Genomic DNA, 72,089 nt, shown 5'->3' on the forward strand with positions numbered 1-72,089 from the left:
GCTTATATTCTAGTGAGGGAGACAGATAAAACAGGAGAAATTAATGCTTAAGTGTAATGTATCAGATAGTAATGAGCAATATGGAGAAAACAAAACAAAACAAAACAAAATAAGGAAGGGGCACAGAAAATTCTGAACAGGTGACCAAGGATGACTTCACTGAGAAGGTGATAGGAGTCAAGACTTACAGAAAGTAAAGAAGTCTTTACTTTTATTCTATAACTTGACACAAATGGACTACTTACACTGAAATCCCTAGTATATCTTCAGATATACTTTAAGTACATATTAAATCAATTACATTAATCATTCATTGCTTATCTACTACAGTGAACAGAAGGTTAATCTTGATATCTCAACATGAACCATTGCATGTTTTAAACATCAAATTCATCAGGAGTTATGTGTCTACAATATACTTACAGGAGTGAAGCAGCTTGTTGGAAATCTTTGAACTGCAGAACGAAATACGAAGCTCCTATATTAAAAAAAGAAAAGATGATATTCTAAATCTGTTTTTTAATGTGAGAACTTTATTAACTTATTCCCTATCTCTCACTAAATATTTAAAAATGCTAATCAGGATATGATGGGCATAAATGAGGTTTAAAAGCCATTAGTATTGGTTAAGTATGTAAATAAAAAGGCATGAGTGAAATTATTAAAAGCAACTTAATAAGTATATAATTACCTGGAAGCGTGCTTGGGAACTGGTGCAGGAAGTAGATCGTATTGCCCTGGTGAAAGCTTAACTGACTACACAGAATGGACAAGGACACCAAAAATAGATTAATACAGGTCTCAAGCTCACTTTATTTTATTACCTGTCATTCATAATCCTTTATTTTATGACCATACAGCATTATATAATTTATTCTCTATCTTAATAATGGAAAAAATACATTTTCAAAGATGGAGCTTCAAAACATTCAACCAATGCTCACTTTTCATGGTAAATTTTTTTTTAATGTTTGTTTTTGGGAGAGAGAGAGAGAGAGAGAGTGAGTGAGCAGAACAGGGGAGGGGCAAAGAGAGAGGGAGACAGAGGATTCAAAGCAGGCTCCACAATGACAGCAGAGAGCCCAGTGCAGGACTCTAACTCATGAACCATGAGATCATGACCTGAGCTGAAGTCAGATGTTCAACCAACTGAACCACCCAGGGCCCCTTCTTCATAAATTTATATGACAGTATGCCTGAGATGATGCATAGAAAAATGCTGTAAAATTGATCATATTTTAAATGTACTAGATTCAACGAATCCATTTCAATTACCATTTAGTGAGCCTGCTCTGTAGGTAAAGAACTGTGCTGGGTGTAATGGGGAATACAATAGTCCCTGACCAGCAGGAGTGAGAAGGCACACACATAAACAATTCTAATATAAAATACTATAAATAAAATTATAAAAGATAGACTGAGGGTAGGAAGAGATTAAACCCAACTGAGTGACCCACAGTTAATATCACATACTCAATGGTGAAAAGCCAAAAGCTTTCCTCTAAGATCAGGATAGGAGAAGGCTGCCCACTCTCTCCATTCCTATTCAACATAGCATTGGAAGTGCCAGCCAGAGTAATTAAGCAAGAAAAAAAATAAAAAGCATCCAAATTGGAAAGAAAGAAGCAAAACTGTTCCCGTTCACAGATGACATGATCTTATACATAAAAAATCCTAAAGACTCCACCAAAAAACTGTTAGAATAAATAAAATCAGTAAATTTACAGGATACCAGAACAACTTACAAAAATCAGTTGAGTTTCCATGTACTAACAATGAACTACCATTTTTTTTAAAATTTTTTAATGTTTATTTATTTTTTGAGAGAGACAGAGAGAGAGAGAGAGACGGAGAGCAAGCCGGGGACAGGCAGAAAGAGAGAGAGAGAGAGAGGGAGAGAGAGAGATATCCCAAGCAGGCTCCATGCTGTCAGCACAGAGCCCCCGATGCAGGGCTCAAATTCACCAACTGTGAGATCATGACCCCAGCCAAAACCAAAAGTTGGATGCTTAAATGATTGAGCCACCCAGGCACCCCTAACAATGAACTATCTGAAAAAGAAATTAAGAAAATAATCTTATTTACAATAGCATCAGAAACAGTAAACACTTAGGAATTAATTTAGCTAGGGAGGTGAATGATCTATAAACCGAAAACTGTAAGACACTGATAAAAGAAATTAAAGAAGGCACAAATAAATGCAAAGATATCCTGTGTTCATGGACTGGAAGAATTAATATTGTTATACTACCCGAAGCAATCTACAGATCCAATGCAATCCCTATCAAAATTCCAACTGCATATTTCATACATATAGAAAAAACAATCCTAATATTGATATGGAATCATCTAAGACTGCCAACAGTCAAAGCAATCTTGATAAATAACAAAGCTGGAAGCATCACACCTCCTGATTTTAAACCATAGCTATAGTAATCAAAATAGTGTTGTACTAGAATAAAAACAGACATATAGACCAATAGAACAGAGTGGAGAGTCCAGAAATAAACCCACTAATATTGAACAAGAGCACCAAGAATACACAGTGGGTAGAGGATAGTCTCTTCAATAAATGGTAATGGGGAAACTGGATATCCACATGCAAAGAATGAAACTAGACCCCTATCTTACACTGCTCACAAAAATTAATTCAAAATGGACTGAATACTTAAATGTAAACCTGAAACCACAGACTTCTAGATGAAAATACAGGGAAAACCTCTTTGACATTGGTTTTAGCAATGATTGTTTTGGATTTTTTTTTTATAAATTGTTAATATCCAAAATACATAAGGAACTCATACAACTCATGAGTTTTTGTAGCAAAACAAAAACAAATAATCTGATTAAAAATTAGCAAAAGACCTAAATTTTCCTAAAGAAGACATACAAGTGGCTAACATGTACATGAAATGGTGTTCAATGTCATTAATTGTCAGGGAAATGCAAATCAAACTAAAATGAGCTATCACCTCACACCTGTTAGGAAGGCTATTATCAAAAAGATAAGAGATAACAAGTGTTGGTCAGAATGTGGAGAAAAGGAAACCCTTGTGCACTATTGGTAAGAATGTAAAATTATACAGCCATTATAGGAAACAGTATGGAGGTTCCTCAAAAATTAAAAAATAGAACTACCATATGATCTAGTAATCCCATTTCTGGGTATATATCCAAAGGAAACAAAATCAAGATCTAGAAGAGATATCTGACTCCCATGTTCACTGCAGCATTATTCACAAATAGCCAAGCCAGGGAAACAACCCAAATATCCACTGATGGATGAATGGATAATGAATACATATGTGATGTAAATTATGTGTGTGTGTGTGTGTGTGTGTGTGTGTGTATAAATGAGCATAATATCTGTCTATTTATCTATCTGCCTATTTACCTACCTACCACAGGAATATTATTCAACAATAAAAAAGGAAATCCTGCCATTTGCAACAACATGGATGAAACTGGAGCTCATTATGCTAAGTGAAGTAAGCCAGAGAAAGACAAATACTGTTTCATATCACTTATATGTGGGATATAAAAGGGTACTCATATAGGGGCACCTGGTGCACTCAGTTGTTGGAGTGTGTGACTCTTGATCCCTGGGTTTTGAGTTTGAGCCACACATTAGGTGTAAAGATTGCTTTAAAAATAAAATCTTTAAAAAAAAAAAAAGAAAGAAAAGGGTACTCATAGAAACATAGAGTAGAATGGTGGTTGAGAGGGTCTGGGGGTGGGGAAATGGGGAGACGAATGTCAAAGGGTACAAACTTTCAGTTACTGGATGAATAAGTTCTGGGGATATAATGTACAGCACAGTGACTACAGTTAATACTGTATTGTATCCTTGACAACTGCTAAGAGACTAGATCTTATGGGTTCTCACCACACACACACACACACACACACAAAATACTATGTGAAGTGATGGATATGTTAATGAACTTGATGTGGTAATCATTTCACGAGGCATGCAAATATATGCAATTTTATTTGTCAGTTATACCTCAGTAAAGCCAGGGGAAAATAAATAAATAAATCCATCTGGGTGATCTAAAGATGGAGAAGACAGTGAGACTTGAGTGTGGTTTTAGGGAAGGCAGGACTTCCTCGAGGGGGCCAAGGAAGGGCATTTTAAGGAGGAATGTTGCAGAAGAGATTGTCTCTCTACCTACTGCCAAACTTACTGCAAACTACCTGGGTGACTCCATTGTCCCTGGATCTTCAGATAATAGCCCGGAAGTGTGTGACATAAGGGAGTGTCAGGAGCTGGTGCACACACAGAGTGGAATAGATAAGGAGAAGCCAGGGGAAGACTGACCAGACCTCCAGAACTGCCTATGTTGAAGGAGTTGGCAGGGAGGAGTTGTATTAAGAAATCCTGGGAAGAATCATTCCTTGAAATGAACAATCTCTTCCACCCCCTATTATTTTAAAATCAGATTTAAAAGTATAATACTGCCTTTGTTGAAAATGAGGCATCCATATCCTGGCATCACCTGCCACATGGAAGTTCAGCCATTCTATCTCACCCCACAGCTGTCTTTCACATCCTAATACAATTTTGATTGCAGAGGCAGCTTTTTGTGGATATAGTGATAATAACCGTAAATACAGATTTTATGATGAAATATATACATTGTCCTGATGCACCTGTGCCTTCTTCATTGCTCACTCGACATAATAAACACCAAGGAAACACGTGTTTGTTTGTTTATGACACCATGGAAGCACAGGAATGTATTTTAAGCAGGCAACTTTCTTGGGGGCCACAGCATTTTATTTCTTGATTTTGATGATGGTTGCATGTATATTTGCTTTCTATTTACTTTAAATTGTGCATATATGGTTTATGCTCATTGTTCTTGTGCTCTCTCTCCTTCATGCACATATACACACATACAGAGGAAGAGAAATGAGAAAGAGAACTGAAAAGTTAAGAAAAAAATCTTAAGCAGCTGTTTATTCTTCTATATTCAGCAATCACAAAAGATTTACATAATAAAGTACTCATGGAAAAACTCTTAGCATTAATCTAGAAAGGAATATTGGTTACCCATAGCTTCTATATTTATCCTATTTTATTTGGCATTGGCCATCCTTTGCTATTTGATATAGCTGAGAGAGGGCTGATTTTTTTCCATAAAATCTTAAATAGCTGCCTTACATAAGAGACTGTTTCTCTGTGTATTGCTGAACTTGTTGCAAACTATCTGTGTTGTTCCATTATCTTTGGGTCTAATAACTCAAAAAGAATGGATATGTGTGTATGTATGTATGTGTATGCATATGTGCACGCACACACGCACACACACAGACACACACACACACACACTTTCCTAATTCCAACATATGCTTCTGAATTCTTCATTTGTAAGATACGGCTCAGAGAATATAGACTATGTGCCCATAAAAAGACCTGATTCTAGCTAATTGTTTCAATTCACATTGATTAGGCACTCAGAAATCTTACAATCTTGGGATCATAAAATAGGGCAGGATCTCAGTGTGGATACTTAATTCAGTTGGGTGGTACCAGCACCATCAATGTCAGAAACCTGGAATAAGTGAAAAAAAAATCCAACTCTACTTATTAGGTCCTTGGTGTGACAATATTTTGAAAACCCAGATCTATAAATAGGTGGGACAGAAAGAAACAGATTTTTCACTCCTTTAGAATCCCTACCAGAATAATCATAAGGTGAATGAAGTGAATGGGCTAGCAGGTGCAATATTTTTAAGCACTATTGGTGGAAATTTCACCAAATGTATCTCTGAGAAGTCAAGTCTCTTATGTCCTATGAAAGTATCACTGATTCACTGCTCAGACTTGGGTCTGAGAAATAGACAACATAGGACTTTCTCAAAAAGAAGTCTGCCTCATGATAGCAATGATATTGTTCTTAATTATGCCAGTATCTTGTAGTTTTCATCAGCTCCAAAAGAACCCTAAGAACTACAAATGCGTCCCAGTCCCTGAGAGGGGTTCTCCATATCCATTTTTCAAAAATCATTTTCATTAGCTGTTTTCTTGACATATTTGCATATTTGGCAATTACTGCCTTCCCTTGCAGATACTCTCTGAGAACTTAACCTCAAAAAATATTTGCTAAATGAGCCAACTCTGAGGGCCACTTTTTAAATTTAAATGAACAACGAACTGTCTCATCTACATTTTGCTCTTCATTATCCCAACATTTACCTCTTGAGTTCCCTACAGTATTACTTGCCAGCCCCTCTTTGGGCGCAACGTTTCTCTCCGTTGATATTTTGCTCAATGCAAAACCATCCTATTGAAATTTCCATCAGACATTTCTTTTACCATGGTACGCTTTTCATATTAACATGTTTTCAGAGATAGCATCAAAGCTATAAACACAGCTAAGAACTATCAATGTATCAACCAGATTTTTCTCAACCTCAGTCTCCCAATCAGCTGTTCAAGGATGTCTTTTGAACACATTAGAATGGATCCTTTGGCTAATTTTCTAAGTTAACAGGGGTGCCTTTCCAGCCTGGCCCCCTCCTTACGATATGGGGGTGGGGAAAGGTCAAATCACCAAGTTTGTTTCCTTTTACATGAGCGTCATCTTCTAAGGCTAAAGCTAACCTAGACAGAAGTTTCAAGCAATTTTAAATCTTGTTTGTGATTTTCACTGAAACGTTCCCAACCTAGAGGAAGTAAATAAGAGAAGATTTAAAATGGAAAATGTAATGTAACCCTCACTTCTCAAGAGGAAACCAGTTAATGATTGCTTAAGTACCTCTCAAGAAAAGGAAGGATGCATTTAACATTATATATATATATATATGTATATTTGATTTTATTCATACAAATGGGATTATACTATAATATTTGTCTGTTCCTTGTGTGTTTTCATTTAATAATATATACCTTGGAGATACTTCCATATCAACACATATAGATTTACATCATTATCTTTAATGGTTGCACAATATACCACTGTATGGATGTACCATTATATAATTAGTCCTCTGATTAAATAAAATTATAAACAATGCTACAGTACTGTATATAACATCTCATTGTACTTTTGTAAGACCATTTGTAAATTCCTGAGAGTGGAATCCCTTACTATGTGCATTTAAAACACTGCTAGAAACTGACAAATTACCCTCCAAAATACTTGCAATAATTTGTATTATACAGTGTATGAGAATATGCTTCTGTACCCTCTTTGCCAATAATGGGTATCATCAAACTTAAATTGTTGGTCATCTGACAGGCAAAGAATTGTGTCTAGCTGCTTTTGTTCCTTTGTAATTATTTCATTATTAGTTGAAGCCAAGCATCACTTTATGGTTTTGTGTGTGTGTGTGTGTGTGTGTGTGTGTGTGTGTGTGTTTAGTAACTGGTATGCCTGTGAATTGCTAGTTCACATCCTTTGTTCATTTTTAAAACAGACTATTTCAATTGGATTATAAGAGAATATGACTCATTTTTACCCTTTGATGCAAGAGTGTTGAAGCCACACAATTACTGACTCATTGGCTACACACTGGGTCAGAGTCACCATCTTCTCCCTGTCCTGTGCATTGTAGGGAAACTTGGGAACAGACTTTGCTGACTTCAGGTTATTTGGAAGTTCCCATAGCATATTGATTTCAACCTTATACTTAAAATTTTTCTCATTCGAGTCATTTAATTCATGTTTCTAGTTGAAAACATAAACAGCAGATGTAAAATGGCACTGGACTTACAATATCCTGTAAGATGGAGCTGCAGAATAGCACAATTTTTCTTTTCATTTTTTTGAGAGAGAGAACATGAGCAGGGGAGGGGCAAAGGAGGAGAGAGAGAGAGAGAGAGAGAAAGAGAGAGACTCTTAAGCAGGCTCCACATCCAACTCCAAGCCAATGCAGGGCTCAATCTCATGACCCTGAGATCATGACCTGAGCCGAAATCAAGAGTCAGATGCTCCACCAGATGAGCCACCCAGGTGCCCCTAGCACAATTTTTCTGTAAGAGAATTTTGGCAATGCATCTCCAAAGACTTAGATACATATACACCCTTTCCCCAACAATTCCACTCTATGACTAACAGCAGAAAATGGTTGAATATATTAGGATATGCCATATAGTAGACTACTATGCAGCTATTTAAAATGTTGTAGAGAGGGGCACCTGGGTGGCTCAGTTGGTTAAACATCCGACTCTTGATATTGCCTCAGGTCATGACCTCTCAGTTTGTGAGATGGAGCCTGCTTGGGATTCTCTCCCCTCTCTCTCTGCCCCTCCCCCCACTTGTGCATGCTCGCATGTGCACTCGTTCTCTCTGTCTCTCTCTCTCAAAATAAATAAATAAACATTTAAAAAATAAAATAAAATGATGTAGAGAATATATAATGGTGTGGAAAAGATTCAGTCTATTTCTAAGCGGAAAAAACAGATCTGGTTTCTATTTATAGCAAGCTAGGTTATTTGGATAATAAACTTTCCATTGCAGACGACTATGGAAATGAGGAATAAAATATTAAAAGCAAATAGAGTTTTTAAAACAATATGCAACTGCTAACAATACAATAAGGAATCATAAGAACCACAAGCCAAGACATAGCAAAAAGCCAGAGAGGCACTGTGGCCTAGTTTTGCCCAGAGAAAGTTTACTGGTCCAGACCAAACTCAGCAGAAGAACCGAGCTGTGTCTGAGGGACTGAGGGAACTTCAGAGTTCTACAAGGATCCAGAGGTCAAATCCTGGGCCCATCAATGATGGTGATCTAATGGGAGTCCTACCCACAGGACTTGGAGGCCCTAAAAGAGCACCTCATGAAAGTAAACTCTCCCACATCACCCAATGTTAAGGGTCTGTAGAAAGAGTTGCCATGGTGCTAAGCAGAATTGGAAGAGGGGAAAAAAATCCATCGTTGAGAAAGTGTAACCCTGGGGTGGTCCCTTTCACAGATTCCAGTCCAAATTCCCATCATTGGAACTATCCAAGAACATATAAGCAGTGCATTTCAAGTGGCACCATACTGGTAGCTCCCCAAAATATCAGCAGAACCAAAAGCTGAAGGAAAACACTTCCATCTTGGATCTTAGGATCCATGAAAACAAGTTTTGAGGAGCAATGAGCAAATACACATAGTCAAAGAAAATTGCACATCAAAGGAAACAAATAGAGTAAGTCCCAGTCAGAGTTCAGATATTTGGGTAATCATTCATTCATTCCACATTCAACAAATATTAACCATCAGACACTGTTCTAGAGGCAAAGATGTAACAGTGAACAAAACAGATAAATATTCATGTCCTCATGAAGCTTCACTCTCATGGGAAAAAACAGACAATAAAAAAATAATAAATATAATAAATAATAAAATAATAATAAATACAAAGTGCAAGTAAATTATATAGTATATTGATTGCTATAGGTGCTAAAGAAAAAATAATAAGGCCAGGGTAGAGAAGGTCAGGAGTGTCAGGTGGCCAATTAAAAAAATTTTTTTAAGTTTATTTATTTTTGACAGAGAGAGAGAGAGAGAGACAGAGACAGAGACAGAGCATGAGTCGGGGAGGGGCAGAGAGAGAGGGAGACACAGAATCCGAAGCAGGCTCCAGGCTCTGAGCTGTCAGCACAGAGCCTGATGTGGGGCTTGAACTCACAGACCGCGAGATCATGACCTGAGCCAAAGTTGGACGCTCAACTGACTGAGCCACCCAGGCACCCCATCAGGTGGCCAATTTAAATGGGGCTCATTGAGAAAGTGACACTTGAGGAAAGACCTGAAGAAGGAGATGAAGTGAGCCATGCAGATAACCTAGAATAAGAGCATTCCAGAAGAAGGAAGATCCAGTGCAAAGATACTGGGGTAGAGGGCCCAGCTCAAGAAGCAGCCAGGAGGCCAGTGGGGCAGGAAGAGAGTGAGAGAGAATATAGTAAGATGAAGCCACTTCACAATAAACCTGTTGACCCTGAGGACAACCACTCAGAGATCACGCCCACTATCACAAAGGTTCTCAATCAGGAAGGAGGTGGATTAGTTTGCTGGTTGGTTGGCTGGTTTTATTACTTCCCCCTCACCCCCAGGGAACACTTGGAAATGTGTAGAGACAGTTTTGGTTGTTGCAACTGGGAGGGGGAGATCGATGATGGCATCTAACTAGCTAATGGAAACTAATTATCCAGGAATGTTGCTCAACATCCTACAAAGCTCAGAAGAGCCCCCACAACAAGGAATTATCCTGTCCAAAGAAACCCTGAATTAGACACACAAGTGCAGAAATCAAAAAGGCAGTTCAATATATGAATCTGGAGTTTAAGAGAGAAGTCTGGGAAGAAGATATAAATTCGGAAATCTCAAAGCAATAGATGGTGTCCAAAGCCCCGGGACTGAATGAGATCACCAAGGGAGTGAGTGTAGATAGGGAAGATGTGTGAGTGCCAGAGACACTCCAACATGAAGAGGTGAGGGAAGAGGGGCTGAAGAGGTGAGAAGAGAGAACAAGGGTTGAGGAAGAGGAGTTGGGGCATGGAAAGAGGGGAGATGTGAGATAAAGCCACCCACAAGAGTGGCAGAGAACACACACTTAGGGAAGTCCATTCAGTGCCAGGTGAGGTGAAGAATTTAAAATGAGATGAGTCATTCGGCTACACGGATACAAGTACAAAGTTCCCAGAGACGTGGATTTAACCAGTGTTAAATCCCTGGCCTTGCCAGACAAATAAGATGAGCCACCATGGCAAGGGAACTGAGGGTGTACACAGGGAGAAACTCTAATGATTAACTTGGAACTGCAGCTTTGCAAAGACAGAAAACATCAGAAAGTCAGAGGCAGTGAAAAGGAGGATCCACGGATTACAGATCGGAAGGATGGAAAAACTGTTGGGGTTGGGGTGCTAGGGTGAGCGAGACAGAAGATTAGGAGAGGGTGATAAAAGTGGGTTGCACACAGTTGAGCTTGGGGAGAGTTGAAATGATGGATCTTGAAAAACTCTAAGGAGTCAGGAGCTGAGGCAGAGGAGAATTCAAGAAACCGAGAAGCCAGATTGTTGGAAGATCATGTACGGGTGTCCTGAGATCATGACAGGAGACAGTGGTGGTGTGAAGGAGCTAAAATCATCCAGAAATGAGGGAAAGGAACCCAGGGGCTAGCAGAGGATGAGCAGTGACCAGGCAAAGGGTAGGTCATCACACTACAGATGGGGAGACACATGGCCCCACTTCTGTACATGTCCTACAATAATAATCTATTATTTCTCAAAAATAAACACAAAAAGAATTATTGTAAAAATTGAAGGGCCATCTCAAATACTCTTTGGAAAGAGCCAGACATAGATGAGTATACACACACATATGCATGCACATGTACACACACACACCCACGCACACATATATATGACAAGCGTCTTTGATATAGACTCTCCAGTGAATTACATGCTTCAGAATAAAGGTGTTGAAAACTGTAAAAACGTTCTTACAAATAAAAAGCAGCACTAATGGGTATAAAGTGAATATACTATTAAAAATTGTGAAGCTGGAGAATGTTGTTCTGTCTTAATAAATAACAACAATGTATATTCTATTTACCTCAAATTCAAATTATTATTATACTTAGTTCTGGTTTTTTAAAAGCCAGAGTTCTGGTTCATAAAATTATGAATTTTATTGGTGAGTAAACAATGTCACATCTCAACAGCTCTCCCCCTCAGAACATTATCGTATACCTTTCAAACAGAAAATTAGGAAAACATTGAATTCTTCCAGTTTCTATAGTACAATCCTTTGGGGGAGGTGGAGAGAGAGACAGAGGAAAAAGAAACAGGAAGAGTGTGTTTTCAGGTTTTATCCCTCCCTCTGGGTAAGCCAAATTCTTTTGGTCTTTTAAAGGTTTAAATGTTGCCTAATATCAACCTTCTATGTTTTCTCCTTTCAGTAGTGGGTCTTGATCTACCCTCAAAAACTCCTAAAAGCAAGAAGAGAGGAAGTAGAAGGGAAGTGAATGGTGGTGGAGAATGAGGAAGAATGGTTTTCTAGTGGAGGTGGCCAGAATGGTTTCATATGTAGCACAGTTACTGATACCATGCCATAAAAGTCTAAGCATACTTTAGTGTTTGTATTCATCCACTGAAGCAAACAGGATAAGATTTACCCAATGAACACTTACCATTCTATCCTGGTTCAAAGCTATAATTTGCAAAGCAACAAGAAGGGTTTACATATTGGCTATGATATGTGCTCATCCTGCTGAAAATTTCTTGTCCATCTTCATAACCACAGCCCTTGTATTTAATTCAACCTCCAGTTACAATGCATTCCTTCTCAGGTTATCGCAATAATATTCCAAAAAAGTTGTAGAGACTGATACTATTACTGGCTTCTTTTTTAATTTTTTAAAAATGTTATTTATTTATTTTGAGAGAGAGAGAGTGGGGAGGGGCAGAGAGAGAGGGAGAGAGAGAATCCCAAGCAGGCTCCGGATTCTCAGCACAGAGGCCGACGCAGGGCTCCATCTCACGAACCGTGGGATCATGACCTGAGCCCAAATCAAGAGTCGGACACTTAACCACCCGAGGCATCCAGGTGCCCCTCCCAGAAGCCCCAGGTGGCCTCTTTATAAATGGGAGGCCCAAAGTCCCAAGTCCCAAAGGCCGAGTCACAACTCTGCATTTGCCAGTCTGGAACAGGATTTCAAGAATGCGGGGCGCCTGGGTGGCGCAGTCGGTTAAGCGTCCGACTTCAGCCAGGTCACGTTCTCACGGTCCGTGAGTTCGAGCCCCGCGTCAGGCTCTGGGCTGATAGCTCAGAGCCTGGAGCCTGTTTCTGATTCTGTGTCTCCCTCTCTCTGCCCCTCCCCCGTTCATGCTCTGTCTCTCTCTGTCCCAAAAATAAATAAACGTTGAAAAAAAAAATTAAAAAAAAAAAAAAAAGAATGCTATGCCCCTCCCTTGAAACACCTACTCTGGATCCACCCATCCAAACCCTGCCCCTCATTCATGGCTGGAGACACACTGGAAAAAGCACCAAATTTGGGCTCAGAAACCCTCAGTTAAAATTAATGCGTCATCTACTTATCAGCTACATGCCTCTGAACAAATGACTTAGTCTCTATTCACCTCGGTTTTCACATATAAAATGGGGATAACATCTGTTCCACCTATTTCAGAATGTTGGGGAAGAACAACTGAGAGATTACATGTGGAAACTCACAATAAGCTATAAAGAGCCACATAAATGTCATGTATTATTCAAGGTCCAGCCTGGGTCCTACTTAATCCAGGGAGCCTTGCAGCTTTTGAACCCAGCCTACACTGAACTCCCCCTGGCATTTCTTGCCATGCTATTTATCTTAGCACTTGATATATTTGCTCTTGTATTGTTACTCAAATACTCCCCAGTCAGGAACATCTCCCCTGCACAGAACCTAGAACAGGGCTGTAAGCATAGGAGTACTCTGTCTACTACCAATGTTATGAATGAACTGGCGGGGCAGAGAGTAGACTCTGACCTTCTTGGTACCACAGTGCTCATTTCTACAAGAAAGTTTTGAAAAACGTTCGCTATGGGATTCAGGTCTATTCACACTCTAATTAAAGGGTACTACTCACTGGAAAACTTTTCTCGTTAAAAGAAGAGGGTACCTGGCATCAACTGCTTGAGAGAACAGAAGTATGGCCCAATCACAGATAAGATCTCAGAACCCCCCAAGTCCCCCAAGTCGGGGGAATCCTGCCAACAATACCCAGAGAGGGAATAACTTGTCCCCATGTATTCTCCTTGGGTGAAGGAGACATCACAGGGAAAAATCTTGCTGGACATACTTGCATATTAGGCAGCCCTCATTTGATTTCTGTAGAAAATAAAGCATCATAAAGGTTTGCAATTTCTCCTGGGGAAGATGCGCTCTAAGTACATAGAATATTTTCCTCAGGGGTTCTGAGTAGCTTTCCCACAAAAAAGTATCACTTTACCTGATCTTTGTAAACCAGCATGCTGGGGCTTGGCCGTGGTTTGTCTTTAAATGAGTAAGTGGCTCCTTGCTTCTTTAACAAGTCCAAGAAGTCAGGAGGTACATACAGGGGAAGGTCATTTAGTACTGGATCATTTCTTTGCACAAGAGATGGTTTTTTTCTTCCTTCGTTTTTAAAATTGTAGGTTGCTATCACTGGATTTAATAGGGATTCTTCAATAAAAGTTTTCAAGTGGTAAGTGCCAGGGATAGGTGTATTCTGTGGAAAATTGACATCATTTTTTCAGATCAGTATGTGAATGGGTAACATCCCCTAAAGCATCATTCTTAGAAGGGTCACTCTTAGTATTTAAAAAAAATTTTTTTTTGTTAACATTTATTTATTTTTGAGAGAGAGAGAGAGCATGTGCAGGGGAGGGGCAGAAAGAGAGGGAGACAAAGAATCCAGAGCAGGCTCCAGGCTCTGATCTGTCAGCACAGAGCCCAACACAGGGCTTGAACTCACGAACCATGAGATCATGACCTGAGCCAAAATCAGACGCTTAACCAACTGAGCCACCAGGCACCCCAGAAGGGTCACTCTTAAGGAGCATTTCTCTGTTTTAAAGTTTAATAAAATTTTATCAAATACAGTAGACACCCTCAACAGAACAATATTTCCAGAGAATCATGATTGTTTCCTTGGTGAGACAATTGCTGAATTATATAGCAAATGGGTCATGGCCATAGTCAAAGTTTTAACTTTTTAAAAAGTAACCTCAGAGATACTAACACTTGAGATGCAGTTGGACTAGAAGTGTCAGATCTCTCGTGAAACCATTCAGGACAGTTTCTTGACAAAAAAAAAAGTTAGCCTATTTCTGTTTGATAGATAACGACAGGTTTCTTTCTAGCTCTCAAGTGAGAAGCTAAAAAATAAGAACATGAGGCTGAGGATGAATGGGAAGATCATGTGATCTGATGGGTCCCATAAGAGGTTTGGTACTTTCAAATCCCAACCACAGTGTGGCTGAATGGCCAGACCTGAAAGTTTAGTCACTTTTGTTTTGTAATCGACTTTGCACTTGGTTCCACCCTTAAAATCAATTTCAAGAAGGCTTTGACCTATGGGTCCCTCTGTTATTGAAGGGTATGGATAGAAAATATTTCTACAATACAGAAATGATGTCTCTTGAAAGGGGGAATTTCCTGGTTATTTTTCTTTGATATATTATCACCTTGCTTTCCTACATTGACCATGTTAAGTTCTCATAGGCTCTTTGCCATCTAGCTAAGATAAAAACTGAAACCAAAAAACAACAACAACAACAAACTGAAACCCACACCCCTTTTTAGAATGGAGGCTTTTTCTTGTGTAATCTCACCACCATCATAAACTACATTGACCTCATCTAGATATCCTGTAAAGCACCTAGATTCCCAGTTTACTTTTTACTGCATCCAAAATTTAAATTAAATTTAATTAAATTTGGTTTGTCAGTCATATGCTGATACTAAAATTATAAATATGAGATGAGGTCCACTGTTTTCTAACAATTGTTAGCGACCTAAAGGGTAAGGACTGGTTAAAATATCAATAGGAATAAGAATCACTTGAATAGAAAGAATGAAAATATACATACATACTCGTAATGCTATTCTCCACCATCCTTCTCTTTGAAAAGATGATGTCTTCCGGGTTCGTTTCTATTAACAAACATAAAATGTGCTTAATCATTTGAGAGGTGATCCCTGGAAGTTAAATATATTTTATAAAACATTTGCTTGAAAAAATCAACACCTGTACCAAATTGGTCAGCCTGAATTAAAATGAAAGCTACATAATGATAAATTTTGCCTATAACATTTCCTCAAATTGCTATTTTATGATTTGAAGTGGTTTTAATCATCTAAATTCCCTTGGGAAAAATGAGAGTAATAAATAATCTCATCTTCCAGAGATGTCATAAGGCAAATCAGATGTTACAAAATGTGGTGTTCTTAGGAAGGAAAGAGTTATGTAGATCTAAAACTGTATTATTATAATATGCTTATGGTTCAGGTGATGGTGCTGGGAGTTCAAGGTAGAAGGGTATAGTCACCAAATTAATCTGATATTGGGATACAAATTCCTGGCTATGTGGCAAATGTTGAAAACTGCCGTTTCCTGGATTTACAAAGACTACCAAACATGTATCATATAAATATGATACAGCCAGTTCTCTCAGCTTGTCCAGCTACCTGTGACACTTAAAGAGGCAGAATGATAGAGAAGCCAGACAGACTTGGGCTTGAACTCCAACTCTGCCACTTACTAGCTAGGAGGACTAGGCACGTTACTTAACCCTTAGCCTTAACTCCCTCTTAGGAGTATATAAATAAGGCATACCAAGGTTGGCACGAGAATAAGGCATTATACATTTAAAGACCTGTACCCACACGCAGTACTCAAAAATAGTAGCTTTTATTTTTAACATCTCACCTGCCAAGTTAAAAAACAAATTATTTTTGATATTCCTTAGTTTCCAAGGACGTTCTTGTCTTCCATAGTAAGTATTCTATACCCATTTATTATTATTCCACATTCGTTTCTGCCTCACCATCAACAGAACACAGTTGTTTATTTTTTTCCTTTTGTGCTATTTCCACAAGGTATAGTCATTAAAATACTGAATTGTACTTTCATTTATAATGCTTTTGTTATAACGACAAAATGTAAGTTATTTCAAGCAACGATGCATTAGAAATAATAAACAATCTAATCAGTAAACTGATATAAATATAATTCATTCTTTCTGTTTAGCAACTTATATTCACTCTACTTATGAGTACCCCTGAGCTAGTTTCAACATACACTGCTGTCTGAATTTCTTCCTATATGTTCCCTTTATACGATTTCTGTTGAATCTTCTCTGTTGCACATTTAAAGTCACAGAAATCTAACTTTCTCAGGCAGGTCAAGACAGGTCTCCCACCTCTACCTAGAACCAGGAAAATAAGCAGGAAGAAGGGAGAAGTAAACATGGTACTTCTTAAGGAAGGTACTCAGCAGACACTGCTTTGTTTTGCCCCAGGCGTGATCTAAACTCCACCCAACTATCACTTCAAATTCATTTAGGGGTGAATCACTTTTACAAAACATAGGCTAACCATCCCTCCCCCAGACACTAAACGCAGGTAGTTTCAAGTATTTTATAAATACTAAAATAGGAGGCAGAGGCAAAAACGTGTGCATCAGACTAAGTAAGGAAAAACCAATCCTCTCTAGGCAGAGGGGGAAATTAAGAAAATTAAAGCGGCTGTCCAGCGCAGTTAGTAGTAGGGAAGGAAAGAAAATACAGAAAACAAAGGGCGAATGGAAGGATGAGAGAGAGCAAAGGAAGAGGAAATAGAGCGAAGTAGACCTCAGATAAAGATCAGGAAGACAGGACTACGGGTAGGTATGAGCGAAGGGAAAGATAGGAAGAACAGAGGGGTGCAAGGGCCCAGCATTAGAGAGACATGGGAGTCGGTGCAGAGGACTTCAGCAGGAGATACTAGTGGGTACTGGGGGGCCTGGGGGAGGATTTCTGTACCGAGGTGACCACCGAACTGCCAGGTCCCAGGCCTTCCCTTAGGGTATTGGAGGTGAAGGCCATAACTGGCTGGTGCACGGCAACCTCCTTGCTCCCTCCGCCGTGGTTGGCGTCCGGTTGCCCGGAGGCGCCTGGGGTCCGCGAGCTCCTGAGCCTGCGCAGGGGACCCACCAGCAAACCGCCAGCTTCGCGTCGCGTGGTGAGACGAGAGGCGGACACACCGAGGCCCCGCCCCAAGCCTCGCGCACAGGAAATCCGTTCGAGGCTGTCACGCACGTGTGCAGCAAGAAAGTCTACAGGGCTCTGAAGGCGCCACAGAGCCCTGGGATGGGTAGCTGCGCCAAGAAAGGCTTACAAAAGACTGTTTGTGGGAGTTTGAGCATACCTTAATCCCCACCGGCCTTTTCCCAGATTACCCCCACCCCACACCCCCAGGCAGGGAGACGGTATGCTTGGTAGGCATACTCAGTTTTAGAGCGAAAATCAGCCTTAGCACCCACTTTTTAAGGTTGTTTCTAAACTCCTCCGGATTGAAATTCTGGGGGTGTCTCTCCTGCCTCTTGATTTGAGGAGCGAGCACTAGAGACAGTGGACTTCCCTAGCTGTGACACCAAGAACCACCCTTTCTTCTGACAGATTCTTTTCGCTTTCAACCTCTACCTGTAGCTTCTCAACCTATAAACATCCTCATCTTTACAAACTCTCCCCTCAACCTTAATAATTTCATTTTATAGAGAACCTCTGGTGTTCTAAGTACTTCACACATTACTCTAATTCAATCTTCATAACAACCCTGTTTAACAAATACTAACTCCATTTTATGGGTGAGGAAACCGAGGCTTCCTTGGGCAGGTTAGCATATATAGTTGACTGGGCATCGCATACAAGTGGCAGCGGCAGAGTTCATATCCGGGTCTTGCTCCAGCACCCCACTGACCACTGTACCAGAAAGTTTCTCCTTAACTTTCACAGATTTCAAGAGTAGGCTTTCACCTCCCATACTTTCCTAAAACCATCTTAATCTGACACGTGTACACATCTATTAAAACTGGATTTGCTGAACTAGCCAGTGATCCAATTACCAAATCCAATGGGGGATTTTTCAACTATCAAACTTGACCTCCACTTGCCATTGCTGTATTGATTACTCCACTACCTCATTCTTGAATCCCTCTCCTCCCAGGACTATCAGGATTTGACCACTCTCCGCATCTGCTGTGATTTATCGTCTATAAAGGTGATTAAATAAATCGGAACCTGCCCACACCAGGTTGTTGTGGAGACTAATCTGAGCAAAATGTTCAGAACCATGTCTAGCATAATGCATTCAGTAAATACAGACTATCATTATCATTGCCTTTGGGACAAAAGCAAAATTCACAATCCAGCCTCATCTCCTTTCCCTCATTAAAATGTCACGCTCAGATACATACTTGGAAATCCCAAATATGCCATCTTCACGCTGTCTCCCCTTACGCTATTTATTCCTTTTTGACAACTTGACAAACCTCAAGAGTCAACTCCTCTGGGAAGTCCCCCTTAGCCTAATCCCTTATACCCCAAAGCATCATGTGCCTATCTTCACTGGAGAATTCATTCTGACAAATCGTTGCTCCCCTAATTTTTAAACATGTCCCAAACACAGGTTTTTGTCTGAATTCTGAGTCTTCTGAACACAGGAGGGATTAAAATACTTGAATATATATGGCTGACCAGTTTCCCTGCCTATTAAATAAAACCAGAGGATGGACTAGCACAGTGCTTTTCCAATAATAATGTGCATACAAAACGTTTGGGGATCTTCTGAAAATACAGATTCAGATTCTGAGGGCCTAAGATTCTATAGGTGACTTTTTGTGAGAGACTAGTAGACTCCATCTCTCAAAATACTGAGACTCTATGGGGCGCCTGGGTGGCTCAGTTAGTTAAGCGTCTGATCTCAATCTTGCAGTTCATGGGCTTGCGCCCCACATTGGGCTCTCTGCTGCCAGTGCAGAGCCTGCTTGGGATCCTGACTCCCTCCTTCCCTGCCCCTCCCCCACTCACGCAAGCGCGTGCACGCACACACACACACATACGCTCTCTCTTGAAAATAAACAGGCACACTCTCTCTCAAAAATAAACAAACATTACCAAAAATACTGGGATTCTAAACTCAACAGAGCCTTAAAAAAAAAAAAAAAAAAAAAAAACAACTAAAAGCAAGGGGGGGGAGGGTGTTGGGGGGGAACAACCAGGCATCAAGTTTGAAATCAAGAACTGAAATTATAAGGCCAAAAGGCTAATAACCAGAGTTTTCACAAATGTTAAGAGATTAAATCAAGTCTATCACTGTTCCTCATTTCACTTTCTTATTTTGGCTGAGCCTGTAAAACTGGCTCAGCAGACTAGGGACTGGTACTCTAGAGACTAAAGGAATATGATGAAAGGTACAGAGAAGTCTAGAAACCCATACAAGGTGTGAAATAGAAAAGAACATCTAGATGAGAAAATAGTTTTGCGTATCTCAAAAATAGAAACAGCATAGGTCAATGACTTCCAGGACTTCACCAGTAAGACAGATTAAGTATGTAGGATAAACAAAATGTCCTCTTAAGAAAACATAGTCTTGTACAGTATCACTGAGAAAATTTTAAGATTTATTTTCAAGTTATCCTAACAGCAGTTTTAAAAGGGAGGATGCATTTGAGAATTCAAGAATACACTAAGTAGAGGTCAACAGTGCCTGTTAGGCATCAGATCTTTAATAAAAATTCTGTAAAATATATCCTGAAGTATGGATCACTTTTATTAACTGCAGTAGTGATGATTTATGTTAGAATTATCTGAGAGCATGGGGCGCCTGGGTGGCTCAGTTGGTTGGGCGTCCAACTTCGGCTCAGGTCATGATCTCACGGTTTATGAGTTAGAACCCCCACATCAGGCTCTGTGCGGACAGCTCAGAGCCTGGAGCCTGCTTCCGATTCTGTGTCTCTCCACTCTGTGCCTCTCCCCTGTTCATGCTCGGTCTCTATCAATCATGAATAAATGTTCAAAAAAAAAAATTATCTGAGAGCAAACATGTTACAGATAGTACTAGGGTAAGAATTATCAATTACCATAATCCTGCGATACTAAAAGAGGCAATATGGTTAAGATTTGAACATAGGACTAAAGCTTTCAAAAATAGTCCTGAGTTCCATAAGATTGTTGTAGGAAGTGGAATGGAGATTTGCATCCAGCTCAGTACGTGCCAAACATGACCCACTAAATTATATAAAACTGCTCACTTCAATTTCCTATAAAAACAAAATGCCAATTTTGTGACTTTTGTGAAGATTAGAACATAAAAATCAGTATGATATACCAAAGTACCCCTAAATAGTGTCCCCTTCCACCCTGTTAACCTAGGTAAACTTCAAAACGTAGGGATTGGAAAAACTGTTGGAACTGCGAAAGATTAACTTTTACCAACTCCCTCATTTTAGAGTCATAACTGGTTTAAGAGCATAGTAACATCAACTGAACACTTACTGCAAACGCCAAGAACTATGCTAAGTACTTTACCTTCGTTATTGTAAAAGTCAAGTTAAAAACCAGTTGGCTCAACTATACCCATTTTTCAGGCAAAATAACTGAGGCTTAGAAAACACTGACCTCTTCAAGTTTTACACACAGCAGTGATATGAACACTGTTGAGATAAAACTCCAAAGCCCATGTTTAATACACTGGAGACTACTGTGACTCAACACCCAGGCATGTTAATCTTTGCCCCAAATACTTTGCTGGCCTTCCTTTTCACTTAATTATTACATGTAATGAAGGTCTCTCTATTTAATTGATTGCCTGCCTAGCATGTAATAATGTAACACCCCATTAGGATTATCAATGCCTGTAACTTCGCTCTAAAACCTACTTAGTTTCCTTTTCCTTCAGTAACCATCCACTTTTCTATTTTCTGGTAGAATAAAGGTATTGAAATAGTCCAAGATGGGCAATAGCCTGCCAAATGAATTAACCCCCTGGGAAGATAAACCTTGTGGCTACAATAATCAGAAAACAATTATACTTAATGTTTTAATCTCGGCTCTGGTTTACTATGGAATTTTGCATTAAGTATTTAAAAGGTAGCTAAAACAAACAAACAAACAAACCCTGATAACCACTTTTTGAGCTTAAGATTATAGAGAAAGCAATGGTTTAGAAGCAAGCAAAAACTAAAACCAGAAGTGCCAATCCACTCCTAAAGATAACTTTTTTGTAAAACATGTTGCAGATAGGCAGGACAACCCAAAGTTCTCTTTTGCCTTATGAAGAAGAAAAAGCACTATGAATAAAACATTAGCAAATAGAAGTAAAAGCATAATGACACCCTCCCCTTCTTTTGGATTGTTTTTTGTAACAAATATTTTAAAAAAATCATTGCATGGATGAAGTTAATACGGACAAGTGGATATGCCAAAGTTGAAAAGTAAGGAAACACTAAACACCTACGTTATGCCAGTTCTCATGTTACATACTTACAAAAAGTTTTTTAATCTTTCACTTAAACCTTTTGAAGGAAGTGTCATAATTGCAAAACTAAACACAATCTAGAGAGTAAAAACAAGCAAATAAAAACATCTAAATTATACTAAGTAAAAACCACCCCACTTGATTCTCAAAATTGACCTCAAGTTAATTAAATGACTCAGATTCAGAGCAACAGTTGGGTAAATTGTAATTTTTTTATTGGAAAACAAATATACAACTTGGAATGGATTTGAGGCAAATTGTGCCATAAGCAGATTTTCTTTAAGTGGCTAAACAAAGTTTAAAAAGCAAGTTAACAATAAAAGAAAATGTTTCTGGTACAGGACCAGCAGTACAAAAAAATAGTGTACGAGTACCTGGATAATACACCCGTTTTGCAATAGTGCAACTTTTTAAGTACATATTGTTGACTGTCCATAGTCCACGCAGAGTTACAACTCCACACTTCAACAACAACATGCTGACAATTCCTAAAGAAAACTACTTAAAAAAAAGGCATAACCCAGATGTTCCCTCGTTTGACCAACTCCATCTAAGTTTAGATGTGCAGAAGGGCTTAGATATATCCAGAGTAAGCCACATGCAACATGTTACTTGTTCATTTTTCTAAAATAAGGTTTCAGGACAATGACAGTAAGATAAGGGAAGAAAACATGGAGGAATAAGTCCTAATTACTATACATGCATATTTTTTGACAGCAGGGGGAAACCTTTTACAGATAAGTTACAAACAAAGAAAAGGCAAATAAACAATTTTGTACAAGAAATTTAACACATTCTGTACAATGTCTTCACTTTGCTGTCATCATTTGTACAAACTCTGAAAAAGAAGAAGCACACAAAAAGTGTCAATGGCAAAAGACTGACAAAACCAATCTTATTAGTCAATATCTGAACAGTCTCCATTTCCCCTTTCTTTCCTCAAAAATACCGTATGGTACAGAGGAAAGCTAGTTTACTTAGACTGTCAAGGCTGGAACTCCATAAACTAAAATTACTAAGGATCATTAACCAATAAACCAAATTAATGCTTTTAATAAGCTATTGTAAATAGAAGCATTCTTGCTCTTAAGTTTGGTATAACATGGTAATTTTGAATGGAAGCATAAGTAAACAGTTTTATACTAAAGCGAATTAGAGGAAAAATAAATCCAATGAAGGAAAGTCACCTTAATTTCATTTTGAGGATCCTGAAATAATTTTAAAGATTTTCAAACTGTTCTACAATCATTATACAAAGATCTATTCAGCAGTCTGCAGTACAGTGCTTCTCAAACTTTAATGTGCATATGAAATTGCCCAGCAATCTTGTTAAAATGTAGAGATACTAGGTATATGGATAGGACCAATAGTAAACCGTTCTAAAAAAGTTCTCAGGTGACAATTTTTGCCTAATCTATAGAAAACACTCTGAAAAGCTAAAGGTTTATAAATATAAAAACCCATTTTATCATCTTTATGAGGGGGGGAGGTCCCTAATTTTGACCTATCAGATACCTAACAAACATCAGTAACTTAAAATCAAAGTGCAGAAGGAGGTAGTGAAAGACTTACCTTCATAGTTTACTTGACCATCACCATCAATATCTGCTTCCCTGATCATTTCATCAACCTCCTCATCTGTTAACTTCTCTCCCAGGTTTGTCATCACATGGCGAAGCTCTGCTGCACTAATATAGCCGTTGCCATCCTAGAAAAAATTTAGTAAAATAAGTAAAATTACAGACTCATAGGGAAAAAAATACACTTTAGAAATATATACCAACTAAAAACAATCTATAGTTGAACTATAAATTAAAGGTCACGGAGGACAAAGCAGGATAGCCTACACTGAAATCACCATTTCTTAGTTCCAAAGTCAAGTGATGCCTTCTTGCCAAGAGTCATCCTCAAAATTTAACAAATCCAATCCTTGAATACCTACCTTATCAAACACACGGAATGCTTCTCTAATTTCTTCTTCACTGTCTGTATCTTTCATTTTTCTTGCCATCATTGTCAGAAATTCCGGGAAGTCAATTGTGCCATTTCCTGAAATGGTTTGTTTAGTTGAAATATTACAATAGGATTTAAATAACCCTCTTTGACTCCCCCTCCCCAAATAAACCCCCAATTAAAAAAAATTTACCATCAGCATCTACTTCATTAATCATGTCCTGTAACTCTGCTTCTGTGGGATTCTGCCCAAGAGATCTCATTACAGTTCCCAATTCCTTTGTTGTTATAGTTCCATCACCATCCTTGTCAAATAGTGAAAAAGCTTCTTTGAATTCTGTTTTAAAGAGAGACCAATCCAAATGTACAAATTAACAACAATAAAAAGTAACCTCCTAAATGAAATCAATTAATCAATTCTTAAAAGCAAAGATATATATGGAGGTAGCACCTGAAATCAGCTTTTGATTCCTAAAGAATTAGGTGGGAAGACCCTGTGATATTTCAAACATCTTTAGCTAATCATACCAATATGTTGTTCATATTGACCTATCAGCAATTTTTTTCACCTAAAATCTTACAGAGAGAGCTCCAATATCGAGAACATTTAAGAGTCAAAATTATTCTGGATTGAAAGAATCAAAGTTTCTCTATTTTCTACTGAAGCTCCAAATAGAAAAATAAGACTATGGTAGCTAGCATGTGTTTCCATAGAGCAACTATATGCATTCTGTCTGAAGTAATCCTCAAAAGTTAAAATTAAGCCTATTTAAGAACCTACTAATTTAAGAACAAAAAAAACTTTAAACTTCAGAACAATATGCAATAGGCTAGTTTCCTTTTCTGAGATCTAAGGAACTATCACCAAATAATCTATAATGATACTAACAATAAGATGATCAAGATATGAATGGTTAGTTTTAGCTAAGTATTGTATTACTAAAAACAAAGATAATTTAGACCTTTATTTAGAATATAAAATCCCAAGGGTGCCTGGTTGGCTCAGTCAATTAGATTGTCTCACGGATTCATGAGTTCGGGCCCATCAGGCTGTCTGCTATCAGGGCAGAGCCTGCTTCGGAAAACTGTCTCCCTCTCTCTCAAAAATAAACATTAAAAAAAAAAAATTTATATATGTATATATAATATCCCAAACTTTTAATATAGTGAAATATATTATCTTAGATCTTTAAGATGTCTTGTGAAATTATGTTCCTTTTAACTCACCACTGGATTACATAGAAAGCTGTTGGAACAACAGTCCAGAATACCTGGCTTCATCATTTATTTTATAAACTAAAGCAGAGATTAAATTTGGTAATGCAAGATCATATAAATGAGCTAGTAACAAAACCAGTATTTTCCGGTAGGGTACTTTTTAAAAAGGTATCAGACCCCATCAGCACGCAAATCCAAAAGCAGTTTCAAATTTCACAGCGCTAAGTTCCCGCAAAATATGTATCCATTTGAAAATGTGTACCTGACATGTTTTAAGAAATAGTGTGCTTCCCTCTTATATAATCCCATGTCCTACTCCTCCCAGTTTCAATCCATCATAATCTCTTCACTGGTCTCAACTACTCTTCCACTGATATCACCATTAACATATATCATGTGTCTTAAGTTTAAAACTAAATTCAGGGGCACCTGGGTGGCTCAGTCGGTTGAGCGTCCGACTTTGGCTCAGGTCATGCATGATCTCGCAGTCCGTGGGTTCAAGCCCCGCATCGGGCTCTGTGCTGACTGCTCAGAGCCTGGAGCCTGTTTCAGATTCTGTGTCTCCCACTCTCTCTGACCCTCCCCCGTTCATGCTCTGTCTCTCTCTGTCTCAAAAATAAATAAACATTAAAAAAAATAAATAAAACTAAATTCAAACTCTGTATTTTCTCTTAGGTGCCTGCCCTTATCTTCCCCCAATCTTGGGAAGCACCATCACTCACATTTCTTCTATGAATCCACTATTACAATTACTTCCAGCTCCACTCATCAGTTGAAAATGCCAAGTCTACCAGTAACGATCTAGTTGCCCAATCGAACAACTGTGCTTAAGTATGTGAGGCCATATAGCATAGAAACTAAAAAGCAGACTTTGGAACTCAACCACTTGGGTTAAATATCAGCTCTGCTACTTACTAGTAATGTAACCTTAGGCAAGTTAAGTTACTACCTCAGCTTCCTCCTTTTTGTTAAACAGGAATAAGTGAACCTACTTACTAAGTTTATGAATTTAATTGATAAGCATAAAGCACTCAGAGCTATGTCTGACAAGTGTCAAGAAAAAGATGATCTCATTTTCCTGCAGCATCCAAAACACTGAAAAAATTCTAAACTTCTCTTGGCTTTCACAACAGTACTTCAGTTTACTTCCTACCTTACATTGTCAAAGGCTCTTGCTCCCATTTATCTCTCTCACATGTAGATATGACCAATCTTCTTATCCCTTTTCTTCTCTCTGGCCATTTCATTGATGCCCACTTATAATGAAGACTTCTTTAGCCTACTGGTCTCTCTCCTTAACATAATACAGTAGTTCCCCCACCCACAGTTTCACTGTTGTTTCAGTTACCAACACCAACTGCAGTCCAGAAACAGGTGATCTTTTTGGCATACTGTCAAGTCAATAGCAGCCTAACACACTACATCACAATGCCTACCTTATTCACTACACTTCATATCATCACACAATAATTTTATTATCTTACATCATCATAAGGGTGAATACGCTATATGAGAGACCACACTCATGTTAACTTATATTACAGCACATTGTTATTATTGTTACTGTTGTTCATCTTTTATTGCACCTAATTTATAAATTAAACTGTATCATAGGTATGTGTGCATAGGAAAAACTAGAGTTTGGTACTGTCAGTGGTTTCAGGCATCCACTTGGTTCTTAGAATGTATCCCTCCCCACCCTATAGTACCTTTATTTTGGACTTCCTAAAAGACATCGCCCCTGGCTGACCCCAAGTAAGACTTACAAAAAAGAATTCTATATTCCCCAGCAACCCTAGGAATGCAAGCAGAAGACATTTTTAACTCTTTCCCTCTGAACACTGCTTCATTCCTTTTACATCTCTACAAGACATTATCTTGTTTCATGGCCCTGTCATCTTTTGCTTAGACCATTACAACAGCCTTCTAACTGGATTCTTTATTTAAAATTACCCACAGAGGCACCTGGGTGGCTCAGTGGGTTAAGCATCAAACTTGGGCTCAGGTCGTGGTCTCACAGATCAGGAGTTCTAGCCCCCCCATTAGGCTCTGCGCTGACAGCTCAGAGCCTGGAGCCTGCTTCAGATTATGTGTCTCCCTCTATGCCCCTCCCCCGCTGTGTTCACTCTCTCTCTCTCAAAAATAAATACTAAAAAAAAAATAAAATAAAATTACCCACACAACTATCTGGTGCTATTACTACTTTTTTAGATTACCACATTACCTTCTTCTGCTTAAAATCTCTTAACTGTTTAGCTTTAGACCAAGTTATCACTGACTAGTTGGGTAATTTACTACAGTCAGTAACAAGACAATTCCATTCCATTTAATATTGTTTGTTTTCAGACAAACTCCCCTTGTTTCAGAAGCTTAGTGGCAAAGAATTGATTTTTACAAAATTAGCATACAATAGATTAACTAGATTGACTCAATGACAAAAACAGATCAATAAATCCCACAAGTAGTAGAATTTGAAGACATTTCCATTTTACTCAGGTTGTCCCCCCTGCCCCAAGCAGGACATAGAAATACTGACTAGAAATGCATAAACTACTAGGGTCTGAACACATGGCATCTATCATCTAATAACTTAAGTCACAAGAAAATTATCTTTATGTATAGATGTACACCATTCTAAACAGAAATTCCCATGAATGACTTAAATCAAATGCCTGTTTACCAACTTCCAAGTATTTAGAAAATTCTGAACTTAATAATCTCACAAAGGGCATGTATCAGACTTTTGTTGGCACTACGTAAACTAAGATTATTATTTTTATCAAGTAAGTTTTACCCCTACACTGGAACTTCAAAAAAGAAAAATTCTTGTTAGGTTTTTCTTATTAGTCCCCTAAATGTCAAACACCAACAACTGACATCACGGCAGGGTCATTCAACAAAATTAACTTGTTAGTAAGGTCACACTGGACTCTTCTGGATTGCCTTTTAAGACTAGGTAATGTGAACAATTCCAGTAACTTCACCTAAACAAACATGCTTTTTCTACATTAAGTTATTTGCTGTTAGAATTTCTAAACAAATCTGAAGTAATAATGGTTATCATATGGAGATAAAAATAGCTTAAAAAGTACCTTAGTATATTCAATGTTGATTTATTTATTAAGCTTGTTAACATTTCATTTTTTGATAAGGACTCTAAAATGTTACTAGCTCCCAGTGATTACAATTTATCAGGATAAAGAAAATAATTTGCCTCCACCTCAAAGGTGGACATTAAAACAATCAAATTAGGAGGAAGGGATTTTCGAAGGAAGCAGAATAACTCTTAGGATACACTAGATGGTGTTCTGGAACATGTTTAAAGTGTATCCATTCTTCAGTCCTTACTATGTGGGAGGCACAGGGGATATAAGAGGCAACAAAAAGGTCCCTGATCTCACAGGGTTTTATTTTAGTAGAATAAAAGCATTGGCTTCTCTAAAGGTTCACTAAACCTGGGGTCCAAGGAATGGTTTTAAAAGCCTAGGAAGGGGCACCTGGGTGGCTGAGCTGGTTAAGCGCCTGACTCTTGATTTCAGCTCAGGTCATGATCTCGTGGTTTAGGAGTTCAACCCCCACATCGGGCTCTGTGCTGTCATGATAGTGTGGAGCCTGACTGGGATTCTCTCCCTCCCTCCCTGCCCATCCCCTGCTTATTTTCTCTCTCAAAATAAACAAACAAACAGAATAAAAATAAATAAAAGCCTAGGAAAATGCAGGGTAGGAACATAATCTAAAATATAAAATAGATTTTCTCCCATCCCCACTGGAAATTTAATTATATGATGAAAGTCAATGAAAAGACCACATTTATCCTAAAGTGAATGCTCCAGTGAACTACTGCTAGAATTCTTTATGAAAATGCTATCAGTCTTTGAAGACTGATCCTCATCTATTTAATAGAAACAAAGTATTTTGTTTTGATAATTAGTTGTATGTGTGGTTGGGAGGGCAATAATGAGCCCACAGGTATGTGACAGATACCTTAAATGATACATTTTAAAGTGAACATGCTGTGTTATATACAGCAGGAATAACTATCTGACTAGGAATACCAAGAAATGAAAGGCAGACAGGGAGGTAAATGTATTAGAGAAGAATTTAAGACCGGAAATATTAATTAGCCCTTCAGATCCTAAAGGAGACATTATTAAAAACAACAACACTACTTTAGAGTAATTTACATTTCACGGACACATTTAAAATAATATAAATGAACAAAGAAACTATTTCCAAAGCTCTGCTTGACTGCTTCAGCACTCAGTACATGCAATTTATCAATCCCAGAAAGCAATTCTCAGATTTAAGTCAAATTCACAAAAATAAGTAAAAATAAAACTTACTTATATATTTGGTCCTTAATGCTAAGGAGCTTTCTACTCTACACAGTCCTATGAAATAGTATTTGTGATGAATGTTTGAGGAGACTAGTGATTTCTGGGTCCTCCAAATTTGTGTTTACATTGGTGGGGGCTTACTTTAAATGGGATATATATTGGAGTTCCAACTGGGCTTCTCAGTTTTCTCTAGCATTAAAAAAAAAAAAATGCTTTAGCGATTTGGAACACTTCAAACTTCTTGCCTACCAGGAAAACTGGTAGTTAAAACTGCTTGATACTTGTGTTAATAAAGTCTGAAGAAAGTAAAGGAAGAGTTTGAAAAGCATTTTAACACTACAATGAATTAAAAAGAAAAAAAAATCTTTTGCTAGTTTCTCCAACATTTTGATGTTAACCAGCCATCACAAAGTGTTAGAATAAAATCAAAAGTACCAATATTTAATGTTACCACATAAAGACAACATGACAAGTTTCACGTAACAATTTCACTTATTGCCATAGCAAGATTTAAAAGCTCATTTCAATAGCTGTTACTGTTCTTTAAGACAAAATTCAACTTATTACACATTTGTAAAACAGAATGATTAACTTTTGGATTTAAGTCTTTCTCTAGAGATAATGGTTATCTCCGATTGATCCCATGTGCAATTCTAAGGTTAAAATATTAGCTACTTTAAATTGGGGTAAATTCAATGTTCCCATCCTGATTCAACATTTCAAATTACCTATTAATTACTACTTGGCTCTTTTCTTCTTGTGAAGAGTAGTTTGGAGTTGGCAGTGTTAAAAACTACCCAGAATTCATGTCTGAAAGATAATCTTCAAGAAAAACAAAGACCACCACCACCAAGCTCCAAAGTATATACCCACATAGCCAAAAAACTTGCCTTAAAAAAAATTTTTTTAATGTTTGTGAGCCTGATGCAGGGCTCGAATTTACCAGCTGTGAGGTCATGACCGGAGTCCAAGTCTCAGACTCAGCCGATTAAGCCAACCAGGTGCCCCAAAAACCTGCCTTTATTTAAGGTTAGCCCCATACATCTTTCACAGGCAAGCGTACCTTCTCATTTGACAAAGCAGATTCAATTACTATGTTACGTTACACTCATTTTTACTATCTACTGCATAGAGCAAAGCAAAGTGAGTGTGTGTGTGTGATAATTTTTTTTAACGTTTCACTTCATTTTTGAGAGAGAGGAGAAAGAATGCGAGCGGGGCAGGGGCAGACACAGAGAGGGACTGAAGATCCAAAGCGCACTCTGTGCTAAGAGTGGACAGCCCGATGAGGGGCTTGAACTCACGAACTGTGAGATCATGACCTGGGCCGAAATCATACATTTAACCGACTGAGCCACCCAGGCACCCCCAAAGTGAATTCTTTCATACAAGTAACTTATTTTGAGGTTGGCTATTCACTTTATAATGAAATCTAATGGGTACAATTTATTATTTCTTACCTGCAATCTGCTCTTCAGTCAGTTGGTCAGCCTACAAAGAGATCACAGAGATAGGTAAGTGACTTCAGAGTATACAGATTAGCAGTTAAATTAAGAAACAAGTTTTAAAACTTTCAAGTTTCACCTTGTACCATAAACTGCATTTAGTCTAACATTCCTTAGTATGAGCAAGAGAGAAAATGCATGTGAAAAATGAAAGTGTCTTGACCAAGTTTAATATTTAAACCAAGCTATTATTTCAGAATACATATTGAAGTCCAAATTTCACAAAAACTGAGGGGGAAAAAAAGCAATTTGGCATACTAGAATACTAGAGAGTTTAAATGGAGTTGTTATTCTTCTAAAGCAAGGATAGAATCCAACAAAAACATTATTTCCTTTCTCAAAATTAGGATACCTAAACTTAAGCTCACCTCCTCTGTTAGATGAAAACCACTATTAGAAGAAATGTCCACTGAACCAAAAATAATGTCCAAGGACTACATTCAAAGTTATCCCTATAAAAGGTTAAACACATCATTTGGACATGAAAAGGATTTTCCAAACCTTAAAAAAAAAAAAAAATACTAAGTGAAAATCCCATCTATTATAAAGATAAAACTCCAAGCTGTCCTAGTTGAGGCAACAGGAACGCTACCAGTTTTTACTTCTCCTCACCTGCCAGGCAACTGCAGGGAATCCAGGATTCTAACCACTCGAACTACATTATTTACTAAATGTTAAATCCAGCTATCCATTTTCTCTTGACTTTTAAAACCCCAAAGTGAACCTAAGGTTTGTGATTTTTTTTTTTTAACACTGAGAGGAGTTACTTATTTTTGCTTAAAAAAAAAAAAAATGCCCAGGCATTTGCTAAAGTCCATTATATACATGGTTTTTATTCAATCTTCATAATAACTCTGTATTGGTATCATTCTTTATCATACAGATAGGGAAAGAGGTTCAGGTTAAATTTCTGGGAGGAGTACAAAATTAGTACCTAGTAAAGTCAGAATTAAACAAAAGGTGTTAGACATACTCAATACCTCTAAGTTTTAAATGCAGAGTACCATAATTTATAAACATATCTAAAAAATACCAAGGCTTCTTGTGCTTCATGTGGCCTTCATCCTCGAACATTTCACCACTTACTAGTACATAAACCCATGAAACAACCCATGTGGTACTGAGAAGCCAGAACAAGAAACTACCTTCTAATATCCTTACCCATATGAAATCAAGCATTCTGTGATTAATCCATTCTTTTACTGGTATGAAAGAATAAACACTGCCTGGTTTCACTCTTTTAAAGGAACACAGCTCTGGAAAAAAAATAACTTGATATAGAATAATAGCATCACATTTTTTCTAGTGGACAGCATGACAAAATGTGGGAAGGACCCAGAAAGCTTGCAAGTTTCTCTCCCTGCTCAACAGTTTTCATTTGACCTCAAAGCAAACTCAACTAGTTTCTATTTAAAAAAAGAAAAAAAGCCAAAGGTCTGGTATCTTAAAATTGAAGAGGCAATAATTAAGCTCAAATGCAGAAGTTGAAAAAAACCCCAACTTTTATCCTTCCAAATCCCAATCTTCCACCAAGTATCTGATATAAAATCAGTCCTATGTTGTTTTCCCTATGGATTAAGACTTAAAACACAGTAAATCCACTGACTTGGTGTTTACTTTGTTAGAGACTATAAAGGATTTACTTCTAATCCGATCCCATTTTGCAGGATTTCTATCATTTATGAAGAAAGGGCAGAGTAGACAAAAAAGGATGGCGTTTTGAGTCATTGGACTAATATCCAAGAGCTTTGCCACTTAATAGCCATGTGACCTTGGACAGGTTACTCAACTGCTCATAGTCAATTTCATCTGTACAATACCTACCTTACAAGGTTATGGTGCACAGTAAGAAACTATGTGAAGGGCCAGCCCCAAGAATTCAATGATAATTATTTTATTTATGTTAACTTATCGAAAAACCTACAATGTTAAATATGAACCTGACTATAGTCAACTTCCACAGACAGACATGCATGGCATCATCATCTCGTTACAGACAGTAGCAGGGCCTTCATTAAAGATCTCACAGACTGTATCATATGCAGGTATTTTGAAGTCTATTTTCGTCCGGCTATACTTTGTCTTTTATACCAGTCATCTTAACTCCAGTCTATATTACCAGATTACTTCTTATGAAATACTTTGGAGGATCAAAATATACATAAGCACGTGTGCTTCTCTTGTCATGTAATATGGAGATACCTATTTAAAATTTATCCTTTCTACAAAGTTAAGTTCAAAATGTATTATTGCCACATGGAAGTTTTTTTCTTAATTTTACTTTTCCCATCCATTTACAATTAAAAGCACTATATTGTAACTCGGCATTCTGTTTGATAGTTTATTCCTTAAAGCTTATTTGTGAATTTTTCTAAGAATGTGTTTTCTTAGAGGTAGAAAGATGACAAGATGGCATGGGGCCATTACATTTTGTTACTCAGCCTTCAAAGTGCTCCTGGATTTTGCTTGCATTGTTTCATGAAACTTAAAGAAATTTTCGTATTTACTACTAAACCAGAGTTCAAGCTTTTAAAATAAACTTTATCAGCAACATTCAGATTAAGGCCTACTAAAAGCAAAAATACACGACTCCCTAGCACTCTAATTTGTAAGCCTTTTCCAACTACATGCAAATAAATCTGGTTCTTATTTCTGTCTATGGAGAATGCCATTTTCTTAGAAGAACGAGAAGAATTATACTTTTGGGAAAACTCAAGTTCATTAACATGTGTGTTTATCTCAGTAAAGTGAAGAACAATCCACTAGAAAGATGACTAGTTCTTACTCCTTTATTTCTACAATTGATAGAATTTCTACTGTTCTGGTCACTACAGAGAAAGCTTCCAGGCATAGCACGCTCTCAGGTTCCACATCAGACCTACTGAAGTACAATCTGCATTTTGAAGAACCACAGGTGATTTGTAAACATTGAGAAACACTAATCTAGACTAATGTGTGACCTGAAAAGTGAATGTTTTATGTACCTACTAAACATTTCCTAAGTGGCATTCAAAAGTAGACATGGATACTCTTGGAACTTATCTAGTGAATGGCAGTTTAAAAATAATCCAAAACTCTTATTTGAATAAATAGACGAATCCATAGGCTTAAAACGGAACATAAACTTCTAGCTTTCATTCATTCCTCTTAATTCCAAGTTTTACTTAGATACAACAAAGGCTTACTAAGTTTTTTCTACATTTCAGAAGTCAGAGTATTTATTTTACCTATATCAAAACAGTCTTTAAATTATTTTAGTAAACATATAATTCTGACAGAACAGTACTATGTAGCATCATATAAAGAAACCACTAGAACAAATTATTTCACAGAAATTAGGGTCTTTACTAAAGGTCTAATTTGATCATTATAACTAAATCTAGAAACTTCTATATATTTTAACAAGGCCATAGTGGATTTCCTCAGTTTAACAGAGATGCCCTTGCATATTGATGCAATAATGATTATTTAAACAAGCACAAAAACTTTCTACCTCTTCACATCTTTTACTTATCAGTTGGGCCCCAAGTCTTCTTAAAGCAATCCCCCGCCCTTTCAATGAGCATGTATCAACTACATATAAACCCAAGAACTATGGGAGCAATCTTACTCCGCTTCCACACAAATTTTTATTCTATAAGTTGATAAGAGTCCTAATTTTAAATCTCCAGGTTTTAAAATTATGAAGTTACCTTAAGACAACTTCCTAATTAATTAACAATGACGGTCAATAGAACGCACCAATAGTGTAAACAGGAACTACAAAAGCTTATCCCTGGCATAGGACCATGAAAGCGTACATACATAACAAACTGCATGCATTACCAAGAAAATCTATTCGAGCTCCCGATTCAATGATTAGACTGATTAGGAAAAAACTTTACCATTCATTTGAAAACATTTTTAAAAATTTACCCCACAATTTAGAATCTTGATTACATGCATATAATGTACACCTTGTTTCACCTAAAAGAGTAAATTCAACTAGTATATTCAAATCCGGAATAATTTAAAATAATCACAACAGAACCAGTGCATCAAACTTAAATAATCACTCGTTTATCCAAGGCGAACTCCTCGCCCCACACCCATACAGGCTGGAGGTTTCAGTTGGCAAGAATTCCCAACTCCTGCTTAAGATGTCACCTTGCCTTCTGGACACACCCATCGCTGTAACCACTTGGCAGACGTTAACACAAAATAGGTATTGCAAATTACCGCCCTCATTAGATTTTTTTTTTTTTAAACAGGAAAAAACCAGGAGTTCCGGTCTCAAGTGACGGGAAAATACTTTTAAACTTCCCTGCTCCCCCCGCCCTCGGTATATTCTTGTTATCACTACCGTATTTGATACCCATTACTGAATAAACGAATTGAGCTGCACGTTAAGATGGTCTGGCAATTTCTGTAAGGAAATACGACTTTTTCAAGGGGGTGGGAGCGGGGGCAATTCTGTGCATGTGGTTCTTTGACATTAGGAGTGCACGTGAGTACTCAAGAATAGGATATAGACACTGGCTCTTTCCAACTACTGCGGGAGGATAAAAGCGACTTTCAACAGAACCGCAGTCACCCCAAAGCTTGCTTTCCGTAGGTGAACAGGAAACGCCTTTCAGATCCAAGCTGGAGCTGATGACTTTCTCTAACAAGAAGACGCGCACTGTAAGGATGCGACAGACTTCAGGTATGCAGCTCATTTCAATGACAAAGCCACTTAGAAGAAAAAAAATTTGTTTTCAATTGTCCAACCAGGGGTGGTGGAAAAGGCCCAGAGCCCAAATGGAGCGGAAAGAGCAGGATTCAACGAGCTTCCTTCTCGCCACCAGAGGGGGATGGGAAACTGCCGAGGCCGCCCTCCCCCACCCGTCCCCAACCGGCGGGCCCCGCAGCGCCGCGGGCCGATACCTCCGCAGCCCTGCAGGTGCCAGCGCAGCAGCTGGGGCGCAAGCCGAGTCAAGCGGGCGGCGGCCACGGCCCCGCCGCCCCGCCCCCCGGCCGCTCCCCGCGCGGCTCCGGCTCAGCCCACACAGCGCGCCGCGCCCACTCGCGCGGCCCCCGGCACCCCCCCTCCACCGGCACGCGGGGGATGCGGGCTAACGGCGGCGCTGGCGCTCACCCCGGGCCTCGCGCTCCCTCCCGCCCCCTCGGCGCATGGCGGCCGCAAGCGGACAAAGGCGCTTCCTGGCGCCAGCACTAACCGTCCGTTGGGCTTTTGAATCCAACCCCAGGGCTGACCTTTCGGGATGCCAGACCCGAGGCTTTTGCCCCCCACCCCCTGCCCTTCCACTCTCTTGCCTCCACCATGTGCTGGGCTACCCCTCAACCCGGATCTATGATCCTCACCCAGCCAAGCCCCTGAGGAGCTTCGCTGCCTCGTAGGCAATGCTCCCAGCCCCCAATTCGCCGGGGGACACCTCCCTAAGGAGGATAAGGATGGGGGAGCACCTGCGACGCAACCGCCGCGGTGCCCCCAGTCTCTTTCGCGCCATCTCTCTGGCAAAGACCACTCCTGATGGGTGTGGGGGAGCAGAGTTCCCTTTCTTTCACAAATTCGCTTCAATCTCGCCCCCCCCCCCCACCTCAGGCCAAGCGTCGGCAGCTTAGCGACGCACTCACCATGCTGCAAGCGCTACCGGTCTCTGAGAAGCGACCACACAACCAGTCAGCTCGCTCGCCCTACTCGGACTAATTCTCCTCCTCCGCCCCCAGCGCCTCATAAACACCTCCCTCCGCCAGATCCCTCCGCCGCATGCCAGATAACGGAACATCGCAAACGAGTCCCGGCCAACCCCCTCCTCTCTAACTCTTTTCAAGACTCCTTTATCCATTGTTATTTACTCGACGAGGCAAGAGATAAAGGGAAGCGGGCGAACGAATGACGTGAGTGGGTTTCACTCCCCAGCCAGCCCGTTAAAAGGCCAGTGGAGTCGCGCTCGAAGGGCCCTACTTTGCGGCGCGGAGGAGCATCGTGGTGGCGATTTGTAGCCCGACGATCGTTGAGACGGCCTCCGATTGGCTGGTTCGTACCTGCAATGCGTCACTCGAGCTCGCAGCCGCCGCCGGGACGCGGTGCGGCTTCTGCCGTTGCTGGTCTGGCCGCGCTGTCCTGGCAACTGCGCCAGGCGGCAGAGTCGCTTCCCTTGCGCTTGGCTGGAGAACCTTCCTCCTCCACCCATCCTTCTCTCCCACACTCACACATACACTTTCCCGCCCCTTGTGCAGGGGTAGGCGAAAACACCTTAGGCAGATAAAGAATGACGCTGAAAGACCCCAGGAAACCTGTACCCCGCGCTCAGCTTCTCGGCCTCGTGGAGGTCACACGTTTTCCATTTTACTCCACGAAACCAATAAAAATCTAGGTAAGGATAAATGCAGCTGCTTAGCTGCGAGACTAATCCGAAAGGGTCTTCCGTTTAGACTTGCCATGCGCCTTTCTTACCAGGGGGTCCTTTCCCAGAAAAAGTCACTCAGAAACCACCTCTCCGAGATTCTGTCGGATTAGTCACCCCCAAAGCCCCTTGATAGTGTGGAATAAAGGGTCCTCGTTTGGAGTCAGACCTGGGTGCAAGTGTTGGTTGGTCCAGTTTGTTAGATGTGTGACCTTGGAGGAGTCATTTAATCTTTAGCCTCATTTGTAAAATGGAGGTAATAGTTATCTCAAAAGCTTATAGTAAGGATTAGAATAATATGAAAATTAGATTAATGTAAAATGTTAAAGTTTCTGGCACAGGGTAAGCACCCAAGTTGTCACTGTAATATACCTTACCCTCATTACAAATTTGCCCATTTGTGTCTCCAACCTCTCAGATTTAAACGGACGTTTAAAAAAACTTGTCAGAGTTCACTCCTTGAAATGGGAACCCTTGTGTACTGTTGATGGGAACCTAAAATGGTACAGCCACTGTGGAAAAACAGTATGGCAGTCTCTTTAAAAATTGAAAGAGAATTCCCATATGATCCAACAATTCCACTTCTAGGTATGTACCCAGAAGAACTGAAAGTAAGATCTTGAAGAGCTATTGGTATGCCCATATTCAAGGCAGCGTTATTCGCTATAGCTAAAACTTGGAAGCAACACAAGAATGGATAAGCAAAATGTGGTATATACATACAATGGAATGTTATTCCGCCTTGAAAAGGAAGAAAATTCTACAACATGCCACCACATGAATGAACCTTGAGGACATTATGTGGTAAGTGAGAAATAAGCTAGTCACAAAAAGAGAGATACTATATGATTCCATTTTTTTTTAATGTTTATTTATTTTTGAGAGAGAGAAAGAACAGGGAGGGGCAGAGAGGGAGGGAGACAGAATCCCAAGCAGGCTCCAGCTGTCAGCACAGAGCCCGATGTGGGGTCGAACTCTTGGACTGCAAGATCATGACCTGAGCCGAAGTTGGATGCTTAACCGACCTAGCCACCCCTGATTCCATTTATATGAGGAACTTAGAGTAGTCAAAATCACAGAGACAGATAGTAATCTACTAGGGGCTTACAACTAGATTATTAGATAGTGATTACCAGGGTCTGGGGCAGGGGGACTGGAGAGTTACTGTTTAATGGGTATGGAGTTTCATATCTACAAATGAAAAGAGTTATAAGGATGGATGGTGGAGATATTTGTACAACATTATGAATGTATGTAATATCACTGAACTGTACACTTAAAAATGGTTAAGGTGGTCAATTTTATGTGTATTTTATCACACGCATTTTTTTTTTAATTAGCTCCTTAGTCCCACCCCAAATAGGTAAGCATATTCATAACCTGGAACATTTAATAATCGGATAGTGAACACCTGTGTGAGTTCAATTTGACTGCATTGTAGTTGTTACCATAGAAGGGGTTTACAAGGCACAGAGGAGAAGACCTTAGCGCACCACAGAGGTTCCAAAAGGGATTTCTAAAGAAGATAACTCCTAAATTGAGTCTGTTATGATAAATGGCCTAGGAAACAGGCAAAAGGCAGGGAGGAAAAGAGAAGTAAGTTCCAGATGAAAGAAAACAGAGCAAAGGCCAAGAGGCATGCAATTTGATTGCATGGCCTGGTGGAGGAGCTGCCAGTGATTAGGCATTACTAGAACCTGCCAGGCACAGGAGAGGGTTGCTGGGAAGTTAGGAAGGAACTAGGGTTTAATGCTCAGACTGCATTTCCTCAAGAAGGTTGTTGGTAGAGCTGCTGTCCAGAAGAATCATCTTAGGCCACATTAAACCCTTAAAATTTCCCAGTAAAAAGCACAGGCATGTGGACCCTTGAAACCTAAGCAAGCAGCATTTTTAGCAGGCCAAGGTGAAATCTTGCCTACTGAGAAGAAGTTTGCCCAGCAAGACCAAGATGTTCTGTAACTGCTATCTGCACATACTTGGAAAGCTTCAGTGGAATTTAACCTCCTTTAGCCTATTTAGACATTTCTTCATACCATCAAAAGTATTTACTAGGCCAGGGATGGATCCTCTTTCTTTCAGTCATGTAAATCAGACATAAAGTAAGTGCTCTTTCAATTAGTATTGGCAGCACTGTGACCTTCCTTTCAGATGAATGGCTATTTAATGAAAACTCAGGATCCTGTGCTTCTACTGTCCTTGCCAATGTAGTGATGTGATGAGGCGGGGGTGGGGGAGGTAATTAACTTTATCCCACAAATGAAATACCATTGAGAATGTTAGTTAAAAGTGGGTACCTCTGCTTCAGAATCTAAGCTGGAGACACAGACCTAAGGCCATGGTTCCTGTACTGTTCATTCTGGTAGCTCTCACGTCTTTCAAGGTATTCCTCAGAAATTTGTCTCTGATTCTTCCTCAGATGGAAAAGCCATCAACAATCTTTTCTCTCAGCTTAGTCACTAAAAATATTCTCTCTTCACACAGTACCCCGTCAGTATGCATGAAATTTTTAATGATAGGAAATTGAATGACAAAATGAATAATCACCTCTTCTAGAAAATGAATTTTTAAAAGGATTCATGTATAACGTATAACAAGCAAAAGCTTAAGTGTAATATATAGCTGCATGCTTAGAGTTGTAGGTATTGAATCAATAAGCTTTTAAACAAATATTTGGCAATGAAGCATGTGTGAAAGAGACTACAGGAAAGTTCTTGGTTTCTTAGGTTGGATTTCAGTAAGGCCTCTCTTGCAGAAACTTCCTTGCTGACCTCTCCAAGATGAGAAAGAAAATGAGAAAAAAAGTCAAGACTTACATTTAAAGCCATTGTGGTTTATGTGTATTTGAGACTGTTCCAAGTCAATTTATTTATAGAGCATTTGTCTTCCACAAGATGACATACAGTGCAGCCTGACTTTGGCAATTGCCAACTGAGAAGCAAAGTTGATGACAACTGTCACGTCAAGGCCTAGGAGGCGGTTGGTTGTCTTTCTTTTTCCCCTTCCTGATTGGTGAGATCTCACAGCTTTCTACCTTTGTCCATCTTGGGAAAATGAGAATGTACTTCCTCTCCGGGCCCCAGTTCCTCAGTTTGCAGAACACAGATAACATAAGCCCCATCCTTTGTTATTTCCTTCCCATAGTTTCTCTCCTCCAGCCAACTGTGCTAACCAACAAGCGCAGAGGCCAATCTGAGCAGCATTCTTGATTGTAGGGCCTATGTGATTCTTGACAGGTGAAAGAATTAAGCCCTAAATGCCCTAAGGCATCAAGGTATGCATCAGCTTCTCTCCTATGCATCTAGAATGGCACGTGTTGTTTGTCAATTTTGAGAGAATTGAGAAAATAGTACTCAAATCATTTCTTGTTCTGTGGATCGGATAAGGAGCTCTGGTTGAGAAAGTGAAGCTATCCTTTTCCAGGATTATGGGGCGAAACAGAGTTGGGACAGGAATCCAAACAGGTCATGAGAATGTCTTACCCACAGCATCCTCAGTTCGATAAACTGAGGTGAAGAGGGTATGGAAAAAACATTCTGCATGAGCTTATGCTCATATACATAGGAAAAATTGAGAGTCATTAGCTTTGATATTGACATACCGCCTTTTATTTATTTGCTCATTCAAAAAAATTGAGATGTCATTTTCGTGTGACCAGCTAGGGTTTGCCTAAAACTGAAGGTTTTCCCGGGACATAGAACTTTCAGCACTAAAGCCAGACAGTCTCATGCAAACCAGTGTGATTGGGCACCCTAGAAACTGTGACCACTCAATCAATAAAAACCAGTAGCCTATTACTTGCAGACTGTGCAATGATAAGAATGAGCATAGGAGACCATGAGAGCATGTAGGAGGACAACCTAATGGGCAAGGGGATGACATCCTAGAGAATGTGATAAATAGCAATTTGAGTAGAGATGGACAAAGAGGAGAAAGTGTTTGAGGCAGGAAGAAGACACATAGAGGAATAGAGATATCATTACCACCTCCATCATTGACATCATCATTAGTACATTCACTAATGTACATCAGCCACTGATGATTGGGTGCTTACCATGGGCCAGCCACTGTGCTGACCACATTACATACATTGTCCATATTGTTGACCATTTCATTCCTCATGAAATACTCTTCTCTCTTGGCTTCGGGAATGACCCCTTCATAATACATCTATTTCTCTGGCAATTTGTCTCAAGCTCTTTGGCTGGCTCCTGCACCTGTTGCTTAAAGGGTAATGAGCCTCCAGATTTAAGCCATGGCTCTCTTCCTTATGACTTTGACACCTGCCCTGAGCAAACTTCCCACTCCCATAGCATTCGCTAGGTGCCAATGACCTCCAAGTATGGCCAGAGGTAAAGTCTTCCCTAAACTCCTGATTGTATTTCAGGCTGGCCCTAACATTTGTGGACTCAGTCAAGAGTACAAACATGCTTATATAGCATATGTTAAATATGTTGAAGTTGTAAGTCAAGTTAACAAATGAATATGTTCTATTCTTCTACCTTGAGAGATAAACTTCCATAATCACCTGGACAGCCATGGCGAATTTTAGAATCTTGAACCTACCGACCAAATTGTGGAAGTATAAGGAAGCCATCCTCTAACCCACAGCCTACCCATTTCTTTTCTCACTGCCAGCTCCATCCACACTGTGAGAGGTCTTGCATATTCACTTATGTGGACACTGTGGTCCTGAGTAGGCTCCATATACAGCCCCACAAATAGTTGCTTCTTGTCCATCCTTCAAGGCCTAGAGACATGCACCCTAGAGATACAGTTTTCTCTTTGGAGAGTGGACCTGAGGAGGAAGCCTACATGGGAAGCAGGGTCAGTGCTATTTGATCAAGGAATCCCGTAATCCTAGGGACAGAGAATAGTCTTAAGGGGTGGGGGAATGTGGGTTCTAGGTAGGATGTCCTCTTGGCCCTTTATGTAGAGGTGTATTTGAAGGAGGGACACAACCAGGTTCTCTGAAGTGAGGCTAGGCCAGGGCCCTCTCTTGCACTCCTGAAAATGCCTACTGGCGACTCTTCTGGAGGCCCTCAGGCCCTAAAACCACATCCAAACTGAACCTCTCATATTTTCACCCCAACCTACTCTCCTCTATTCTAGCTTCATTGAAGAGCACCTCCCTGTCACCCAAGCCACACTGAACCACTTGCAGATATCTGCATACACTACACTGTTTTCCATTTTGTCTTTCCTCATGCTGCTCCCTCTGCCTAGAACATCCTTCCACACTTTCCCACTGCCTGCTACACATGTGCTCATCCTTGGCACAAGCATCATATCCCCTGTGCTGTCTTCCTAACCCACCAGCCGTCTCCCTTTGGCCCAAAGATAAATAATCACTCTCTCTCAAAATATCCTTATAACACCTTATGGTACTGTTACCTTATAGGTTGGTGATACCAGCTGAGTCCCTTGAGGGACCGTAATTGTGTTTGCACCCTTACCACCTTGCTTCATGCTGGGACACAGTTGATGCCAAGTAATTTTGTCGAATGAGTAAGTGGACGAATGGACAAAGATATTATCATTTTGCACTTGCCTTTTCCACATGGCTTTGAAAAATAACTCAGAAGATTATTACAAAGTGTGAGTTGTCTTATAAATAACAAAACAAAGGGCACCTAGGTGGCACAGTCAGTTAAGTGTCTGACTCCTGATTTTGGCTCAGGTCATGATCTCACCATTCATGAGATCAAACCCTGCGTTGGGCTCTGTGCTCACAGTGTGAAGCCTGCTTGGGATCGTGTCTCTCTCTCTCTCTCTCTCTCTCTCTCTCTCTGTCTCTGCGCCCCTCCCTTGCTTTTGCACACTCTGTCTCAGAATAAATAAACTTTAAATAAATAAACAAACAAACAAGTAACATAGAAAGTAGCCAGCAAGACAATCTCGTCTTCTAATCTAAGTTATTATTTAAATAAATTTGAAAATTCTAAATACATATTTAATCAAATGTAATTTTCATTTTCCTTGAGATTTTTTATGTCATTGTATAATTGTTTATACAATTTTCAAGTTGTATTTTTTCTCATCTTAGAAAATTTAAGGTTCAGACTGCATTAGCTTGATGAAGTAAGAATTAAAGCAATTAACCACCACATAATTAAGCTAAAAAAAAAATGTGCTTTCAACAGTGCCTGGTTTCACAGAAAAAAGGTGATTTATGTCGTGGTTGGTATTCTATTGGCAGCATGGGGGCCTACATGGAAGTGTGAATTCTCTGCAACCTCGACTTTTAACCTCAAATCTATACGTCAAATTTTTAATTTCATTTTCTCCCTACTAGCTTGGTTTGTTATTATCCTTTGGTTTAAACAATCAGGATTCCCATTTTCGTGGCTCTAAAGTTGATGCTATTGGGGTCCTCCTTCCCTTCACATTTTTTTTCTAGTCCCCATTTAACTACGTATCCCGTATTTCTAGGTTCTCCTCATGGAACTTGTAGTAAATCATCATCTGCTTTGAAAAAAGATTTTAAATTGTTCTAAACTTAACTACTTACTTGCCTTTTCTCTTTCGTACATTTTCCATATTTCAATTTTCTTTACTGTGTGCTATGAATTATACTATCTACTATATCTTCCACGAAACTCTCAGTAACAATTTCAGTTTGGAAGCCCATCTGCCATTTTGCCAGTTTGAGATTCACTGACCTCTCTTCTATAGAGAAACCAGGAACCAGGGGCCAGTCTGTAAAGAAGGCTCACAGTTTGACTTGGCTATGGGATCAGATGCATCCTAGTAGAGCTTGATTAAAAAGCTATGGGCTAGTGTCTGGACTTACTAAATTCTTCATGTTGTTTTTGTTTTTGATGCCATGAAATCATATTAACAAAAGAATGTATACTTGCTGGGGAATTATCACTTCTTGTGATTTTCCATGGTCTTTCCTGGAAGGAGGGAGCTTGGTTTCCCTGCTCCATGAGAAAAATGGGAGTCACTTAGAGAAAACATCTTCTTTATTTTACCGCCACATTCTTGCTTTCATTGGTTCCAAAGTGAAAAGAGTCACGGCCCCTGCCATTCATGTGGGGGCTGAGGGAGACATAGATGTGCCCCTATTACAATAACAGGATTGATTAGGAATGAAAGAGCTTCTCTTTTTCTAGATTAAGCATTTTTTTAACTGTCAAATATTTTCTCAGAAATTTAGTTCTCTATTTTGAAAATTTTCAAATGTATGGAAAAATTGAAAGAATGATACAATAAACTATTCATATACTATCCACTTTGATTCAGCAATGGCTAGCATTTGCTACATTTGCTTTCTCTTTGTCTGTCTCTCTCTGTACACATACACTGATTGACAAATTTTTTTTGGATGAAACATTTGAAAGAAAGATAGTCATCATACTTCACCTGTGAATTTCAGCATATTCTCCTGCGAATAAAGATATTCTCCTACAAAACAAAGCCACAACACTGTTATCACAGTTTAAAAAAAAATTCTATAATGGGGCACCTGCATGACTCAGTTGGTTGAGCTCAGGTCATGATCTCGTGGTCCAGTTTGTGAGTTCTAGCCCTTCATCACCCTGACAGCATGGAGCCTGCTTGGGATTCTCTCTCCCTCTCTGCCCCAACCCAGCTCGCATGCACATGTGTGCACTCTCTCTTTCTCCAAATAAGTAAACAAACTTAAAAAAAAATCCCTTTAAAAATTCTATAATACTATTTTATACTATCTATATATGTACATATATATATGTGTATACATATATATATATATATATATATTATCCAATCTATACTTAAATTTTCCTAATTGTCTCCAAAATGATTTTATAGCTGTTTTCCTTTTTTCTAACTAGGATTTGACAAGGGTTGTACTTTACATCTCTTTAGGTTTCTAATTTCAATCCAGATAATTCCCCTTCCTCTGATTTTCACCTCGTTTATATTTTAAAGGATCCAGAACAGTTTTCTTTTACAATGTCCACATTCTACATTCGTCTGATTGCTTTCTCATAGTATTACTTAATGTGTTTCTCTATCCTATAAACTAGAATTTAGGACTAAAGCCTTGACAAGATTCTAGTTGAAGACTTTTGGCAAAACTACTTCACAGGCAGTATTGTGTATTTTATACTGCCATCATCCTAAGAGCACATAAGAGCCAATGTTACATTCTTAGTGATGATAATTTGATCATGTAGTTAAGATGGCATCTACCAGGCCTCACCATCATAAGGGTGTGTTTTCCACATTTAATTGATAAGTAACCTGTGGGGTGATATTCTGCTAACATGTAAATATCCTTTCCCCAGCAGTTCTCCACCTAGTGATTTTATCATGCATCATCTGTTAACTTAGTTACATTGAGGGTTATAAATGGCTTTTCTAATTCTGTGATCCCTCCCATATGTATTAGCTTATATTCTTTTTGCAAAAAATATTCTTTCCTCCCTTATTCTTTCCTTTTCTGAGCATTACTGTTAATTGTTTTTTTTTAATTCAGTGTATTATAATCAATTACATTTATTTTAGGTTTTGGTGCTCAAGTTGTCCCAAATTTGGCCAATATTTAGAAGCCTCAGTTGCCTGACGGATAAGGCATTGGCCTCCCAAATTTGGCCAATATTTGCTGTTCAGGCCAGTTCCTATGTTTTTTTGACCTATCTCTATCAATTTTTGAGTAGTTTGTTGTTTTCTGACACAAAATATTCCAGACTAACCTTCTACTTTCTCTGCTTGGATCTAGAGTCAGCCATTTTATTCAAGGATCCTCAGAGATGTCCAATGTATTTAATTCCAAACATGTAAAAAGTCATCATTCTATATTTGTTGTACTCAGCCTATCCATAAACACTTCAGTGGCTTTCCTTAGATCCTCAGAAGTTTTTCTTCTCAGTGCAGACTTTATTCTGGACCCTTGCTCTCAGTGCTTGGTTCTTTGTGTTCTCTCTGTGTAGCTCTTAGCATCTCCTTCAGTCCTTTCCCAATGTGTCATATTTATGAGTGTAAATTGTGAATACTGGGTCAAACTGGAAAATGGATAATATCACAAAGCCCATGTGGAAGCTGCAGGTGAAAAGGCCTAGATAGGCAGGGCCAGGACAAGAGAAAAGGAAGACCCTCAGCCAGAAGGATGCAGCTGCAACCTCCTTTGGCAAAGAGACCATGTCTTCCCATAGTCCCCCCTCTCATCCTCATACCTGCTTACTTCCCCAAAGGCAGAGAGAACTTGGGGATACCAGGAACTTTGCTTTAATCTCATAGTTCAGTGTTTGGGGTAGGGTGATTCCAAGGTCAGATGAGAAAAAGGGAGGGTGGCTATTACTCTAGGTCCCCAAAGACCTTTCCAATATTATATGGACCCATAAGACTATTATTTTGGCCATTTGTTTAGGAAGCTCCCATGTTAATTTATCTCTCATGTTCATGTTTAAGTTTCTTTATTTGAATATATTGTCTAGATTTACTATGTCTTTTTTTAAATGTTTATTTATTTATTTTGAGAGAGACAAAGAACAAGCAGGGAAGAGACAGAGAGAGAGAGGGAGACAGAGAATCCCAAGCAGGCCCCACACTGCCAGTGCAGAGCCTGATGCAGGGCTTGAAATCATGAACCATGAGATCATGACCTGAGCCAAAATCAAGAGTCAGACACTTAATTGACTGAGCCATTCAGGCACCCCTATATCATTTAATAATAAGTGAAATTGGAATAATTTTACTTGCCAGTGATTTCTAGTTATCTTTATCATATTAAAACTCTTAGTTGTGGACCAAAGGTCTTTTTCAGCAGTGTCCCTCTGTATCTGGTGATAGTATCTCCCAACAAGCCCTGCATTGTATTTCCCCCACCCCAGCAACTGTCTCTTGGGCTATACCTTCTCCTGTCTCCCAGTTGTACATCATATAGAGGACACATCACTGCACAGGGACTCAGAGGTAGGGATTTGTATAAAGTCACCACCAACTGCTCTGTGATCTTGGGGTAAGTTTCATAGCCTCTCTGGACCTCAGATTTTAAATCAGTCACATGATCTCTTGATCTTAAGGTCCCTTTTAGTAAGGGGGTAGGGAGAAATACCCTTAGAATGTTTTTCCTCAAGTTACAGATTGGTTTGAGTGGGAAGAGATTTCAGAGGTCATTTAATGTACTCCTTTAATGAGGAAATTTAGTCCCTAAAGATGAGGGGATTGCCCAAGGTCTTCTATGTATATGAAGAAAGATCCAGGTTTAGAACCCAGTTTCCCTGACTACCAAATTAGTCCCTTCTGTACTATAAATATACTATATATATAAGTGTATATATATATATATATATATAATATATTATATTATATAATATATAATTTATATAATATAAATATACTATATATATAAGTATATATATATAAGTGTATATATATATAAGTATATATATACTATATATATAAGTATACTATACTATATTATACTATACTGACTTCCACTCCCACCCTCTTTAAAATTCTGCTAACCCTCTAGTCCAGCCATAGTAACTCCAGTAACACCCATCTCCTACCCTTCTCTCTTCCTTGTATGTTTTTATCGCTTCTATTTTTTAATGTTTTATTTATTTTTGAGAGAGAGGGAGGCGGGTAGAAAGAGAGGAACAGAGGGCCCGAAGCAGGCTCTACACTGACAGTAGAGTGCCTGATGCAGGGCTCCAACTCATGAACCGTGAGATCGTGACCTGAGCCAAAGTCAAACATTCAACTGAGCCACCCAAGTGCCCCAGTTTTTATCACTTCTGATAATAATAGTAGTAGCTAACATTTTTCAAATACTAAATTCTAGTTTCTCTTCCAGCCATTTTACATTTAGTATCACATTTAATCCTCATGGCAAACTTATAGAGTCAGTTGTACAATCATCCAAGTTTACAGATGGAATAGCTGAGGGTTAAAGGATTTGCATAATTTGCCCAGTTACACAGCTAATAGCTCTCAGAATTAGATTTCTAACTCATCTCTATCTGACATCCACACCTATCCACAGCACTTTTCTGTCTGTGAATACAGGAGACAGTTATTCATCCATCCATTGCTTACTAAGTACCTACTAGTGCCCAGCACTGTTCTAGGTACTATGTGAAATAAAAAGAAATAGAAGACTATTCTAACTGGAGATGCAAAATCTATAAACATGAAACAACTAGAATACAATTTAAGGCAACATGTATGATACAGGAATTCCAAGTAGTTCTTTTTTATGACAATAGACTAAAAACTTTCCGAAGACAGGGTTTCCATCTGTGTTTTCTAGGATACATTGGACTACAGATAGATAATGGAAATAATCTGCTGTCAGACAACAAAACAGTGATTGGAATTGAGAAAGCAGGTTTACTGAGAGCCAAACCAAAGTCATAAATTTATATCAAATTTGCAGGTCACATTAAGATTGTGTTAACTGTCAGCAGCAAGAAAAGTTGAGTACCTACTATATGCTAGGTGCAGTGATGGACACCTGAAAGAATCAAAGATAAGGGAGACAACTGGGACATTCAGACCAATCAAAGATAAGATTAGGCTGGATTGGAGGCCATATAGTGCCTTATTGCTGGTGTGATCAGAAGAGGCTGGACTTTAGGATTATTTAAAGCGTCTTGGGAAAATAGAATTATCTTCCAAAATGGGAAGTGGAAAATGGCAAACGTGGATGTTTGGGAGTTTAATAAGAGGAGAGGAAGTTTGGGGTTTAAGCAAGAACTTAGAAAGTAGACCAGCGGTCTTCCAGTCTCTCACCACCCTCCACATCAAGGGGCAGGCTGCCTCGAGATAGGAATTTGACTTTGTTTTATTATACTGCTTTTTCTAGACTGACTCACTCTTGAGGTTGCTACATATTTATGAGTGAATAGTTTATTTATATATCTTTGCTAGACTTCAGAATTACTGAGTCAACTTCAAATCTTAAAGACAATAAATTTAAAATCAGTTTGGTCTGTGACCCAATTTAGTTTGATCTGAGATACTCAAGTCTTTTATTTATTTTATTTTTTTTTTATTTTTGGGACAGAGAGAGACAGAGCATGAATGGGGGAGGGGCAGAGAGAGAGGGAGATACAGAATCGGAAACAGGCTCCAGGCTCTGAGCCATCAGCCCAGAGCCCGACGCGGGGCTCGAACTCACGGACCGCGAGATCGTGACCTGGCTGAAGTCGGACGCTTAACCGACTGCGCCACCCAGGCGCCCCTACTCAAGTCTTTTAATTGGAGACTGCTTAAAAGTTGCTGACTTATGGTATGAACATATTACTGTTATTAACAGTGGAATCATTTCTTTCAAAAATGACATTGGATAATGACTTCCTCTCCACTAGAGCTCTGTATCCTTCTACCTGGAGTTTTATGATATAGTAAAATAACAACAACAACAACAAAACACAGGGTTTCCTGGAGAGAGATAGAATCTTCTTTCTTGGGGTGCCTGGGTGGCTCAGTCAGTTGACTATCCAGCCTTGATTTGGACTCAGGTCATGATCCCAGGGTTGTGGGATGGAGCCCTGCATCAATTCTCTCTCTCTCTCTAAGACTCTCTCTCTCCCTCTGACCCTCCCCCCTGCTCGTGCTCGCTCTCTCTCTCTCTCTCTCTCACAACCAAAAAAAAAAAAAAAAAAAGAGAGAGAGAGAGAGAGAGAATCCTCTCTCTTTAGGCAATTAGTTTTTCTATCTCTTTAGACAGTAGGTTTAATATATGAAAATATGCAAACTGGCTTGAGACAGTGAAAACAAATGGCCTCCCAAGATCCTACCCAGCTTCAGCATCCTGAGATACTTCACGTGGATACTAATTCCCTTTACAGTGTTTTCATTTGTGCAGTGCATTATTCCAGTAGGCACTGGGCCATAAAAGTTACAATCCTTTTGTGAAAGGATTGAAATTGTTCAATTTCAATTGTTGAAATTGTAAAAGTCTGTTCAGACTTTTACAATATGGCAGGCTCTGGAGGGCCATCTTCACAGAGGCTCCAGCTCTACTGACAGGCTGCCCTTCTACAAGGGTCTGCTATATCTAGTTTCCTAATCGCAAGTGTAAAATTTTCCCCTTTGAGGGCAGTGTGTTGGTAGTTCTGTGGTATGCAATGATCTAATACCCAGAGAGTCTGTTACCATGCAACAAAAACTAAGGTCAATTATGATTCCTCATCAGTGACCCACAGCATCCCTCATGTCTCTCACAGCAGTCTATTTTGAAGAGCAGACACTTTAACATTTTTAAAGGAAACCAGAATTATCATTCAAATGATAAACTGCCACACAGACAGACATTCTCTTATGATTCATTGAAGTGCAGGTCTTAAGAGGTTATGCATTTGGTCTCAGTGTTTATTAAAGAAAGTGAAGACAAATAGATCAGAGAACAAATCAAACGTTGCACATCATAGATGCCAAGCTCAACAGAATGATGTTCCAATATTAATATATGGGCTACATAACCCCACTGGGCAAAAACATGTTTTATTCAGGAAAACAACAAATCGAGTAATCTCTCTATAGAAAGCCATTTACAACTCATTTGGAAATTGAATTCATAATCTTTAATAAAGCCTGTTTATACCAACCATGAAGGAGTTTCAAATAAATAAAACTGAAAGCAATGATAAATTAGCTTCCTAGCCTTTATATGTTTAGTACATTGTAATCATTCAAATCCACTGAAGTCAAATTTGTTTTTCCAGTTTCCTAAATTCAATCCAGTGAGCTCCTGGTTCTTACACGAAACCAATTCGTATTGTCAGTGACAGCAAGAAAATTAATATTATGTTGGTTCTTACTATCCAAAGGGACTTACTAAGTGTAAATAATAATACAGGCTCTTACCATCCAAAAGTCTATTATTTAAGGTAAACTCTAGCCACATACTCTGATAGCTTTATGAAGGCAATGAAATAAAAAGCTGACCCTGGGGATTATGTCATATCCAACATGTTAAAATGGATCCCCTAGGGCCTTGGTCAGGAAGTAAAGAGCTCTGCTAGAATTTTATTGAAAAATCATGATGACAAAGCCCTTTCCATTTAAAAATCAGTTTATCAACATCATGGAATCAGTGGCCGGTCACGAATGGAGAGGTGGTCTCATTTTGTTCTCTGCTTGGCACTCAGCTTTAGGTAATGCATTCACATCACTAGTTACAAATCAGGTCAGGAGACTGCTCAGAAAATTCCCTAGGATGACAGGGTTCCTCCTCGGCAGAGGCCCAAATGGGGCTGAAGCTTTCCTGCTGCTGCCCGCTGCAGAACTACTTCTCACTGATCCACTGTCAGTCTCTGGGACAGGTTCTGTGTAATCCAGGCACTTCACTCATTCCACTCTGCGTTTGTTTTCAGTTGAGGGAAGGGAGGGATGATGATCCCTCATGGGAGAATGTGGGAAGAAAAGTAAACAGTGCACTAGAACTGCCTAGAGCATTCCCTCCTTCCCATTCATGGAGCAAATATTTACCGAGCCTGGATTCTGCGCATAGTGTTGTACGCAGCTGATAATGGCTTCACAGGCCTCAGAGTGAGGGCTATGAAGGCCTCCCATTTCACCTAGCCAGCCTGGATGGGGAATGAGGTGAAAGGATTTCAGAGACAGCAGACCTGGTTTGAATGCCCTGGCACCACTTTGCAGCTGTTGCCTCTGAGTCAATCACTACCTCTCTGAGCTTCGGTTTCCTCATCGTAGGATAAAGAATTAGAGCATGTACCCTGGAGTGTGATGTGAGAGTGAGACCCAGTACACGTCAGGTGCCTGGCATTGCCTAAACGTTCTTTCCACCATCCTGCCCTCGTGCCCCCTCCCTTCTGAACTCCATATTGAACAGGACATTCTGCATCCAGCAGTGTGGTCCTTCCACTCTCCTTTCTGGGGCTTGTCTTATTTCATGTCAAAGTTGTGCAGTCTTTGAGAGCAGAAGCTGTATCTTGCCAAGCTCTGCATGTCCCCCAGGACCAGCCCCAGCTTCACTGTGGGCTCCTAAATAACAAGCAGACTGCCTGCTCAGAAACTGAGAAGAAGAGAGACTGCCTCCCCCACCCGCCTCTTTCTCTTCTCTGCTGCAGTCAGGCCTGTGGCCAGAAAAAGCCCAGGATCTCCCCCATCATTTCCTGCAGCCTCCACACTCCTGAGCAGCAATAGAGGGGAGAAGACCGGGAGCTGCTCCAGACCAAGGCTGATACACAGGGTCCCTCCCCAGCCTTCTGAGCTGAACCCAGCCCACATTCCTTTAGGGGAGCCTTATAGGTAATGAGGGAGGGGGAGAGGAACCACATATCCACAGAATTCATGGAGAGCTCCCAGCCACTCCTCAGTCTGTCCCCTCCCACAGCATTAAATTCACAGCACCCCTCCTCCTTATGGGTGAGATCAGGGGAATGAGCTACCTTTACTGAGCATTACTATGGCCCAGGAACTATACCTAATTAACAAAGGTTGGCTCAGTTCTTCCTCAGAACATGGCATATAGGATACATCTTATTGGTCTCATTTTACAAATGAAGAAACTGAGGCAAAGAGAGGTCAAGTGGGTCCCCCAAGTCACAGAAAGTGCCTGGGCCAGGATTTGAGGCCCAGGCTATCTGACTTCCAACTCAATCCCTTAGCTTCCAGCAGGCTGCTTTGCTGGCAGGTGGTGGGGAGGGAGCTGACTCATGGCTTTTGATTCATTCAGTCCTCTTTTCTGCATTAGCATTGCTGCAGCCTAATGAACAAATACTGCATTTTGCATTTCTTACTTTGCAAACGTCCACATGAGGCTGCTTGCCTGCAATCCTGAAGAGTCACAGCATTTCCCGGTGACATATTGACACACTGGCTTGTGGGTAAGTTAAAAAGATGTTAGAGTCCTTAGATATCATCTAAACTGTAGATTCTTAAACTGGAGTTCAAGGGAGACTTCTGGGAGCCTGTAATACCCTGAATTTACATACATTTTCCTAGACCAAGGGTCTAGAACTCTCACCAGGTTCTCAAAGAGATTCTAAGCCCCAAAAGGTTAAGAACTGTGCCCACTCTGGCCAAACCAAACTTCACATTCCCAGGCTTGCTCCTGCCATTGCTCCATTAGGCAGCACAATTTGTGATAGAGAAAACCCAGAACTAAATACCAGTAGCAGAATCTGAGCTCTGAATCTTCTGGCAAACATTTTAAAGACTCATGAATTATTAAAATGGCTAATTAAGTCAACCTTCACCAGAGAATATTTGCTTTTCCATCATAACAGAGCTCACTGTGAAACCTGACTTCACTCCGTCATTTGCTTAAACATAAGGTCAGCTCCCTTTGTTCTGTCTTTGCTGGTCTAGGAAGAACTTGAAGCGGCTTGCCATGTTAAATAGTAGCAGCCTCTCTGTGTACCTCAGTGTACACGGCTATCAGGCTTAAACCCATTTACTTCTTCTTACTTCCTCAGTTCTCTCCTCCATCATCCATGTCAAACATGCCTGTTCTCACCTCTTCCCCTCATACCAAGATGGTCCTCCCCCTAGAATGCTGTGAGTGGCCTTGAACTAAAAACATACGAGGATCATCATGTCAGGGTACATTGTAAGGTTGCACTAGCCTCTCTACATTTTGTAGCACATTTACCAAGGATCCTCCTCCCTCACCTCCAGATTTAAATACTACTTTCAGGACCCCTCTATAGTTCCATGACCTTTATGGAACCTTGTTATTTTATCTGTATCAATTTCATCTATTTCCAACAAGATGATAAGCCCCTTGAGGGTAGGAACTTACTTTTTTTCTTCTTGTAATGTATTTATCAACAGGTTTTATACCAAGTTAGATGCCAAATAAAAATTATATTAAGAAGTAGGCTTCTCCCTACCCCCACAGTCTTTGAAGTTGACCGCTTGCCAACAGGGTCCATTGCAAAATGAAAATGTAGGACCCTGACTGGGAGTGAGGAAGAAATTAATCTCCCCCTTCCCATGGCCCTCTGCACTAACCCATGGTCAATAGGTGACTCCCTGAGAGATTATAACCTCCGTGCTGGCTGTACTCGGTACCTGGATCAGAGGATGCTCCTAATTTGCTGACCAAATGCACTTTGGCACTACCAGCCCAGAGCAGGAATTGCCACCACCTTGCCCTACCATGAGATGCCATGGAATGCACACCCAACCTGACCCTCCTCACACCTGTGCCCAGGCCATTGTCATGAACAGAGGACAACAGTGGCACACAGGCCTCCCCCCACTGATACAAACTGGTCACCATCCCCACCTGATGGTGGCAGCAATCACAAATCAGGGGTGGGGAAGGGGAGGCCAGGTGAGGCTCAGGTCCCTAGGGGACAGGGAACAAGAATCCATCAAGAATCCATCCCAAGGAGTCAGAAAGGTATAGGAAGAAACTACTGCAGGAGAGTCAAGGCTCTAAGCCCCTGGGCGCATGCTCCATTGTTCCTTTAGACTTCACTTAACACAAATTCAAAATTAAATTACTACCAGTTTTAAGATGGCAAATGCTGAGCATCAAACCCCAGGTATGGGGCCCTTGTGAGTGAGAGGCCCGGGGTAACACATGAACCCAGTCCTGTTGCTTCCTAAAATCTTTGACATAACTTGACTTGAAAAAAATACAGAGGAACAATGGGTAATTCACTTAGGGATTCATAGAGTTACCCTAATGGCTATGAATACCACCACTTACCTCATCTGTTCCGTATGTACACAAGGATTCATAAGTTGAAAATATATCTATCTGTAGGAGGATAAGTAAAATTGGCCAATAAAGCATTTATTATTTAGCAACCAGATACACAGCTTTAGTAGAAAATTCTGTTGTTTGGCGGGCACTTGAGTGGCTCAGTCAGTTAAGCATCCAACTCTTGATTTTAGCTCCGGTCATGATCTTATGGTTCCTGGGTTTGAGCCCCACATAGGGCTCTGCACTGACAGCACAGAGCCTGCTTGGGATTCCCTCTCTCTCCCCCTCTCTGTCTGCCCCTCCCCTGCTCGTGTTCTTTCTCTCTCTCTCAAAATAAGTAAACATGAAAAAAATAAATTTTAAAAGAAAATTCTGTTGTTTGGAGGTTGATTTAGCCATGACCTGTCTCCCCTTTCCCTATGGAAGTCATTCACCTCCTTACTTTCCACAAAATTCAAGAATCCTTAATTTTATCAGAACAGAGATGGTTAAAGCAAATTTTACTCAATTCCTATGAAGCCTCAACAAGAAGATTCATGCAACATCACACTTTGGTTTTAAACCCAGTGTTAACCACTGTAAGCTGTGTACTATTGTTCTCTCCCTCACATCTTTAATTCATGACTGTAGCTGAATATTTATCCTAAAAAGATTTTTAAAAGGTTGATTGATCCAACTGGCATTGGCCTGGGTCAGATCCTATGATGGATAATGCTATTTTTTTTTAAACACAAGCAAGCAGTCTCTTTCCAGCTAAAGACTTGATAAAGTGAGGTGGCCTTTGAGAGCTGAATTTCTGAACTGGACTAGGGCAGGGTCTGCTGGGTATTTGCACTGATGACATCTGGGGAAGGAAACTGGGTGCTTCTGTTGACTCTTGAATTTCTGTTTCTTCTTTTAAGCATCCTCAGACTTTGACTGGATGTGTGTGCCTCATCCAGCACCCAGCTGCTAGGGTAACATCTGTGAGCTGCTAATTAGTTGGGGAGTTTTGTAGCCCACAGGAGTGAACTGTGTTGCCTAATAATTGTAACATAACAAGAATCTCAGAATGGAAATGAATTGTGGGATACTGGACAGTTTTGCATATTGGTGTCTGAATCCTGGGAACAAGTTCTTCTGTGGTTGCTAGTTCCTACTCATCTGCAAGCATTTCCAGAAACAGAGAAGGCTTAATTTTTCTCTTGGTGTCTACTACATAGTTAATATTCAATAAATGCTTATTGAATTGATACTGCCCCAACCTCCCTTCCTTTTGTCCATTTTCACCTGCAAATTCTTCCCCTAGGAACTCATATTTCTATCACTAGCTACATCTTTGCTAGAGATTTTCCCTGTAAGAAAATCTTATTCACTGCTTCACTGATCTGGTGAAGCAGTGGCACTTAAACACACTTTCCAGGGCAATGTGAGTTCAATGGATTACTTCTTTTCTAGGCTTCCATACCACAGAAGCAACTTCTAATCCTAGGAGCCCCAGGAGAAATGGCAGGTGACCCATTTCCTCACTAGCTCAGGAGATCACTACTAGGATCCATTGACCTTTTGTTTGTGGATTGTTTTCTCTAAGCTGAGACAAGAATTACATTATAGGCCCAAATCCCCATTAAGCCAATTTTCATTTTCCCTCTGCTTTCATGGAAAGCAGTAATAAATCTTGCTTTGTAGGGCCTCTGCCTCCTTATTCAGTCCCTAAGCTAATAAGATCAAGACTGTTCCTGAAATTAGATTAAATAATTGGCTCTTTTCTTTCTAGAAGTTTTGGAGCTCTACTGGCCTTTCTTAAAGAGGCAGAAACGGTCTTGTTTTTTTCTCTCTCAGTGGCCTTTGAATATCCTGTCATTCAAAAAGCAAAAGTAAAAAGAAGGCATGGGATAGAGAAGGGAAGAAAACTGGGAGACAGATTTCACTAACTAGTTGTGTGCCTCAAATTCCCTCAGGCCTCAATTTCCTTTCTGTGAAATTCAGGACTCAGATGAAAAAGTTATCTTTAGAGGTCCCTTTTAGATACCTAAAAATCTAAGTATCTCAGAAAGTTGAAGTCTTCATGGATAGACTGTAATTTTCTAGGCCTAAGGAAATAGTTTTCTTTGTGATGAGAACAATTTTTTTTCTCTTCTTTCTTAAAAAAAAAAGAACAGAACAAAATGATCATAAGTTAAGCTGATTTCTTTCTAAACCACAGGATTCATTTTCTGTAATTGTTGTCTTTTCCTTCAAAAGCCTCAGCAGTCCTCAGACTTGTAGTCAGCTCCATCACTTTTATATTAGGTCTTGAAATAAGGAGCCTTTTAAAGTAGACTTGGAATGAGCATTGACAGGATACGGGCATGGCTGAAGTGACTATCTGCACAAACCTCCCCCAGGAGGCTAAATCGGCTCACCTTCCATCCTCTCCTAAACCCTATCCAGAATCTGGGTGAATAAAATGCCATTTGTCAATCAATCTATTGATAATTATTTCTCAAGTGACTGTTATGTGCATTAAACTATTGATGTCTCATATTTACAACACCAACAGTCATACAGTCCTTAGTTTTTAAAATCAGGGAAAGCTGTGTTACTGGGACATAAGCATATTTCCATAAAAGGAGATAACCTCAGAAGACTTCAGGGATTAAAAACACGGACTCTGCACTGGTCAGAATAGTCTCAAATTCGGATCCCACCATCTACTAGCTGTGTCAGCTTTAACTTCCCTAAGTGTCTATGTTCTCATATGTACAAGAGAGATAATGAATAATACCTATTTATTTAGGACAAGGAATAATTTAAATCAATTATGGAAAGGTCTTAGCATAGTGTCTGGCATACAGTAAATGCTCAATAGATTCACTTATTATTAATAGTGATACTCCATTAATAATACATAAGTAAAGTGACCCTTGTTTGCCCTAATCTAGAGAAGCAACTGTAGCCTCGGGCATCACAAACCTTTCTGGACTTCTCTTGGGTTACTGAAGCAAGGTAAAGTGGAGAAAATGTCATTATATTTCAGTCATTGAAAGTAATGGTAAATTTCTTTGGAATACCTCAAATTCTATTTTAATGTAAAAATTGCTTTCTTCAGAGAGAAAGTAAAGAATTTAAACAACTAAGATAATTAAGAAGTTAAGAGAATTGAGAGAGAGAGTGATTTTTGGCCCTCTGTTGATGACACAGGTGAGTTTGAACTCTCACCCTTGATTAGAATTGATATTCTGGCTCTAGCCAGTTGGGGAAGTAGTGAACCACAAGAAAGAGAGAGAAATGAGGGCCATCACAGGCTCTGGCAGCATATGGACTAAAACAGATCAGGACTCAGTAATACTTGTTTGACTGAAAGCATCCATTCTTCTGTCATGCCCACACACTGGAATCAGATGGTGTTATAAACCCTGAGGGCCAAGGCAGATAAAAGACAGTGACTCATCCCGAGTGGGGATGATGCCCTAGTGAAACAGCAGTCATAGCTTTTATTTAGAATTCAGATCCACGTTGAGATGAAACTCATTTACTCCTCTGGGTCAGGGTGTGGCTCAGAAAGCCTGTGGAAATTTGTCTTCAGGTTTGAATCTGCTCTAGCTCCTTACAAAAGCTGATGTGGTGTTGGCCGTCACCATCAGAGAGTCCCTAACAGAGTTTGCTTATGTTACAGAATCAACAGATCCAACCTGGCCTCCAGTCAGGAAGTGAGAAGTGCACAATTTCTGGGGTGCCTGGGTGGCTCAGTCAGTTAAGCGTCAGACTCTTGGTTTCAGCTCAGGTCATCATCTCACGGTTTGTGAGATTGAGCCCCACATAGGACTCTGCGCTGACAGCACGGAGTCTACTTGAGATTCTCTTCTTTCCTTCTCTGCCCCTCTCCCACTCTCTTGCATGTGCTCTCTGAATGAATGAATGAATGAATGAATGAATAAACAAATAACTTTTTAAAAAGTGCACAATTGCTTTACCAAATCTGACTCCAAATTATGAAATATCTCAGTCTGAGGTGTAGCCCAAGCACCCATGACAACAAGTTCACTGAGCTGGCTGGCTAGATCCAGAAGATGGAGATAATGTAACTGGAAAGAGGGAAATTTTATCCATCCAGAAGTGAAGACAGACAGCAGGTAGACAGACCTAGCCAGCTACTCAGGGACAGTGAAAGACCATTTGAATTGGAGGGGGGGGGGGAAGAAAAAGGTATCATGCAAATTATAACTAATTTATTGGAGGAAAACACAGCAGAACAGGAAACATGCCTGTGGATAAGTGAAGCCTCTATTAATGGCTTCATTGCATTTATCAGAAAGGATTTCAGTTAACCTGATGAAGTTCAAGGCAATCACGGTAGGAGGAAGAGATGGATTTAGGATTAATCCCTTGTTGTTTCCTACAGCAATTTATAAAGGAAATGTTTCAGGTGAGAGCCTAGCTAGGAATTAATCCCCAAATGATTAGAATTGGATTTTTTACAAAAGAAGAATCCTAAAGGCAGTAGATCCCAAACTTGGCTATACAATTTGAATCATTTGGGGATCTTTCAAATGATTTTTTAATATTTTTTTAAATTTATTTTTGAGACAGAGAGAGAGAGAACGAGTGGGAGAGGGACAGACAGAGAATCCCAAGCAGGGTCTGTGTCCAGCAAGGAGCCCAACATGGGACTCTATCTCATGACTGTGAGATCATGACCCAAGCAAAATCCAAGAGCCAAGATGCTCAACTGACTAGCCACCCAGGCACCCCTCATTTAGGGGTCTTTTAAAATTCCAAAGCTTCAGGCCATGCTACAGGTGAATTGCATCACAATTTCTAAGGTGGGACATAGGCATTAATAATATTCAGTGTTCCTCGTTGATTCCAAGATGCAGGTAAGTTTGGGAATCACTGTGTAATGGGCAGTATGCACGGTGGACACATATTAGGCAGTGGCGTATTACATTAAAGGAAAATAAATACAGTCATTAAGAAATGAGAAATGGCAAGAAATTAGCCTGCCTTAGAACAGGATGCAGCTCTCGTTTCCTTTATTTGTAATATTAAAAAGTGTTTATTAGTGTTCAAGAGAAATAGATGAAGATACAAAGCCACATTTTAAGAAGAAAATAAGCAGTTAGAGTTAAATTCAAGTAGTTACTGAATAAGGACTTTGAACTTGGTGTCTGGGAGTGGGATAAAAATCAAATGAGTTCATTACATATTGGATACAGCAATTTATATATCTTTGCCTCATAAAATGTTCACATCCATGACCTAATTTTAGCTTGCATCTCTGTGAAGTAGGCAGAGAAAGTATTATTTTTCTCTCCCACTTCCACAGATGGGAAAACAGATCAAGAGAGTCTCATGATTTACTCAGCATTACAGAGCAAAGCTAGTGGCAGGACTAGGATTTTGTTCTTCAAAACTCCCAGTTGAATGTCCTTTCCTCCACACCATGTTGCCTTCCTGCCCTTGAAAAACTAAGAGTGGGAAAAGTTACAGTGATAACTAAAACATCAAAACATGACACTTGGAGAGCTGAAAGAGTTCTGCCATTAGGAGAAAAAAATCTAGAACAGATGCCAAAAGACACATCAAGGTGGTAGCAAAGTGCTGGACACCCTGCCCTTGAAGATGCCTCATGAATATTTGATGATACTACTACACTGGATTTGCCTCCAAATTTATATTGGGTTGGGGGGCAGGGGTAAGTAAGGTCATTCAGGTCACAAGAAATGATTTTTGAGACACAGAAAATGAAAGTAGCCTTACAGCTATTTTGGGCTACAGTTTGAGAGCCCCTCTTAGGTCAAGTAGATTGTGAGGGAGCCAGTGAGTGGTTGTTGCCCTGGATGCTATTGCTTGCAAGAAATAGAAATTCACTGGCATTGGCTTACCCACAATAATAGTAAGGATAACTTGTAGGCCCTAAGGGCAGGAATCTCGTTGACTTCAGGAAAGACTAGAACTGGGAACTTGCAGACTGTCTGCAACTCAGAGGAAATATGTTCTCTCCATTTTTCATTTGTTTCTGAGTATTTGTGCCCATTTTTGTTTCTGAAGAGTTTCCTTTGCTGCTCTGTCCACATTTGGGATCAAAGACAGACACCCACAACTCCCAAGTTCACATTCCAGCCATATGAACCAAGTGTCTCTCCCCCTATTCCTCTCTTTCAAACACAAACTCCCATGGAAAGAGTCCTTTTGGCTCAAATTGGCTCAGGAATCCATCCCTGATCCAATCAACTATGACCAGGGGTCAGGGTCACATTAGGCATAAGCAGCTGTTGAAAACCACCCTCTACAGATGGCAATAAAGCATTTATAGATAGAAATCATTTAAGCTGAGCATATACCTCAAAATATATCTACCACTCACACCCACTAGGATGGCTACACTAAAAAACAAATGGAAAGTAACAAATGTTGGCAAGAATGTAGAGAAATTGGAACCCTCATGTAATGTAAATGGTAATATAAATATAAATGTGAAATGGTACGGTTGCTATGGAAAACAGTTTGGTAGTTCCTCAATAAATTAAGCATAGAATTACCATATGACCCAACAATTCTACTCCTGGGTATATACCCAACAGAATTGAAAACAGGTGTTCAAACAAAAACTGGTACATAAATCTTCATAGCAGCACTATCTGTCATAGCCAAGAGATGAAAACAATCCAGATGTACATCAGTTGATGAGTGGATAAACACAATGTGGTAAAGCCATACAATGGAATATTATTTAATCACAAAAAGGAATGAAGTGCTGATACGTGTTAGAACTCTATAAATGTGAAAGAACTTTAAAAACCTTATGCTAAGTGAAAGAAGCCAGACACAAAAGATGCCATATTTTATACTGATATGATATATTCAGACTAGGCAAATCCTTAGAAACAGAAAGCAGATTAGTGGTTTCCAGGAGCTAGGGGGACATAAGAATGAAGAATGACTGCTTGATAGGTACAGGAACTTTTTTGGGGCGTGATAAAAATGTTCTGGAACTAGAAGGTGGTGATGGTTGCACAACATTTGAAGATACTAAATGTCACTAAATTGCATGCTTTAAATGTTTATGTTATATGTATTTTACCACAACTGCATCTATACATGATATATGTGTGTGTGTGTGTACACACACACAGATGTATATAATGTTGTGTATATACATATATATGTATGTATGTATATATATATATACATATATCAATTGCTAACTAATACGTGAACTTATTTACTCATTCAGCAAGCATAAATGAGTATTCATTATATGCCATGCTGTGCCAGGCATCAAGAATATGGGGGCTAAGAAGGTCCAGTCCCCAGCCTCGAGGGACGGACAGATTTGTGGAGCAGACACAGATAGATCATTTCAATGTATTGTAATAAGTGTGAAGCCTAAGACATGCTCAGGGTGTTCTGGAAATTTAGATGAGGCATGATCGTGAAAGACTGACAGGGATGAGGCAACACCTAGCTGGTCCCTAAAAGACAAACAGGTGAGGCAGCAAGAAAGGAGGAAAAAAATGCAGTAAAAGTACAGAGATGAGAGAATGTGGTCAGTGGAGGAGGGGACAAATTGTGTGAGAGGGAGAGGAAGGGGGAGCCAAATGGCTAAGGCCTTTGGCTGCCGTCCAGAGGAACGTGAGTTTCATCCCAGAGACCATGGCCAGCGCCTGAAGGATCATCTGCAGGAGAGCACTAGGGAGAAGAAGCAGAGTCTAACAAGATTGGAATGGGATCAGGGGGAGCAGGGGAACAGAGTGTTAGCACAGAGGTGACAATCCAGAGAAGGGAGAGAAACAAGAAGAGTAGAGGGGTCAGTAGTGTCATAGCTTCAGTAAGGTCAAGTAAGATGAGCTGCAAAAATGGCCATGCACTTGACAATGAGAAGGTCACTCATGTCCTTTGCACATGTTTATGATCATGTTGGGCTATGGCCTGAATGAGCATACTTTTCTGTGGACTTTGGCTGGGAAGGAAAAGAATCTCAGCATGCTGGAGAGGGAACATGTTTGTGTGCTCAGGTGAAAGATAGGATGAGTTAGGGACAGAAGGCAGAGGAGAGATGGGGGAGCTGAAAACGCCAAAGTGGTGCCTAGGCAGCAGGGCACTCGGGAGGGCTTCCCTTTGCCCAGATAAGGAGATTCCACAGCCTCCAAGACTAGGGGAGGCAAGGATGATGAAGGAGGGGATGATATTTTTCCTGGTGGGGCAGAGGTGTGGGTATGTGAACATGAGGAATTCCTACCTGATAGCCTCTATTTTCTCAGCAAAGCTCAAGGAGTGGGAGATGCTTAGAAAAGCCACTCTGAGGAAAGGGCCAGTTTGCTGATGGGGATGCTAAGAAGGGTTTCCAGGCGGCTCAGCAGCCTGCTGAGGCTGCAGATGACTTTGTAGTAGTGCCAATCTGCGTGGGCTGTGATTTTCTCCAGCGGAGCTCAGGAGCCCAGATGTCAGAGAAGGAAGAGCTAGCCTGATCAGGCTGAGGTACGGCCAGACAGGAACAACAGCAGGACTGGGGCAGACAGGAGGGAGGATTTAGGCAAAGGAGGGTGATGAGATGGTTCATGAAGCTTGGGCTTAAGTGGGGAAGGAAACAAAGAAAGGTGATTTGATGCAGTGACAGAAAATGGCAAGGGAGAGAATAGGTTTTGAGGAGGTTGAAAACCCAGCATACTGGGAGGTAGGAATGGGCGGGCTGGGAGGTGGGAGACTCTGATCAGAGTGGGCTGGAGAACAATTCAAGGCAATATGTAATCAAGTGCTAAATAGGATGGTATGAAATGTAAGTGGGCATAAGTGCTGGGAGGAGGGGGGCACTCCAGGAATGGACAGCTCAGTGTGGATTAGGGAGAAATCCAATGTAATTTGCTGCCTGCACAGCACCCCCAGTGGGGAATTCCAGGTGACAGTGTAGCAACTGGTACTGTATCTTGAAGCTTAAAAAATACTGGGTGGATCAAACCTTCTAGAGGACAGATTCTTTGGACTTAATAAAGGCAGAAAGTGAACAGTACAAGAGAATGTTAAGATTCTCTTAATTCTGCCTATGAAATGCTGTTGCACTCTCTGTGTGCCCTGTAGTTTATGTTCTTCCTCATACTTTGCCTGCCTCATTCACTCCCCACTTCCAGCCTCTCTCTGACATTGCGTCTGCATTCCCCATCCTCAGCTGGTCTCAAAATTTTAAGAAGCGTAAAGCACATTGTACATTGTACAGAATAAGGCTATGAATTAATGTGGGATTTGGAGAGAGGGGGTAGTAGAAGAAATCATCTAAGTGGTCCTTTGTAAAGATGAGGTTTACAGCCTTTGCTGATGATGTCCATGAGGCTGTGCCCATGGACACTAGCCTGAAGAAGCAAGCTAGGACACAGCAGATCCCAGACCAGGTCAGCCCTCTTTCCACAACACAACTCAGAGGAAGTCACATGATCCTTCCCTGCCCACTTCCTGGTCAGTCAAATCCTGAACCTCCATTCCTTTCACCTCATGAACTCTATGCTGGAATTAGGTGTAAGCATCTGTGGTTTTTCCCCATTGAACATTCATTTTCCCTTATTTCTTTTGATCTCAGCACCCAATTTGTCTCTAGTGAAGTATCTACCCCCACCATCATTCTGGGTGACTCTGTCAACTGATGACCGTGTGGCCCAAGATAGGCCTACTCATTGCTGTGTCACTGAAATTTGAGTCCTGGGTTGAGACCCCTGGAGCTCCTTACCCATGAATGGGGCCTCACCTGAAGGGTAGTTTCTTATACTGAGATCTAGCCCCATGCTTTCAAAACCCTACAGCTGTTCCTTCTGGTCTGCACATCCTTCCAGAACAATACCCATTTGTAACTTTGTGTGTGTGGGATTTGGTGCTTGCTGCCCAAAAACCTAGAGGTCCAATATCCACCATTCAATGAAAACACAGTTCACTACAAGTCAGGACCTGGTAGCACCAGACATTCCATCTGCCAACAGATCTTACCACCACTACCTTCAACACATGTCCAGAACTGGAACAACACTTCATACCTGTCCACCACCACCACTCTGGTCCAGCCAGCACTGTTTTCGGCCCAGACTCCTGTAACAGCGTCCTTGCTGGAAGGATTGCTCCTGTTCATACACCTGAAGTCTGTTCCCCACACAGCACCCAGGGGCAGTCTGTTACAAGGTAGGATGGACCGAGTCACTCCACTGCTCACATCCTCCCAGTGATTCCTACACCTCACTCAGAGTAAAGCCAAGCCCCGACAGTGACCTTTCAGGCCCACATGTTCTGGCCCCATTACCCTCCAACAACTCCCACAGACACCCCCGCCCCCAGCCACACAGGCATCCTCACAGTTGCTGCAACACCCAAGGCACATTCCCGCTTCAGGGCCTCTGTGCATGCTGTCTCCCTCACTAGAAAATAAGCTCTATGAGGACAGGAATTTCTGTTTTACTCATTGCTGCATCCCCAGCACCTGGTAGAGTGCATACCACAAAATAGGTGCTCACTAAGGATTTGGTGAATCAAGGAATGAATAAATGAGGGCAGGAGGGAGAAAGGGAGGGAAGGAGCCATTAAATATGAACTGGGAAGCTTGGTGCTTTTTCTCCTTGTCACCACCACCCCCATCCTGCAGATGTTCTGGCAACCTGTGGAACTTTGGGCAGATGGCTTTAACACTGAAAGGGTCTGTCTTGTGGGGTTTTTTTTTTTTTTTTTTTATTGCAGCCATGAAGACCAGACTCACTTCTTTTTAAAAGACTTTATATCTTAGAGCAGTTTCAGGTTCACAGCAAAACTGAGAGGAAGATGCAGAGATTTTCTGTATAAACCCTACTTCCAAACCTGCATGGCCTCTCCCATTATCAATGTCTCCCAACATTTATTGGGTACATTTATTATAGTTGATGAACCTACATTGATATATTATAATAACCCAAAGTCCGTAGTTTTCTTTAGGGTGCTTTCCTGGTGCTGTATGTTCCAGGGGTTTGGACAAATGTATAATGACATGTAGCCACCATTAGGGTAAAATACAGAGTAGTTTTACTGCCAGAAACATGCTCTGTGCTATACCCATTCATTCATTCCTCCTTCTCTCTAACCCCTGGAAATCACTGATCTTTTTACTTTTAACTATTTTGTCTTCATCGTTTTATCTCTTCCCAAATGTCATATAGTTGGAATCATGCAGTACATAGCTTTTTCATTTTTTTTTTTAATTTTTTTTTCCACGTTTATTTATTTTTGGGACAGAGAGAGACAGAGCATGCACGGGGGAGGGGCAGAGAGAGAGGGAGACACAGAATCGGAAACAGGCTCCAGGCTCTGAGCCATCAGCCCAGAGCCCGACGCAGGGCTCGAACTCACGGACCGTGAGATCGTGACCTGGCTGAAGTCGGACGCTTAACTGACTGCGCCACCCAGGCGCCCCGTACATAGCTTTTTCAGATTGGCTTCTTTCACTCAATAATTTGTATTTAAGCTTCTTCTACATCTTGTCATGGTTTCATGCTGAATTTAAGTCCTGAATAATATTCCATTCTCTGGAGGTGCCACAATCTACTTACCCATTCTCCTACCAAAGGAAATCTTGGTTGCTTCCATGTTTTGGCAATTATGAACAAAATTACTTCATGAACAAAATTACTATAAACAAGCATGTCAGGTTTTTGTGAATGTAAATTTTCACCTCTTTTGGATAAATATCAAGGAGTGCAATTGTTGAAATATATGTTAAGAGTATGTTTGGGGCACCTGGGTGGCTCTGTTGGTTGAACGTTGGACTCTAGGTTTCTGCTCAGGTCATGATCCCAGGGTTGTGGGATCAAGCTCTGCTGAGCATGGAGCCTGCTTGGGATTCTCTCTCTCTGCCCCCTCCCCCACTTGTGCACTCTCTTCCTCTCTCAAATAAAAAGAAAGAGTATGTTTAATTTTGGGGGCTCCTTCCTTCCTTCCTTCCCTCTCTCTCTCCCTCTCTCTCTCCCTCTTCCTTTCTCTCTTTCCTTCCTTCCTTCCTTCCTTCCTTCCTTCCTTCCTTCCTTCCTTCCTTTCTCTTTAAAGTAGGCTCCAGGGGCGCCTGTGCGGCTCAGTCGGTTGGGCGGCCGACTTCGGCTCAGGTCATGATCTCGCGGTCCGTGAGTTCGAGCCCTGCGTCGGGCTCTGTGCTGCCAGCTCAGAGCCTGGAGCCTGTTTCAGATTCTGTGTCTCCCTCTCTCTGACCCTCCCCCGTTCATGCTCTGTCTCTCTCTGTCTCAAAAATAAATAAACGTTAAAAAAAAAAATTTAAAGTAGGCTCCATGCCCAATGTAGGGCTTGAACTCACGACCCTGAGATCAAGAGTTGCATGCTGTACCAACTGAGCCAAGAATATCCCAAGAATATGTTTAGCTGTTTGTTTGGTTTTTTGTTTACTTTTTTTTTTTTTTTTGAGAGAGAGTGTGGGTGGGAGAGGGGCAGAGGGAAAGAGAGAGAGAGATAGAGATAGAGAGAGAGAGAGAGAGAGAGAGAGAATATCTCAAGCTGTCTCCATGCCCCCACCCCTCATGGAGCCCCACATGGGTCTCAATCCCACAGCCACGAGATCATGACCTGAGCCCAAATCAATAGTTGGATGCCCAACTGACTGAGCCACCCAGGCACCCCTGTTTACTTTTTTAAGAAATTGCCAAACTGTCTTCCAAAGTGGCTATACATTTAATGGCTATACATTTTAGATTCCCACCAGCAATGAATGAGAATTTCTATTGTTCCATATCCTTGTCAGCATTTGATATTGTCAGTGTTCTGGATTTTGACCATTTAATAGATGTGTAAAGAATGACTATATTCATTTCTAGAAGTGAAACTAAGAGTCTATTGAGATATATAGAAAAAACAGTACTTTTAAAATCAAAGAGAAGCAGACAAATCAAAATAAAAATGCATAAACATATGATGTCTTCCTAAAGTGATAAAAGCCCAAAGGTTATGACCTTTGTGGGTCTGGTTTCTTAGGGGTGCAGGCTGGCAGGAAGAGGTTGTTGTTGTTGTTTTAATATAAGATCTTTGGAAATGCATTACACAAACTTCCCAGAACCCTTTCTCAAAAGTGTTTGACTTTTCCTCAATACTGCCTTACATTGGAGAATTCTACAAGCCTTCTATAATTGCCCTCAAAGATGTTTGCTTCCTGGAAGAAGCTGTTAGAAGTTATGAAAACAGACAACCACAATACTTTTATGAGAAGCCCAGCCTTTGGGGCCTGTGGCAAACACCTGAGGGACAGCCTACCCACTTGCAAACCCTTCCAAAGGTCTTCAGGACTCCACTAGTGGATGATTCTGTCGGTTTCAGTGCCTCCCAACCCTGGAGTCCCCAAGGGTGGAAGGATGTGAGTCTGGACTGAAATGGCCAGAGACATCTCTCTGAGATTTGTTTTGCTCATTGCTCCAGCAGCCCCTACAGAAGCTCACTTGGATCCAGGGACTTCCATCTCCCTCAGCCCAGGTGCTCCTCAAAATTTAATGACACAGAATTCTCCTGGGCTCTCTGTGACACCCCCTTCCATCCCCACTCAACCACACTTAAAAAAACAAATGTACAGAAAGTCCCCTATTGGCCCGTGAAAACTCACTTTGAATCTCCCCAACTGCATTGCAGGGGGGTGATTTAGGCAGGGCCAGGAAAGTTTATCTTATTTACCCACTTCTTCCCCCTTCACCCTTCCTCACATCCTTCCCCCTTCCTCTCAGGAAAGTCTCCATCATCAGTCATTTATGCTTTGAAATTCATTTCAATGCCAGTGTTCCCTTTTTTCCAGAGACGATTATGTTTTCAGTCACATTTCTCAGTGTAGGCATCAACAGTCTGAGGAGGAGGGGAGTAAGAGGAGCAATAGGTCCTTCCTTGTATCACTGAAATAATGCAGTAGCAGCAACTCTCATTTCCTGAGTATCTACTATGTAGTTTACACTGTACTGGGCACTTTGCAAACATTATACCATTTAAATAATGAGTTCAGATTAAATGGTTTAATACATGTAAAGTGTTTAACCCAGTAGCTGGCACATAATAAATAATCTTTTAAGAGTAGCTATTATTTTTAAAAAAAAATAATCCTTGTAACAATCCAATGAGATAGGTCTTATTCTATTTTATAGATGGATAAACAAAGGCAAATGACTTCTCAAACTCACTCAAATGATAGCTGCAAGGCTAAGATTTAAATCCAGGTATATCTAACTTAAAGATATGCTCTTCCCGTAACACCATTTAGATTTCAAACCACAAAAGCTTCTGGTTAACCTGCCTACCAGTAAGTCTGGCCAGAAACTTGGGTGCATGGGAAGTATGTCCTAAAAGTCTTCATTTTTAATAAGGCTTTATTTACCATGAGAAACGTTTCTGTTTTCTCACCCTCATCATTTTCCAGAGGAGCAGAGGTTATTTCTTCCACATGGTGCTCACAGCATCTTATGTCAGGGAAGTGACAGCCTGAGAAGACATGAAAGTCCCCAAAGTCCTGCAGTGTCAGAGTTGAGTGTCTACATAAGCCTTTTTGGTTTGCCTCTGTTCCCAAGCAGACCTGGGAAAGGAACCCGTCTTGGTCTACTTTCTTCTAGGACAAATACCATGTCCAAGTGGCTAATGAGTCTGTGATGATGCTAATACATGCCTCCTCCTTCCATATATATCCCCAACCATTACATCCATGCACTCCGTCCACTTGACACAGCCCGCAAGGGAGGCAGACAGTGTGCATTTCCGGGAAAGTGGGTGTGTGACTTCCTGCCAGGGGAGGTCCCTACCACTTTTGTTAGCCCTCGGTGTTTTTAGGGTCATCCCTGAATGAACTGAGTAGAGCAACCCTAAAATAACACTCTCTGCCCCCATGTCTGACCACCTCCCACACTGGCACTGTTGGCTCACAAAGGCAAGGGCCTAAGTGTGCCTAGTGGCTGGAAAAACAACGCAGAGCCCAGTGCCCATGTAAGACAACCTGCACATTCATGGTGCCTGCCCTTTCAGTCTCTTGGAAGGATATGTGTGCTAGGAGCAGCCTCTCTCAGGTGCTCCCCTGAGCATGTGCTGAGTACAGGAATTCTTTATTACTTGTGGAAAATGTTTTTGCTACATTATGATGCTTTACCTTTGATTTGAATGTTCTGTGCAGTAACCCCTTTCAACTGAATTAAAAATAAAATGTTCCCAAAAGATACTCCCCTCAAACAGGTTACTTTGAGGCTCTAACATGAACCAGTCTGGGAGGCAAGCTGTGTAGTCCCTGCTGAGATCAACATTTTCTGGGTCCACTCTGTTAGGTACAGAGTGATGTCTCCCAGCAAGCTTTTGAGCCATTCTCCCACCATCCAGTTTGGTAGAAAAGTCCACACAATGTAAGGAAGTCATTCCAAGTCCTCTCCCAGGTTTTGTTAATCAGATATTATGACTGATTAGACAGGGATCACCCATTCTGGTCCTTCTGCCTCTAAGTCATATAAGGATACATCGATTCCATAATACTATCCTTAAAAGGATTTTCTTTCCTTGTGAAAGAACTGGTTTTCAAGGCTCTGCATTTCCCTTGTTCAGTTTTATCCATCAATATTTTTTCTGCCAAATTTCATTTCTGATCTAACTAGGGTTCAAAACTGGGTGGATACCAGTGATCAGTGAGGCCTTGAGAAGATCTGGTAGCTATGTCATTGCTGTGAAGGCTGCATTTCTGGTCTGCCATGTGAGAGTTTCCTTAGTAACTGGCTGGGAAATCGTATGTGCTAGAACGGCACCCATCTGCAGCTCTTGCCCTCCAGAACTCTGACAGTATCAGGACTGTGGACAGCAGCAGGTTGCAGGTCCTCGGCACAGAACCCAGATAAGGAGGGCAGGAGCAAGGCTGAGTGCACATTAGGAGATAGGCAAGGGATTAGGTCAGACCTGGAAAATGCCACTAGAAATCTGTCAACCAGCAAGGAGGGAAGGTCAGGATCCAGATCAGTGCAGAGTGACCAGTGGGGGAGTCTATCCAGGAAGACAGTATGTGAAAATCAGAAGGCAACCTGTCAAGAGTTAAGAGTTGAAAGCAAATCAGGAAAATAGTCAAAACACAACCAACTGACTTTTTACAAAAGTGTCAATGTAACTCAATGGGAAAAGGATAATTTTTCTCAACAACTGGTGCAGAAACAAATTTTTAACCATATGTAAAAATGAACCTTGACTATTCCATAACAAAATTAGACCTGAAATTGATCTGCAAAGGCTGAAACTATAAAACTTTTAACAGAAAATATAGGAGAAAATCTTAGTGATCTTGAGTTTGCCAAAAATCACTTAAAAGGATTCAAAACATATGAACTCTAACAGTGTGGATATACTTAATGCAACTGAACCTGAAAGTAGTCAAAATGGTAACTTTATGTTATGTATATTTTACCACAATAATGGGAAGGGGAGGGGGAGGGAGAAGTGAGGGAGAGGGAGAGGGAGATGGGAGAGGGAGAGGGAGATGGGAGGCAAAGGGAGAGAAACTTCCCTCCAGGCAATTGCCAGTGAAAAACACACCCACAAACTATAAAGAAAATTCAAAATTTAGAACTTCTGTACTTTAAAAGACACTGTTATAAAAATGAAAAGGTGAGACATGAAAAGTTGCAAAACGTTATCTGACAAAGGACATGTTCTAGATTATATAAAGAAGTCTTACAACTCAATAATAAGACAAACAACCCAATCTTTTTTTTTTAATGGGCAAAAAATTTGAACAGACAATTCACCATAGTAGATAGATGGCAAATAAGGACATGAAAAGATGCCTAACATGATTAGTCATTAGGGAAATGCAAATTAAAACTACAATGAAGGGTGCCTAGGTGGCTTAGTCTGTTAAGCATACAACTCTTGAGTTCAAGCCCTGCATTGGGCTTTGCACTGGGTGTAAAGCCTATTTAAAACACATACACACACACACACACACACACACACACACACACACACACACTGAAAACTACTATATGCCTATGAGAATGACTAAAATTAAAAAGACTAATTATACCAAATGTTGGCAAGAAAGAGTAGAAACTAGAATTCCTCATATACTGCTGGCAGGGATGTGAAATAGCACAACCATTTTGGAAATGGCTTGATCATTTTTTGTAATATT

General features: G+C 40.3%; 2 protein-coding genes across 2 annotated transcripts; both read right to left on the minus strand.

Moving 5' to 3' along the window:
- Window positions 1–408: 408 nt before the first annotated feature.
- STPG4 (sperm-tail PG-rich repeat containing 4) lies at window positions 409–17,549 on the minus strand. The gene is made up of 5 exons (XM_032592773.1): window positions 17,487–17,549; window positions 15,559–15,618; window positions 13,934–14,191; window positions 692–756; window positions 409–478 (listed from the first exon to the last, which is right to left on the minus strand). Exons 1-5 carry the CDS (start codon window positions 17,547–17,549, stop codon window positions 409–411), a joined length of 516 nt encoding a protein of 171 aa, XP_032448664.1.
- Window positions 17,550–22,174: 4,625 nt separating this feature from the next.
- On the minus strand, window positions 22,175–36,710 carry CALM2 (calmodulin 2). Its single transcript, XM_030310556.1, has 6 exons — window positions 36,611–36,710; window positions 30,950–30,980; window positions 24,128–24,271; window positions 23,924–24,030; window positions 23,554–23,689; window positions 22,175–22,819 (listed from the first exon to the last, which is right to left on the minus strand). Exons 1-6 carry the CDS (start codon window positions 36,611–36,613, stop codon window positions 22,791–22,793), a joined length of 450 nt encoding a protein of 149 aa, XP_030166416.1. The 5' UTR covers window positions 36,614–36,710; the 3' UTR covers window positions 22,175–22,790.
- Window positions 36,711–72,089: the final 35,379 nt, after the last annotated feature.

This window comes from Lynx canadensis, chromosome A3, assembly GCF_007474595.2.
Source record: "Lynx canadensis isolate LIC74 chromosome A3, mLynCan4.pri.v2, whole genome shotgun sequence".
NCBI classification, from domain to species: Eukaryota; Metazoa; Chordata; class Mammalia; order Carnivora; family Felidae; genus Lynx; species Lynx canadensis.

Excerpts from the sequence above, each read along its gene's own strand:
- STPG4 (XM_032592773.1), bottom strand. The coding sequence starts at position 17,549 with ATGGCCTTCACCTCCAATACCCTAAGGGAAGGCCTGGGACCTGGCAGT. Across the intron at positions 757-13,933 it reads TGCTGGTTTACAAAGATCAG|TCAGTTAAGCTTTCACCAGG; the intron begins GTAAAGTGATAC and ends CATTCTGTGTAG. Across the intron at positions 479-691 it reads GTTCCCAAGCACGCTTCCAG|GAGCTTCGTATTTCGTTCTG; the intron begins GTAATTATATAC and ends TTTTTAATATAG.
- CALM2 (XM_030310556.1), bottom strand. Across the intron at positions 24,272-30,949 it reads GACTGAAGAGCAGATTGCAG|AATTCAAAGAAGCTTTTTCA; the intron begins GTAAGAAATAAT and ends TCTTTAAAACAG. Across the intron at positions 23,690-23,923 it reads CATTCCGTGTGTTTGATAAG|GATGGCAACGGCTATATTAG; the intron begins GTAGGTATTCAA and ends AATTTTTTCTAG.